The sequence below is a fragment of the Falco punctatus genome, assembly GCF_963210335.1.
Source record: "Falco punctatus genome assembly, chromosome: 3".
NCBI lineage: Eukaryota > Metazoa > Chordata > Aves > Falconiformes > Falconidae > Falco > Falco punctatus.
Genome location: NC_137582.1, coordinates 55,174,221 through 55,246,309, shown reverse-complemented (window position 1 = coordinate 55,246,309; position 72,089 = coordinate 55,174,221).

Here is a 72,089-nt window from a genome sequence, read left to right as displayed (position 1 = left end):
CACTTTAGGGTGAATTTAGGGTCAGATAAATATAATTTCCCAAACTGGAATTCAGCCAGGATACATCCTTTATCATTTACTTGTGCTGTACCTGGGGGGGGGAAATTACCCAAAACTGCTTCAATACTTTGCGATAAACTGTGTTCTAATACTTACGATAAATCACTTCATATCAGATAGAAATGTAGCTATGTTTGCACTATATTGTTTCCTATTTTCCATCTAAAATCTGAGTACCCCAAGTTTAACACTTCTCCTTTGTCTTATGCAGAGTTTGGACATGATTAGAATCCTAGTGAAATCCAGAAAAAAATCTCCATGACTTAGTGAGCTTTGGATAGCAGAATAATTCCATCTGAATGACAATATTTCATAGATATTGAAAACATAGATCATTTATTTTGGTGACTTTTTCAGAGATTCCATTCCAAGGACCTACCAGATAATAAACAATAATTGCTTTATGTTAGTTACAAAAGATGTTTCACAGTTGAACATACATCAAAGTCAGTTGCTGAGGGCACTATATATAATATGCTAAATCTTTAACAGATGGGCTATACAAAAGGCTGAAAAAGTCCTTGATTAGAGCTATGCCTCTATTGCTCTACAAAACTTCCAGATGCCATCATGTTGTTAATAATCTGGGGATCTCTCTTCACCATATTGGACCTGCTTGTCAGCTCTGCCCAATTAGCAAAGATAGCTCCAAGGTACAAGCACAATTCCTAGGGCAGTGGTTTTCAACATTTTTCAATTTGTGGACCCTTAAGGATTTATCGCTGGAGATGTGGATCTCTGCACAGCAAATGAAAACCTACTGGCAGTGGGCATGCTGGTTTTGCTTACTTTTTGTGGTCCCCATAGTAGGAGTGCTGGGACCCACAAGAGTCTGCAAACACACCAGACTGAAAAAGACTGTCTTAGGATAACATGTTTCTCATAAAAAGGTTTGTGTTTTTCATGGGTCTTCATAGCTGAGACTTGCCATTTTCTGCCACGTAAGAGAACTCACCAGTCCTAAAAAATCAAAGCCTGTGAATAAAGCAAAGCAAGCCTTCTAGGAATGTTCAGGAATAGCGTGTTCAAGTATAATTTGGGGGGGTGGGGGGGTGTTGTTGGGGTTTTGGGTTTTTTTTTGTTTGACCACAAGAAACTTACAGCTTCATTTAATATTTCAAAAACATTTTCAGAACATTCATGAATTCAAAGCAGAATAAATACAAGTACCTCAGCAGAACTGCCATTTAAATCAAATTAACTTTACTAATTAGGGGAAAAAAAGAAGGCATCTCAGTATCAGGCACAATTTGTGCTTATAGAACTTCACACTTCAGGTGATATACTCTGCCTGAGAGATAGCTAAGAGAGCAATGTACCCATCAAAATGGGAAATCAACCATGGCTACTAAATTTTTCAGTTCGCAAAGATTTAAAAAAATATCCGATTTGCCCAGAGGAATTTTAAGTCTTCAGATGAAACCGAAGTCATTATATTCAAATGAGTGAGTATATAGATATAGCCAGTGATACCGAAATGATTTCTTGTTGGATAGCTGAAAATAATGGATGGAAATATGCTTGTCATAACACAGTACCCGAGCAGTCGTGTTTAATTCACATTTGCCTAGCCTCTCAGGCTTCCTCTTTTTTGACAGCTGAGACTGTGCAGTGGCTTATCTGCTGACAGGAGAAAACTTTCTAGCATCAGATGATCTGGGAAAAGCCATGGCACTTGGATGCAACCTCTGTCACCTGGCCACTGCGCAGGTACGCCTGCATCTGCCGGGGGCTCTCCAGCCCTCTTCTCCCTCAGGGGCATCATCTGCAACTTGCAACCATTTGGCAACTGACTGTGACCTGCCAGGGCATTGCGTTGGGGCGGGGAGATGAGGAGAGGCAGTTTGGGCTGCATGGATTCTGGAGGTACAGGAGCAATCAGAGGAAAGTGTGAGCATGTGTGAGTCTTGCTTTCAGTGCTTGGGACTTTATGGGGTTTATGGCTATGTGGTAGCATAATGATGCTGTAAATCATGCATAAAGGGCCTCTGGAGAATTTACCTTATGTAAGGGATTTCTCAGGCTGGGTAAAGATACTTCCATCAGGCTTTGGCATACACAACAGGAAAAAACAGACGGAGCAGCGTGGCTGGTAAGCCATGGCCGATGGCTGTCGTTCGAACAAGTCCTCAGGAATGAGAACTCAGCTACAGCGGTACAGAGCCAGTCTCAAGATGAATTTTTGCCAAGGATCTTCAGTAGCCTAGGAATATGGTGCAGAGGCAGCTTAAAGTGATTATTAACTTCTCTCCTCATTCTGCCCTTGGTTGCTGTGCTGAGTCCAGGAAAGGGGGAAAGGAGTATTAGGGAATCTCTGCCTCCATAAATGTGAGCTGATAACGATTTGTCCACGAGGTTAAACAGCACAGGAAATAGTGATCAATATTGGATGGTTGTACCTTAAAAGTGCAAAGGCCATTTGTGCATCCTGCCCCGCCATGGAGGGGGTTACAGCACCATCAATAATTGATTCATAAACGGCCTACTTATTCCCAAATGTTACAGTAGGTAAATACATACTGAGGCTGAACTCTGGACAGCAAAAAAATCTTTCTTTAGCTTGTAGTTGTTTCACTGTGAGATGCAGCTGATTTTTACTTCTAATTCTGAGGTTTTGTCCCTATATTACCTGAAAATATCAGCTGCTCTTAAGAAACACATGTCCGCAGTAAGGATGCTTACTCGGGTTCAGGCTGCAGCATCTCTGCAGGTTACCCATGCCATCTGACCATGGCAGGCAGAAGAGACCAGAGCACCCCACAGCAGCACTTCCAGCAAATGCAACCCTTCTGCTGACACCCCATTACAGACTGGATTTCTACTCCTTGTGCCAGTTACCAAACATTTTATCAGCACAGATTCACTAAATAAGTTTCCAGTCTTGACCTTTGATATTAATACATCATGCTAACAAAATAAAACTTTTTTTTTAACAGAAGTGGCACTTGAGCTTGGCACAGATTTTCAGCTAATGATGCTTTTTTGGGGGAGAGAAAGAGAGTTGAGGGTTGGTTCTTACTGAGCCATCCATCATTTTGATAGTGAGACCTGGCCTAAGTCCTCCTTCTTCAAGACATTAATTTTCCACCTCTCCTTCCCTGCTCAGAGCAGGCCTGATCCTGCTCTTGTGGAAATCAATGGCAAAAATCCCACTAATTTCAGTGGATTAGTTCCAGTATCTCAATTTACATGTGATTAACAGTAATTTTGTCTACTTAGTGCCTAAAAAATTCATAATCAAATTTACAATAAGCTGCGCACTGATTTTCTAGGGATCCCAGCTTATTTCATAGGCTTCTAATTTCTACATTTAATCACTTTTGCTTCTAGCCCAATATGCAATCATCTGACCACGGAATATGTTCTTAAAAGCTTCCCACAAAGTTGCTGGATTTGTAGCTGATGGAATGCTAATTTGCAGGATTTCTTTAATACTGAAGTGCGAGCAGCATTGCTCAGCTCAACAGACTTTCATCCTCTGAACGTTTACTATACTGAAAGCCTCTTTATACTTTATCTGCATTAGCTGAGGTGAATGGGCAGAGCGATTCACAGTTATGTGGTGAGTCCTAGGAACACTGGACAAGTGTGAAGCCTGGGTTTAAAGAACATTGAGTTGTCCTTGCCAAGAAGATTCATGCTTAAATTGAGAGGAGATTTCTATGAGTCAATCTAAAACCACCTGTCTGGAATGGCCACACTGTCATTTTGGGCCATCCTAGGTGAAAGATTTCTGAGGTCAGTCAGCCACGTTATAGGAGCCACCTACCACACTGGCAGATGGGGGATGGTCCCTCTGAGAGGGTCCCATTTGCAGCCAGGGCAGACCCTGAAAACTACAAATAAGAAGCCACACAGACGTGGCCCGATCTTGCAAGGTGCCCAGCACACCTGAGTGGTACTGTGAGCCACTTCCTTGCTGATTTCACTGGTAGTGGAGGATTAACAGCACTTCAAAGGATAAAATCACAAGGGGGTGATTTAAAAAAGATGTGACTGACTCTGGTGCTCATTAAAATGAGGGACTAATTGCAGTGGTTCAGCTCCAGTCAGGTAGTGCCTGAGCAGGTGTTGTCTGCTTTTCCCCAGGCAGCTCAGGCATCACACCTGCAAAAGGACTACCACTCTGGTCTTGCCTCTCTCCGGATTTATTCTGTGGGAAAGATCACTAACAAGCACGCAGCATCCTTTAGGGCAGGCTCTTCTGAGAGCCTTTTCAGTAACAGTTGGCATCCATTGTCCTGCAACAGACTTTTATTACTCCAAACCTGATTTGGGCATAGGTTTCCATAAGCAAAAGGCTACTGCACAAGGATGAGCAGTGAGCTAAAGGCCTGTTGTTAGTTAGTTGTTAACATGTCAAGGGCTGAAGAATCTGGATCTCCACCTCAAGTCTGGCATTTTGGCCTTCCCAAGACTAACCTCTCCCTCCTTCCCCAGCACTGTTTTCTGCCAGTGGCCCTCAGAGCTACCGTTCCAAGATGCACCATGGAAGCAGCAAGAAACTTTCCCAATTGCTTTTTTGGTGGTTTTCTTTTTTTTTGCTTTTTTTGCATATGCTTGCCTGGCTAAATACATTATTTGATACTTATTCTTTAATTTATGGTAGTGAAAAAACTATACCAAGCCCTGCATATCCAAGCTCATTGCTGTGACTCTTTCTGATCGCTTTATCAAATGGAACCCTTTCTTTAAGCTGTTAGCTAAATGTCGCGTGAAGTTCTGAGAACAAATTGTGCTGCTTTGGGACATTAACTTCACATTAATTTGGCTAATCACTTCTACTTGATAGAAGTTTGTTTGAAAAACAGGAGACTTCAGCTGTAGTGAAACCTGTATGAAGACTCATGTAATAGCCATCATCTTTGGCAGTGGGCAGTGAAATCTCAGGATGAGCAAATGTGGAAAACACAGATGAAGTATATTTTTCTGGGTGATTACATGTAACAGGCTGGAGACTGCGGTGAGAAGGAATTAGGAAAAACACACTCAACAGAAAGAAATGAAAGCTTCAGTTAGGTCCGCCCTTACTTGCCAGTTTCATTTTGCCCATGGACAAAAAAAATGTACAGCATTGCCAAATTTTATAATCAATTCCACAACATTTGTTGTCCGTTTTCTTGCAGCCCCAACCCCTGAAGCCAGAAGACTTATGTGAGAGTGTTCCCTTCCTCCCCACTTTCCTCCTCTCCAGCAATGTCTAATGCTTGCAGGAAATGCTCTAGAGACTCTGACCGCTGGTGGCTCCAGAACCAGAAGGTACGAAGAATGTACTTTTTTTAATATTGTGATTTTAATGTCAATCTCACAATTAATAAGAACTCAACATGTGATTTCTGAGTACTGAGGGTTGTCAGTACTGAGTGTGGCTCCCCTCTCCAGGCAAGAGGGAAGGTGGCCAGGGCTACTAGCAGCTGGGAAGGTGATACCCAGGGGCTGCAGCACTGGGTACACAGCAGGCACCACTTCCAGTTGACTCCCACCCATTACACAGGAGAGGCGAACGTGGCTGGAAGGACTGGGTGTGTATTGCTTTGGATTTGTGCATGCAACCGGCTAACTTCCACGCTTCTCCCTCCACACTTCTTACCCAGATAGGTGTAATAACAGGAGAAACTATAAGCATCAAACAGGATAAATATGATATTGCACCAAGTACTTTCAGCTTGCAAAAGAAAGGAACGGTTCCCCAAAAAGCATGAGAACAGCAGGTGACACTACCTTGCTCCACTCCCCTGGCAGCTCATGGTCAGTGCAAAGAGAAAGAGAAATATCGGCAAAGTTTCTGCTGAGGTGTAGTCATCTCCTTTGAACTCCAGCTCCCATGCCTAGCTCTCATGCTTGTTAAACCATATTTCCTAATAGGAAAGATGATATATGGTGTGGTGGATGTACCCCAGGGAGGAAAGGTAAGGGGCTTTGGCCAAACCCAATAGGTAAAATACCTCAGGAACACCACTAACTAGAACCAATTGGGACAGTCTGAAATCTCAAGGAAAAAAAAAGAAAATCAAGGGGCTGTAAGTGACTCCATCCTAGAAGAAGGCAGCCAAGGTACTCCAGAAGGCTCAGCTGGAGGCAAACAAATCTTCCCCCTGCCCTCCCTCAGGACGTGAGGGGCAGCCAGGGTCCCCTGCTCTCCGTTCTGTGGTGGCAGGTGGAAGGTAAGCCAGGGAGGAGCTATATCTCTTCTGCAGCAAATGTAGGTGAAACTGTGGAGACGAACCCAGAGCAAGTAAGCCAAGTTCAAAACAATTTTAGAAGCGTGGAACATGGGAGAAATTAATCTTCAACATGTTTTGGTTTTACGGCAGTTCCAAGGTCTGCAACATAGATCTTCAACTATCATTCCAGGGGTTCGGCACTTTGCCTTTTTTCTTATAGTATCTTCTTGCTAAATGCTAAATGCTAAATACATTGCTGTCATGTTTAGGAAAAGTCTGCAGGTCTCCATCCATTTTTGACCAGCTTCTCTTGCAGGTTGCAGAGGGTTGCCAGTTACGACTGGTCCCCAGAAATCTTCTTTGCCTTCCTGCAACAGTTTTTGGGTTTTTGCCTCAAAAAGCCTCTATGTTCAAACCCAATTCAGCAGTCCTTCCAGCAGGGAAAAACAGAGTCTTCTACTGGTACCCAGTTTGGAACCAACCAGCCCAGGCTGCTGCTTGAAGCAGGAGCTGGCATGCAGACCACAGCCAGCGCTAACCAGCATCTACAGAGCATCATCCAGCATCTTTCAGAAGTGCCAGGGCTAGGCTCAGGCTTGTGATTAGCATATGCTAATGACTCATTATAATATGTAAATGACACAATAGGTCAGAACTGCACGCCCATTCAAACTAATGAACTGTGCGCTTTTTTTTTAAGTGGCACTAGTAATTGGGTGCATCATTTTTCTGTCGCTGCTAGGCAGAGAATAAGGAAACCATCTGTAACGACAGGCCAATGTTTGTAGCAATCCCGTTGAGAAGTAAAGGCAAGGATTGCTAATTTCCAAGTGTCCAGCAGGGAACCAGTACACATGCCTCCAGTCACCATCGTCACAATTCTTAGTATCTGAGCATGTAATTATATGGTCATATTTTTAGAAGAGATCAGCATTTAAGATAACTGTTGAAAACTCCTAGCCAGAACAGCATGCAGACATTTCTGTGAGCACCTACTGTCTAAAATGCAGAACACCTGGGTTCTGAAAATGCAGCTGCGTGTGACCTTGCTGTAATGAAGAAAATATTAATAGCTCATTTATGGGGTCTTCTCCCCCCCCTCAAAAATAAATTCTCCTGGGAAGTTACCCTACTGTCTCTGAGGCAGACAGCCCCTAAGAATTGATAGACTATGAAACTTGCTAAAACTGATTTATTTCAATACTCACAATTAGATTATTTACTTATTCCCTGTATTAATTAAAATCCTTACTCAGAATCTTTATCAAGAATAAATTAATAATCAAAGAATGATTCAAATATCAGTTAATGTAGGGTTTTTTTTTTAATTCAGATACATTTTACAAAGGGATATGATTATTCTTTTATCCTAATTTTAGATATGAAAACAAAGAACTGAAACAATTTGTGTTAAATGTCACACTGTAGACAGTCGCCAGAGCTTGCAATAGAATCTAAATCGCCTGGGTCTGTATCTCTCCGGCAGATATTGCCCACAATAGCACTAGAAGTATGGTGAAACGACGTGCTCGGACTCCAAAGCTGACTGTGTACAAGGCAGATCTTTACATGCCTCAGGGTTGGTGCAGTATCAATGCAATATCCCAGACTGAAGCCCAGGCTGGTAACTCTCCACAACTTTGCACTGTGCCATGTGGGCTTGCTTATTCAGGTTTTCGATAGCTCACAAATCTCTGCAGCAGGTCCTGGGGTTTGGTGTAGACATACCTCATCCATATTAAAGCGTCCCATAGATGTCACTTTTGGGATTAGCTCTTTGATGCAGTGATTTTCAGATCCTTCTAGTTTGTTATCTCTCTTGTACAAACTACCTATTTACATAAAGCCATTTGCGTCCAGTCTTTACTCTTTTCCATCTTTCCAGTGCTGGGGTGGCATTGCGGGGACGGAAGCATGCTACATTACCTTCTCTATCATAATCAATTTAGAAAGCTCATTAAAAATGTCTATTAATCCTAATTCATCCATTCACATAGCCATTCTGACAGTGAAAGTACTTCCCTTCTGGCAATTTTATTGAGAGGAAGGTATCAGCTCTGAATTTCACTGCTCGTAAGCAGTCCTAGAACACAGGACGTGCATGTCATCTTCAATATCCTTGTGCTTATTTGACTCAGACTGGTTGCTCAGAGTCCCCTCATGGATAAAAAGGTCAATAATGAGGCATGATGACAAAAAAAGAATATTTTGACAAAACTGACTTGGTGTTTACAGCTTGGAGTGGCATGTCCAGCAGACTTTCAGGTAACCAGCAGTGAATGGAAAGAGCAACAGCTTAACTGTCATGATTTACTAAGCAAAACCAGTCATGTAACAGGGAGAAACCCCAGCAAATTTGACAGCAATCTGCAGATGGCAGTGTTAAACCCTTTGCATATGGCTCTCACTTTTGATGTCAATAGAAATATCAAAGAGATCAGGATTGGGCCAGAGACTCTTTGTTCAATATCTCTGGACACACGGTCTTGGTATTAGCATTACAAAAAACGTCTCACGTTCCCAAAACCTAAATACATAATTTGTGAATGATATTATGTGTTTGCAGCTGGCAGTGAAGGGTGATATATTGTTAATGTCTTTCTGCAAATGTTGGATGAATAGCTATCAAAACTCTATTGCCTATATTGGCATTCATGTAGCATAGTCTAAAACACTTCAATCTCTCTCACTAAACTAGAGGTTTTACTATTTTTCACATCATTTGAATTTTTATTACATCTAAATAATAAAATGCATTATTAGGATCATTCTAAATCCACAGTATTTGCAGTTTTAGGATTTTCTGCACAGATTTGGCTCTACTCTCCAGAATCTAAGCCTTCACTTTGCAGAACTGAACTTTTTCTTGCCCTTCTGGTTGCAATGGTATCTTGGCAGTATTTAAATGCTGTACCTCTCCAATATATGGCTTAGTGCTGAGCAGAGAAGGATTGAATTCAAACTTACAAGCCACATTCCATTTGTGGAATTAAGTCTAATAAAAAAATGCTTATTTGGCTGCTGATAGAGTAGTCATGCTAGCAATTACGTTTCAAACTCTTCATAACATTTGTGGGGCTTATTTAAAAGAAAATGAACAGAAAATGAGATAGATGCATTATTTTCCAGTTGCAATGAATTTGAATAATATGTAATAACGTACATAAAAATAATTGCTGCTCTTAATCATAGGTTTTGCTTCAGTGCTATCTGCTTAAATGACCTTAAGTCATAAAGTGCTTTTTAGTGTCTCTTCCCGTTTCTTAAAAATTGAATTGCTTTTGCTAAATGAGTGGTGGCTGTCTCTATTCCCTCCCCACAGACCACAGAGGATGAGAAAGGAAATATTACCTTGTTTCTATTTTAGAGCCTTCAGCTGCCTTTAGAAATCTTCCTGAATATCTTACCTAGGAAATGCCCTCATCAGAGAGGCTGTGCTGCACCTGTCTGGCTGTAAGAGCCAGGTTCCTGTATGAGCAACTTGTAAATGGTGTCCCAGTCATGCAATTCACCAAGAACGGCTTAGGAGATGCAAGGGACCACCTCCCCAGGGTCAAAATTACTCTGTCACCTCAACAGCAGGGATCAGAGGTGCACAGTCAAGTATCCAGCACCACCACAGGGTCACCAGCCCCTGGCCACATGCTCACTGATCCGTCACCATTAAAAGAGAGCGCCTCTGGTGCAAAAAAGCTGAAATTTCTTCAACTCCTGGAGAAAGAAGTTTTCTGCCAGAGTGTGCATACCTGAGCAATGATAAAATTTGGGGGACCCATCTGTGGGCTCTGCCTGCGGTTCTCAATCTGCCTGGGGGTCCCAACAGTGGGTGTGAAGTCAGTGAGTGGCAGCGAGTGGAAACACATCACAGCCCCCAGGCCTTTGGCATCCGGCCTCAAATCTCATCTGACTCCTGCAGTCAGAGACAGCTGGAAGAAAAGATATTACCATCTACTTTGGTTACAGAAGCTGAGGTTTTGCAGGGTCTGTTAAGGACAGAAGGGAGCTACAGGGCAGGCACAGGCCCTCTCTCTCTGCAAACATCACATGGATGGAACCATCCCCATCTCTGCACAGACACAGCTCAGCCAAGTGACACAGGGCCAAACACCATGCCAGGCAGGGGTCAACACAGCAGGAAAAAGAGGACTAAAGTTCCTGTGGACCTCCTGATAACCCACACCTGGCAAAAACCCTGGAGGCAAAAGGGGTAATTTTTCCAAGGACAATACAGTCCTAAAGCACAGAGAGGACAGTGCCAAGATACTTAAGCCATGAGGTTGTTCATGTTCATGAGCAGTTCAGCCATGCCAGCACAGAGCCTTCTGCTGACAAACTTACCCTATGGCATACCTGGGCTAAGTTTTGCTTTGCTGCATGAGCCCATGCCCATTAAGCGTCATAGTCCAGGGACCTTGTGTACCCACCATGGTCCCTACTGGGAAAAGTAAAGCATGACCTCTTCCCTAACCCCCCATCAGTGCTCACCCACCCTTCAAAGTCCCAAGTCCACTGAGAGCTCCAGGCAGATGTCTGCTTACAGCCAGGGGCTTTCAAGTCACTTTACAGTCTTTTAAAAAGCTTTGTCTTGTGCCATCACAAAAACTTTCAGCTTTTACTAAGGCAGGGGTAAAGAGTAGACCAGATTGGGTCTTCTGTGTGGGAAGACAGGGAAGTCAGAAGTCCAGTCTCTGTGCTCCAGAGCTGTGGGGCTTGCCTTGCAAGGAGCTACACTTGGGGCCTCCAGGAAGGCAGTCCCAAAAGGTCCACATAAAGCCTGGAGGCCTGGCACACCTCGTTCATCCATAGCGTTGGCTTCATTCCAGACTATTACTCTTGGCAGTAAAGTGTGCTGTATATTTTAATGGTGAGTTTTATTTGTTGAAATGATTAAACATTTGTAAAATATTTGACAAATCAAACCTTGATTCAAATAATCAGGATAAGATGGCAAAAGCACTGCATATATTCAATGGCATGGATGTCAAAAGGCATTTTAGCTCCACAAAGACTGCAGATCCACACCTTACTGTTTTTCTTTGCAGAGGTTTCTAAGGACCATTAATTGAGTACAAGAAGCTACTGCAAAATTATACAAAATGAATTGCTAACCCACAGAGCTCACAAGTTACAGCACAGGCAATATTAAACCAAATAAACATGCAAAGGGTAGGAAAATAACTGGTCAAAGACAAGAGAGTTCCATAAATCAATAATTACAGAGGTATCAATGTTCACAGCAGGCTGTCATTCCCGCCAACCCAGGGTCGTCATGATTCATTCCAGAGAAGCAGGGTCAATTTGACCCTGTGTTTATCACTGAGTTACCATGAAGTACATATTAAAAGGATTTTGTATCATGTGCTCTGGCTTCAGTTAAGTGAAAGATGCTGAGCAGCCTTCAGACCTACAAAGTACAAAAAAAGAAAAAGAGAGAGGTTTTCACTGGGTATAGAGTGCAAATTATCCATTCTGAGTCTCAAGGAAAGCTAAGCTACTATCTGCTGGGTTTTCTGAAGTTACGTTGCCTGGGCCAAAATCTGAAAATTAATCAGAATACTGATATATCAAAGTACTTAGGTGGCTGGATAAATCACTAAGTCATTTACATTTTTAACATTTACTGCAGAATATTGGGGCACACATATAAACTGGGAGGAGTTACACAGAACTCCTGTTTTCTTGGAAAAGCCATGACAGCATCCAGTTGCCTTTTCCCAATACAGGCTTTGCAGTGTGTGCTAATTCTGAGCAAATATGGTTTGGACAGGTTGGATGCCGTTCATTTCTTCTTTCTTTTACTGTATGATCTGGTAAATAGCCAGGTGATAAATACATTGACTAGTCATGGTTCTTGCCATCCATACAAAGTTTATTTCGTTTTTCCCTCTTTACTGATTAAATCCCACCAGCTTATCCCTGTCAGTCAAGGCTTATGCGAACTAGTATTCAGTCTGCCTCGGGCTGTGCAAAGCAGCCTTTTGGCCCTGTCTGACTTCGGCTGTATTGTGTTACTTGGGATATTCTCCAACCAACAGAGAATGGCAGAGCTATTGAGAAGTGGTGCATTGCCTCGTCCCACCACGGCAGCCTGCTTCCTGAGAAGCTAGCAATTCTAACCATGCAGAAAGTGAAATTTTAATATGGCCTTGGCAGCACTCCATTGGCATGTCCCCAAATTTACACTAGTGTAACCAAGACCAGCGCCTGTGCCAGCGTCTGTATTACATTAAAGATAAATCGGACAGGATGTGTTCATATCTGAACTAAACTCAGCAAATCAAAAACGAGCTTAACAAAATAAAATCAGATGGTCTGACTCATCCCCTTTTGAGAAATCCTGATAAAATATGGCTGTTCCAGAAGTGCTAATGTGATCTTAATAAAAGATGACACTGTGAAAAAGACGAGGGGGGGGCAGCTTCACAAAAAAGAGAAGTTTTCACTGTGCCTGGATCAGCCTCATAGTTCCCATTCCATATAAATGGAAATACATGAGAAACCTCAGCTTCCTTCATTGGCATACACGAAATAAAATCACTGCATAGGCAGAAGACTGTGAGCATGCACAGTAGGTAGGTACCAGATTATAATTTCTTGTTCAAAATACCAAAATGCACCAGTTTAACTGAAAGAATGAGGACATGATATGAAACAGGCATGAGCTAAAGCACAAAACAGGAGGAATGACTGGAGCCTACCTCCTCCTACTTCTAAAAAAGCTGCCTAATCATTAGCCTGGGGAGTCATGCTTTCACTTGCCCTTTCTCCTTCTCTCAGTGAATTCAAACCATTTTTCTGCACAGTGGTGCAGCTTCATGAGGAACGGAAAAGCATTCCCAGAAAAACCTATAGCCTAATGACTAGAAGAGTGTTTGAATTCTTTCCAACAAGGATAGGAACTGAATGTGGGTTTCCTACTTCCTAACCCCCAGGCTGATGCAAGATAGAAATGGTGGTGCTTGCTTTTCCGGAAGTTTTTTTAAAAGAAAGCGAAGCCTTCAGAGAGTTTTACAAGGAACTTAGTCTAGCCAGGCTATGCTGGGCATGCTCCGAGAGCATCTTCAGAGCCCATCAAGGGGCTGCTGTATCCCATTGTCTGTTCATTACTGCAGAGGAAGGGGTCGAGCAGGTGATCTGTTTTCATACCCTGATGGGCTGAAGGGATGGTAGTTAAGAGTGAGAGGATGTAAGCATAACACTGGAGGGGGGATTCACTGTCTTCAGAACTACAGAAAGTACCTTTACATGCCAGATAAAGGGGCAGTCACAGCTCTGTAGCCATATCCCACAACGGCTTATTTAGTTGCCTACTTGCCAAGTATTTGGCCAAGTCATTTGAACAGCAATATACCTTCAGCTGACATATTTTATATACCTGTGTGTCTTCTGCATGGACTGTGTCCTGACAACTGGGCCCATGCCTTCCCTGTAGGACACAGCCTTTCCTGCTGCATGCCCTGGCTCCCATGGTCATCAGGCCAGGAACAGCAGCCAGAGTGAAACCACACTGTACTTTAAATCATTCCCCTGCGTGGATGCTGAGGGATGCATGAGACACACAGAAGAGGGGTGCATGACACACATGGACCATAGGGGAGATCAGACACAGCCAGACAAGCCAAAGGATCAGTCTCACACGGTCTCATGCAGGGAACCTACTTCTCCAATAGTTGTTACAGCCATGTCAGTAAAGTCAATGTCTTCTTAGGCCTTGAACCCAGGGCTCTGAGTGCGAGAGTGTTCTCAGGTGAACTCTGACAGTTCTTTATCAGTGAAGTCAAGGAAAGAGATGGTAACACAGCAAGGCATGAGAAGACCTTTGTAATGGGGTCATTAAGATCAACCTGAGAGTACATTCACAAATATCATGACAACATTGTGGATGCTAAGTGCTATCTAAAAAAATGCACTCCTGTCTAAGTGCTAGTATTAGACAAGGTGCAGTCTTGTCAAATACTGTTTGGTCCAGTAATTGAAAAGGATCATTAAACATTTACTGAAAGTCAAACTGGAAACACACGGATGAACAGAGCTAGCTGTACTTGAACACCCCATAGCTGTCACCGATACCACAGGTTAAGTGGCAGTGTGTTTGGTACTGGTTTCCAAGAAAAGAGTGACAGCCTACACACGCACGCGCACACACACACGTACACACAGCTAAGGAAGGCGACAGTGGAGGAGGACACTTTTGCATGTGTGATCAACCTCTGCTCTTGCCTCATAAGCACTGGCCATCAAGTTGTAGCAAAGCATCAACATTTGCACTTGCAGTCCATTCATACAGACACACCTACAGATTTATTTCACATGAATATTTGATATGACAACAGATTTGATATCAAGTAGGCAGAGCTTGAATTATTTAATTGTTTACCTAGAGTATTTTATTTTTATTTTTTAATGGGTGATGACTTTGTGATTGGTGCTGGACAACCATGAAGAAAACCTTAATTCCAATGTGCTCGTGGGCTGATCTAGTGAAGTCCGTCATGGCTTTGAGGAATCCTGGCCTCCACTAAATTCTGACCCTCTGAATGATGTTGTCCCGACACAGTCTTCAAGGTTAATCAGACCAGCACCAAACCTACATCTTTTGATACATTGTGATAGTCTCCTGGTAAAATGGGCCATGGATCAGTCTCAAACCCAGGATCAGGGGTAAATTCTGCAAACTCCCTTCTCCCTTCCTCTTATCAACCCCTTTGCTGCAGTGGACAGAACATTTGTCAAGATTTGGTGTGGCATACTTAAGATGTGAGAATAACAGAGAGGAAAAAATTAAAATGTTTGTGATCCATTATGCAGAAGGAGCATATTCTACATGAAAATATTATTTACTTGCGTTTTCTATTCTAAAACTTGATTTTCTATTCAAGATTTAAGGTCTCCGTGGATGTGGAAAAACACTTTGAGACTCTGAAGCTTTGAAATGCTGAATTGCCTTGTATAAGATAAAATCGATATTTTGAAAAGAAAAGTAAAGTGGAAATTAATGTTCTTGTAATAGGTGAGTAGCTTTTACACAATTATTTCCTAGTGATAGACTTGGTTTTGATGTAGCTTAATTAGCAGAATATAAATTATATATGTTTTTTTTAAAGATGTGCATATGTATATTACAAGATTTTTTTTTATTTCATTGTGGAGCAAACCATTTGATGTGGCTCTGCAAAAAGCTCTAATACACATCAAAAAGCAATCAACAAACTCTTTGAGTACATCAAGCAGGATAATTTAGATGGTTTTTAATCATGATTATGAAAATATAATTAGGTGGTTTCATGTTGGTTGGTGAGTGCACAGGGAAAAGTGATTCTCCAAACACAAAAATATGGATAACATTACCCAGGAGCCATGAAACAACCACACACACATGCATACACAAACCAAACAAAAAACCTGCTGGCCTGCTTCTCTAGTAGATCAGCAGGTAACATGTTTAAATAGAACGTCATTTCCTTTAGGATGCCAGGAAGATTCTTATTTAACAGACAGATTACACAGAAATAGCTTTGGAAAAATGCCCTTTTTAATGTGCTAGAAATCATTAGTCTGTGATTTAATAAAATAAAATCCTCTTTCCAGAATTTAGGCAACGAGCAGAAGATGCACTTTGGGTCTAATCAAACAAGTTTTACTGAAGGAAACAAGAGGTATTGCTGAGAGATCCTTAACTCTGCCTGGGCCTCAAGTATCGGAGCAAATGCCATGTGTCTGTGTGCACGGTCTTCAAGTGAAGGCTTCTCTAGATGCTTTTAACCTCCCTGACATTCTTCAATTCCAAAAAAATCTGGCTAAAGACTCCTTACTTAAGAGTTGCCACCACTAAACAGCCTCATCTTTGCAGGTTCTTTTGGCAAGAAGCCTCCCTGTGTTTTCAGTCCTTTTTGATGTGCTGATCGTGATCTCTTCTGTTTCCCAATAACTTTTCTCAGTAGTCATTGATTAATCCTGAACACAGTGATGCTTCACCCTCATATGACAATATCTTAAATATTCAAAGTGTTATTCTCCTGTTCTTTCCTTTTATGTACATTTTTGGTTGTCTGTGAGCACTGAGCAGATGTTCTCAGTAACCATAGATCCATCTCCTGGCTGGGTATGGGTAATCTATAACCCCACAGTGTCAGTGTGTGCCTGCCTGTACATAATCCTCATACCAATGCTCCTCTGTCATGGTCTTCACTCATCCGTCTGGTTCTGGCAAAACAAGGTTACAACCAGCTTGCCAATATGTTACAGAATTAGAGAGACACAATTTTTTATGTTGTGCTATAGTGAAAACTGCCTGTTTTGTCCTTTCTCTTTTTTCACTTTCCTCACTGGGTCTTGTTTCTTGGAGGGCTTTATCTTTTGCTCCAAGGAAGTGATTATCACTGTAGTGATGGCTAGAGATACCTCAATAATCTCCTACCATCTCATGTGGATCCCTAACAAATACTCTCCCCTCTGCACTTCATACCAAAGGCTAAATCTGTTTTCAGTGACTTAGTAGAAATGCATTTCACACTGGTTTAGTGATATAAGAATTACTTCAGGTTCTTTTTAAGCACTTTGATCACTTTTTCTTTTTTTTTTTTTTTTAGATAAATAGTTTTGATATAAAAGTCATATATTGAGGTGGGAAAAATAGCAAGTTGGCAGAAGATGTCTGGAAGTGTTTTGGATTTTTTTGTCAGCTAAACACAAATTACCAGTGTGCCCTTAGAGGCTCTTAGGAAAGAAAATACTGCCTTCCAGTCAGGCAGTCTACAAGTCAAAAACAATGCACTGATTTGCTGAAACGGCAATCACAAAACACAGAGTGGGTGAAAGTCAGAAGTTTTTTTAATCAATATTTTTTAAGACTAACTGGAACAACAATTAAGTGCCCTTTAATTTAGTGGCAACAGAAACAGTTGAAGTCACTGCCCAGAGCATGACGCAGCTCGACAAGGCAAAAGCAGAAAGGGCAGAGGCAGAGAGCAGACCCAGTTCTCCTGGGTGAAGGTTGTGAGTAAAACAGCTGGGGATTTGTATGCTTGTAGGTGGATGTGTGGGTGAGTGAAAAACAATGAGACAGAGAAGGCACTGGGAAAGCCACCTGCTAGAGTAATAAGCAATGGTGCAAAATATAGTTCTTCCTGGCTGAGTGCACTCGAAAGAGACTTACACTTCCAAACAAGAAACTACCTTGCTTGCTCCTGCCTTGCCGTAACAGCACTTTGCGTGCAGCCTCTATAAATAGACAGGGCCATTCCAAATTAAATCCTGGGTTCCTAGCATCCTCTTCCCTTCTTAATGCAATGAAGACAGCAAGGCCCAGATTTTGGCTAAGTACTTGCACCATGGGGACAAGAATATTAGCTAGCATCAAAGCCTATGCTGCACAAATTAGATCTTCTTATCAAGAGTTAGAGAGATGAAGAACTATTGCTCTCTGCCCAGGAGGCTGGGGTCTGTGCCTTCCCACGTGCTGTTGCAGGCAGCATTGCCTGCTTCCCTTTGGAAGATTGCTGCAAACTCTGGCCTGATCCTGTTACTGCTGAAGTGAATGGGAGTTTTGCCATTGACTTCAAGGAGAAGAGAAGCAGGCCCTCTGCTAGCAAATCCAGTCTTTACAGTCCTTTCCAGACACTACATAAAACTGTGCTTGGAAGTAATTTGGATGCCAGCAAGCTGGCCCAGTTTGCTGTGAAATTCAAAGATGCCCAACAATGTGATGTTTATTAGGATACAAATAAAGTATCTTCTTTGCAGTGCAATGTGTAATTTCCTTCCCAATAAAAATATGAACTTGCCTTATGTGCAAACAATTTTAGCATTTCTGTTTTTATGCCATCTTACTGACAAGTAACTCCCAGCTGTTATAATTTGTCTCATCCTTCTCTCTCTTGTAGAACCAGCCTTTGTTCCTTTTCGCAGTGCCAGGGACTTGCTGAGCTCCACCTGATGTGATTTGTCCAGGCATTAATAATGCATCTTCAAGATGCAAGATGCATGAATTCCTTTAGTAACAGATCCGCCGGCAGACTGCCGCACCGTATTGTGCCACTTTCCCGAGATGGGGAAGGCAAGAGGACCACACAGGCATGCACGCACCAGTGCAGGTCATCAGGCTTGGGAGCAAGGAGTGTCCTGTTGCTACAAGGGGTCACAGCATCCTCACGCTGTGGGCAAGCTGAGGGTAATGAACATTACAGGAGCCGTTCCTCCAGCTCGAAGTTCCTTAGCCACCATCCAAGGAACCCCTGTGGGACAACCTGAGGTGTCCACCGACTGACAGTGACTTTGGGAGACACAGCGAGTGGGGCTTGCGTATTGCCCTGCTGGCAAGTGCTGTCCCTAAACATCACAATAAAACCAAAATAACTTTGCCCCCCAAGTGCTCCTGGTGGCTGGCCATCAGGACGGCACACCTACGGGGCTCGGCACCGGGAGGACATAGTTTATTTGCGGTGTGTGGTGCGGGGGGTAGGCCTCACCCTGGCCAGCAGCCACCCAGGCCAGGTCGCCCACCCCGGGGACGGCGGAGGCCCCTGGCTGCCGGCCCCCTGACCAGCTCCGCTCAGCTTGTTCCCCGTGCGTGGCATGCAGCGGGACGCCCGCCCCACTGCGCCTCCGCCCTGAGAAAAACCCATAAAAATAATATAAAAAGCTCATTTAATCGATTCGATCGCTCGCAGGGCCGCGCTCCCGCACAGCGGCTCGGCTCTGCTGGCGTCGCCATGGCAACGGCTCCCGGCTCTTGGCGTGAGGCTGCCCCGCAGGCCCCGGGCCCGGCCCCGGCCCCGCCGGCCCTGCCCCGGCCCTGCCCCGGCCCGGCCCGGCCCCCGTGCGAGGGGCGCGATGGAGGCACCGTCTGTAGGGGCTTTGTTAATGGCACCAAGTGTTTGTGGCCCCCGGGACCGGCAGGTGCTGCTGCTAGTGATCCCGCCAGCTTACAGGCCCGAGGCCCAGCCCTGGCTCCTACAGCTGCACGTATATAGCTGTACACACTTTTGCAATTAACATCTCTCCAAAATAACACCTCTGATAATGTTTCCAAGCTTCCCAGCACATGGCCACGGCGTGCTGCAGCTCAGGATTAACGTGCTCAATACCGACAGCTGGCCCACACCACCATCTAAAAGAAATGCACAGAATTTGCCATTAAAAGCCACCGATGCCTGTGCAGGCCAGCCTGGTGGGGCTGTTTCAGCGTAGGCTGTGGTTGGTGATGGCCTCTTCAGTCACGTCCCCTCCGCATTCAAGCACCAGTGTCTAGTGCACTGGGTTTAGTGCTGTGCTTCCCTCTGCTCGGCAGTCTTTTGAACGGCTCAGGAAGAGATAGGCAGGTTCTTTTGGGGTTCTTTGCGCATTTCTCAAATAGCATTGCAGTATTGTGACTTTGTAAAAAAATCTCAGCCTTCCCCCAAGCCACCGTTTGGGAATAACGTAAAAAAAATTATTGAGATGCCTCTGAGACCAGAGAGATGCCTACAGGTGGGTGAATAGGCGGGGAGAGGCGAGCAGGACAATCTTTCAGGGGATCATTTTTAGGAAACCAACAAAGACAAAAATTAACAAAAACCATCCACCATTTAGTTGGACAATAATTTCTCCCATTTTACCCACAGTGAACTTTATGGGATTCTTTTTGATTTCAGTTAGAATATTTCTGTTGTTTTCAATAGGAGTTCATCAGGGGGTTTTGCATACACATATATAGAGAAACATTTGTTCATAAATTTATGTTTTAAAAGACAGTGAAACAAATACACCTGTGAATTTTGTTTCAAGAAAGCCTCCAAACTGTCTGCAGAAGTCATATTGAAATCACTTTATACTTTTGGAGACTATTCACTTAGAGACTAGAAACAATAGACTGGGACTCAAATGATCCTTCACGTACAAACTGAATAGTGAATTACAACTCACAAAAACTCTGATGCATCATCCAGTCTGTAAGCAATCCATAGGCTGAAATATATTCACACGAACAAATCACAGTAGAATTTATACAGTGAATAAAATTAATAGAAATTAAAATGTGATCGTTGATCAACCACTATCGGGAAAGAGAGTTAAATTCAACAAATTGGCTGTTTGCAACTAATAGTTTTCCTAGGCCTCATGATAGATGTGGGTAAATGTTGACTTTCTAATTATGACAACAGAACTGAAGAGAGCACTGAGAAATCAAAATTAACTAGTGCCTTTCCTGAATTAGTGTCAGAATCTGTTGACATACGTCTGAGGCATTGCTGTGAAATGTCCTGAGTTCACAGGCTGGGCTTTTTTCAATATGTGGTTTGTGAAAGCATGTGAAATCTTGACTTTCTGTCTTGATATAAGGGGGAAAAAAATGTGTTCTTTTTTAATATTAAAGTTTGGCTGAGTTCTGGGCAACTGAAAAAGGGTTTCATACCGGGAGATGTCGGGCAATTTTTCTAGCTGTACCACCTACAGCATCTCGAAGAGAAAAATGCACTGTGCTCCTGTGAATGGTGAGGTGGCCTTGCAGGTCCTCCGACATGCCAAAGGAAGGAAAACTTTCTACCAGGAGACACAAAGAGGCAGTCAAAATATGACCTGCCAGATCTGGCCTTGTATCGGGCTCAGTTCAGAATCAGAAATCATCAGAGGCAAACCCCACTGCCCCAGCCCCAGCTTCTTAGTTTGAAGGGAATTTCTATACATGCCAGGGAATGTTTCATCAATCTGCACCTCACTGGATCCACTGCAAGAAGTTTTGTGTAAGGAAATCTAGATATTGTAAGTGCAAAATACAGTCTGAAAGTCCCCCCTTTTCAAAATTATTTTGTTGTTACTCTGAGAGACTGGGAAGGATACTAAGTTTTCCTCAAGTTAATTATGGCAATATTTCCTTTGAAAAACCTCTAGCATCAACGTGTTGTGAAAAAAACCTTTAAAACTGGATGAAAGGATGATAGAAAGTGCCTTGTGATGTTCCTGTGTCACATACAGGACTATTCAGGAATCAAGCTTTCTATTGTGTCAAGATTGGAGATTTTGAGATATTTTCTGGTAATATACTTAGATCTCAAAAATTTTGCATGAACCACTAACCCAAGAATGACCAAATATGGATAAAGCTGAAAATTTTAGTCTGATATTTTTGTAAAAAATTCATTTTTACTTCAGTTTTCATTAAACTTCAGTAGCCCTAATTTCCTGGCACCTTAGTTAAACAGAATGGTTTAACTTTCTTTCCAAAAACATATTCCATAATTATAATTCAATAAAGCTTTTACTTTATGAACATTTCTGATTTTAACAATTTCTGGTATTAACATTTTTCAGAGCAAGTAGCAAGTGATTAACATCTCTTCTGAGTGTTGGTTGTGTATGTACAAACTGGAGCTCCAGGTTACATCTGGCAGACAGGACTCCCACAACTTACGTTGTGGGAGACACGGGGCCAGCCCTGGTGAGTCCTTTCCAGTCCACTCCAGGATGCTTCCTAGAATTGCTGAAATTTTCTGTTTCTCACAGTCTTCTGTGATCCTGGTATCACTGAGCGATGATCTTGGTGTTCATTGTGACCTATGGAATGTTTCTCAGACCCTTCTCATGCTAAATAAACTCCCTTCTCTCTCACTGAGGAGGTGCAACTAAAAATCCTCAGCTAACACCACCATTCGCAAAATCTGTTCCCTGGGAAAGGTGAGCTCAAGGGGAAGTACAAGAGATTCTTTGCAGACCACTAGACAGGGGCAGCCCCACAACAGCCCCACTGGAAACACAAGGCACTGACCTAGACCAGCAGCTTCCTTGACCAGAAAGTCTGGAGTATTAGTGGGCAATTTCACAGCTTCTGTGCATTGTATATGCCCCCTTCTCTTCCCTTGCGTTCTTTTTGAAGGGTTAGACATAGCCGCAACTAAAACCAGGGATCTATAATGCTGCTGTTACAGCTCCAATCTGTACAGCATTATTCAGGCGTAACCCCATGAAAGCCTAGATGTGAGGAGGCACAGCGCCTCGCCTTCGGATGCTGTACAGTTGGTAGTTGGAGGGTAAGCAGCGATAAACTCAAAAACATCAGGAGCTGGGCAGAACACCTGATTACAACTGCCTGCACTGGGTCCCGGTGGTAACAAAGCTGATGCACTCAGGCAAGGTGATACAGGTCACTGTTGCTGGGGAAGCAAGGGAAAGAAAAGAAAGTGAAAAGAGAAGAGCAGCTCTGCTTTGCTGCCCAGGCCCGTCAGGCAGATAAACCACATGCATGCACGCAGCCGGGAGAACCCGGCTAGCCCCAGTGGAAGTGGTCCCCCGCCATCCCTGAGGCAGCCCAGGTCATGGCAGAGGATCCAGCCAGCGAGGAAGCAGCTGGCCTTAGCAGGCAAAACAACCCAGGGCCCGAGGCAGCAGCAGTGGAAGAGGTGGGGGAGAACTGGTCTGAGAGCTGTTTATGCAGAGACACCACCTCTGACCCTTCCCCTCAGCCGAAAATACAACCCGCTTCTGTGGGTACACGCATATTTGGCAAGCTTAATATTTTATCATAAAAAGTTGTGGAGCTTTAGTGTTTGCTTAACTGTTCTTATCTATAAATATTAATAGGCAGACTGTCTTTTACACATACATAGTTTCATAACAACAAAGCGTATCCCAGTTTTGCAAAGTCCTAGTCATCTATTCACCTGGGGTAATTCCATTTGAGAGGCAAGAGTATTCAGACTTTCTCCTCAACATTTATGGAAAAACAGGGAGATCTGGGGGCTTGCTGAGGAATGTTCATGATTTCAAGAAACTCACAACATTTAAATATTCTAATAATCTGAAATTCCTCAGTTATGATTTTTTTTTTAATTATTCATTTATGGTTTACCTCATTGTGTAGCCCAGTATGGTATAATGTGGAATTTAGACCATTTGCTTTATACCATAGAACATCAAACTACAATATGTACAAAGGAAGTAATGGCAACAGCTTATACTAACTATTCAGTACTTTATCCAATTTCTGCTGTATATTGTGTGAGGTTTCTAATCACTGAGCTATTATCTGAAAGGACAGTAAAGTTAATTCCCCCTTTCCTCCCCTTCCCTCTGATCTTCAATGCAGGTACCTTCAGCAGCATTCTGCTTAGAGATTGAGAAAACCCATGATTTGTGGATCTCAAAAGAGATTAGACTGAGACAAGCCAAACACTGCCAAGGATGATAAAAGTGTTTCTGGTCATACAGAGAAGCTGAACTTTAGAAATCCACGAAAAAGTGCATTTTAGTATCAATGTCTTTAGTACCTCCAGAATTATCCAGGAATTTTAGGTTCACAAGTCCAGACAGGCACCTGCAGGTAGAGTCAGGCCGGTATTAGGTTCCTGAGCTTTTTTATCTATCTAACCCCAAAATACATTTTAAAGGGAGACAGGCTTTGACCATGAACCTGACTTAATAACTTCTTGTGCCCTGGAGAGCACTTGTTCTTAGGCCAAAATTCATCATCTCTGCAGTCATGACGGTACCACTGCCGTGCTTTGAACTGGTTCACTAGAATTAAGTCTCTGCTTAAGAGAAAAAAGGATTTTAACTGGTTTTGCTGCCAAAGCCAATTTGTTGCATAACTGAATCCTTGGTCCCTTCAATCATTAAGTTGCTAGTGAAAAAGTTATTCATTATCCCTGAGCTGATGTGGTGAGGGTGCCAGCAGCCTTTTCAGAAACCTCATCATCCTACTATCTCTAGCCTCAAATCAGCAAGGCAGTCAAGCACATGCTTGCCTTTAGGTACGTACTTAGTCCCCTTAAGCTGCTGCTTTCACAGCAGGTTAGAAAGGCTAAGCACATACTTAAAGACAGGCATACACTTACCTTTCCCCTTCTTTATTACAGCACTAAGAACGAGTCAAGAACCCTAACCGTAGCCAAATTCCTGTTTCTACTAATTCTGAAAACATGCACAAATATTTACTTAAAATGTTAATATGCTTAATGTATTATATCTTCGACATAATTACTTTAATTAAAGGAATTTATGAAAACTAATATTATGCTTACATAACCTAGCAGTAACATGTGACAATAATGGAATTTAGAGTGGCTGATTCTTAAAATATTTACTTGGAACAAAACACGTAAAATTGTAAATTGGGAAGCAATACATGTGAATATTGTGTTTATAATTCAGACCTGGATGAGTTGTGTTTACATATATAAACTGCATACACTAGCTGACCATCATCAAACATATATTTTCATTTTTATATTCTGTAAAATGTAAAAATAAATATAAATCATATTATTATACTGCTTCTTAGTAGAAATTTGTTAGATTGTATTGACCTTTGACATGGACAAAATCTACACAGCAAACATTACCAAGATCTTTACTACTATATATGCACTAATACTAATATTATGTACTTCATAAATTTGTATACCTAACCCCAGTTGCCACTACAGCCACTACCCTGTCACTACACACAGCAGACGCATCATTCTCCAGTGTTCTCCCTCCTTTTTTCCCCAGAAACTTCAACCTTGCGGTTGCCTTGCAAGAAACTGTGCCTTGCAGCCAGGTGAAGTCTTCATTGATCTCTTCATAGCCAGCTCTACCCTCATTAACCTGTGAACAACTTCAGACACTGCTCCCCTACCTTTTTCTTGAAATCTTATTTTCCTTTGGCTTCTCTGTCTCGTTCTGCCTGTCCTGCCTCTGTAATTTCTTTTTTGGTATGTTGTAGTGCTTTGTGATCACTACTGACCATGTTATCCAACACTGCCTCACTGGTCAATTTCACTCCCTACCAGCATCCATTGGTCATCTCCTGGCTGATAAGTACACTGCAAATACATGGAAAGAACCATCTTTGTCTTCCACATTGATATAACACTGAGTACTGGTCTGAATTCTCAGAAATATGTGTTAATGCCTGCCTGCTGTGACATGGGAACTACCTGGAACATAGGGTGTATTTTACTTGTTGATTTGTTTAAACGGTAAAGGAATGGCAATGTATTGTTTACATACAGTTGTTTCATGTCATCTTTATGACATTACCTTATCTAATGTGATTACGCAGCAAAATAAACAATGTCAAATCATGACTTCTTTGTAGGGAAGTCTAGTCTTTTAGACTACAAGTCTGGTATACTAGCCAAAAGCATACATAATTTAACAGGCACTTTGAATGCTGCCAGAAAAATTGTGTGAAATATGGGTGAGTTTGAAGGGAAGAAACTACACAGTGGTTAAGTTGCATGAGAAAATGTTTCTCCCAATTACAATACTATTAGAAAATAAATGTGCTTTTTTTGCTTTTGTGCATATACACATGTCAGTGATGCGGTACAGCTCACAGACTAGAAGAGACCCCAAGCCAAGAATGTATTTCTTTGTGTCCCCGCCTATTTGGAAAAGTACATGATTACTGAAAGAAATATGGTTATGTACTCTGAATAGGAATGCAATGAGGTTCAAAGTTAATCAAGCATACTGTATAGGTCATCTGTGTTTGATACTAATGAGCTCACCCAACCACCTTCACTCCTTACCACCGTGCTTTACCAGGTGAATCTAGACCAAGAGCTGCATAAGACACAAAGGCAAATGGAGCATTGCTTCAGCTTGGAGTCAGCCTAGATGTAATAATTACATGGAGAAATTTAATTTGGCAATTACAGATTTCAAGTTTAGAGAACATTTTGCCATTGCTTATATCTGTCCTTGCCTGTGAATTCTGAACTGGGGTTCATAAGGTCATTAATTCTAATAGCAATGGGAAAGCAGGAGAAGGAGACATGTCATAGCATGAACCAAAAATCCTAAGAGCAAGAACGGTTTAACATTTAAATTCTATCTCCTTTATATTATGTTAGGGAGTTTGAGATGTGCTTTTTTAATCTTATCTTCCAGGATTTTTTTTCCACAGGAAAACTTCCCCATAAATTCACAAAATGTTCTGGCGCTTGGTATGGTTTTACACTCTGAGAATTTATTATTCATGAAATAGGTCTTTTGAAGTACAATTTCTAAGTATTGATGTTTTATCTTTAAACAGCAAACATGAGCATAGGCTTAAAGGCCCACTGACAATCACTCAGGAATAGCTCAATTGCTTGTGTCTAGGCGAGGTCTTCCCCACACAGGGAACCTTTTTGTAAATATTAGTTACTAGAATCACAACACTAATACATGTAGTTAATAATTATCGCAATGTGCCAAAACTGCACAGTTTGCTCCCTGATTATGATATTAAATTGCTATTGAGCTGTGGTGTTTGCTTCAGGCAATACTGCTGAGAAGCCTCCAAAGACTTTGGTTGGCCTCCCTGCACAAGCATGGGAAATGTACGCCTGCACAGAAAGCAGAGACAGCTCTTGGGTTTGCCAGAAAACAAACAAAACTCAGACAATAGAAGGAAAGTTTTATCAGAGCTGAAGTGTCCTTTCACTCGGGAACTGTCATCTTGTGAAAACATATATGTGCACTTGATTAGAGCTCCTGTGGCAGACCATTGCCATGAGCTGGGTGATTGAAGCTGTTTGTGGAGGGTACTGCACAGCCAGCTCTGAAGCCTTTGCTTTAGTTTTAATGGCATCTAAAAAGGAGCTAAGCCACTTCAGAAGAGTTCAGAGGTTCCACCTGACATGTTTGTATGCCTCTATCAATGGGTGTTTTCTGCTGATATTTTTGCCTGTTGCCCTGCAGACTGAGTAGTTGTGGATAACAAAGGGGAGCCACCATTGCTGGTACCATTGTTCATCTTGGTTGTGCATTACAGATTCATGGTGAGTCTAAACACAAGCCCTAATCCTGAGCTTCAGGTCTTGATTCTTTATCTTTCTAAACCCATGAACCATATTTCCCAATCTGAAGAGTCTCCATTTAACTATAAAATTCAGAAACGGTTCAAGCTGTCTCCTTAGATTTTGGGTGTTTGGGCAGTTGTCAACAATCAGTCCAGGGAAGGGTCTAAGAGGTACAGTGATGTCTGAGCCCCGATCAGGTCCTAGATTAAGTTTTCTGCTTGAAAACAACACTTGTTTTCTTCGATGTTTTCTGCAATGTCAGCTAACTAGTGCTCAGTAATCTGGTATGTAAATGTAACACTTCCTTGATGGGAGGAGAAGGTGTGACAAATCTATGAGGAGCACAGTTTCAGACTCAGGATTTGTTCCTTCTTTGCCTGCAATCAAAATTGTCTTCTCTGTGATTTTTCTAAGGTGAATGCATTTAATCCTTAATGAAGTACTGAAGACTGCATAGCCAGAAGGATTGCAGTTATTAGGGTATCAGTAAGAGCAGTCCGGGAATGTGATTTGCAGGTAAAGATTCCAATACTTGCACTTACAAAAGACTGTTGAAAGAGAGCGTGAAGGCTTTTGACTTTCCATAAAGCAAAGCCAGGTGTTTGCACTTGGCAAGTGCAGGTGCAAGTTTTTGTACTTGAGTTTATCAGGCCCAGGCTGAAACCGTATCCCTTATGAGATCATATGCTGTTGTCCAGCTTCTGCGTCATTAAGGCATGCTATTCATGTAGGTTCTGAGAGTTGCTCTTGAAATCGCTGTGCTGTGCTTTCTAACTTTTTTTGGTTTTGGTTTTTTTGTTTGTTTGTTTGTTTATTGTTTTGTGAGCTTTATGGTCTCTTTACCAGAGCTATGTGAGTTACACGGGGCAAGGCTTCCATCCCTTAGAAAATGTATATTAAATTGAAATAGTAATAATACTATAACTTCTACCAGGGAAAACAAAGAAGAAGGGACACACATTTGCTGGCTGCTCGCCTGAAACTGTGCATAGGTACCTCAGCTGAATTCATTTGAGCATTTGAAACTTACCTCAGATGTTTCCTCAGAGAAGATACTAGTGTTAACTTGTCCTTTTTATTTATGTACTTGCTGAATTGCAGAATGTGTGTTTCAGGTCTCAGCTGTCACCCTTATACCATGGGCCTCTTGCCCAGAATGAAATGTCATTCTTAAATTAAATCACAAAGGTGTTAAAAAGAAAAAGAAAAGGAAAAAACAATTATCACCAAACTGTTTCCGGGGTTCTCCTGAAACCCAGATCATAAAATCAAAGAGAAAGAAACTGTTGCGCCATTAAATCTATTCTACTGTCAGCTCCTGCTTGTTTCCCAGTACCTATTTTATGGGACATTATAGTGCCTGATTTTAAATGTCCCAAGCAAAAATTCTATCTATACGTTCTTTTGGTGCATGTACAAACTCAGATTAAGGTAGCCAGGTACTGCTTTTTTCTGCTGATTCTTTTCTGCCAGGCACTGGTGAGATATTTTATATCCTGTCAACAACCCCTCTTCAAGAATAACCTGAGAAAGCAGGTAGGTTATTTCACAAGTAACAAGGGTCTGCTTGCTTTCTTCCAGTTTCTTCTTCTACGACAGCTAACAGAAAAAGATCAAGGCTTGTCGTAGAAAACAAAAAGCAAAGAACTACCTGGTGTTATATGTTACATTGGCAGGTAAAATTAATTATTTATGCTGTACCATTGGTAGAGCAGCAGACAGGTCAGGTTCCTGATTATGCTGTCTGTGAGTATCTTGCTGATGTATGTCAGCTCCATTTTTGGTCAAATATTATGGTTCCATCCTGCTTCCAAGTGTGTCTGTCTTTTATCTGTGAATTGCCACTAAAAGAAAAGGCACAGAAATGGCAGGGAAGTGGCATCTTGAGCAGCATATATGCGTTTCGTTAATTTTGGACTGTGTAATAATTTTGATCTGATCTTTCAGCCTTGACTCTGGACAAAATTGATTGGATTTGAAACTATAACACAAGAGCTGGAATAACTGTATTTAGTACGCATTATTCCCAAGGCAAAACTGGAAATCTGGAGTTTTTAAAAAGGCTAAATTTAAGAGGAAGAGACAAGCTGGGCTTGGTATCATTTCGAAGCTTATATAAAAGCTGTTGGTATTTTTTTTCCTGACTCTTCTTCTTCTCACCCTTTCTAATATAACTCCCTCTCCCACTGACTTCTAGCCAAATTTAGAGGAGAGTTTCTCATCTGTACCCTTAAAACTCACCCCCTGTATTTCACAATCAGCCTGTTATCACCGCAAGCCCAGGCTGAGATCGGCTATGACTTCCCTATCTGCTCCTCCTAGTGAAGATTTGTCATCAGTGCTGACAAGCCAGCAGCAGCCTCACCAGCTGCAAGGAACATCTCTCCTCACTGACAACATATCCCGTCAGCCGGTATTAGTCTGGACAGCGCGTCTCTCCCAAAAAGCCCTACATCGTCACCATGAGCTGAAATGTGAAAGCCCTACCATCAGGGCAACAGTCGAAATTTATTCTCAGGCTGGCCTCACATGTTAACTTACAACCAAACTAAACTCTTTGCTGAAAGGCTGCAGCTTGTATTCACAGAGGGTGAAAATTGGTTCCACTGGGAAAGCTTCAAAGTCATTTCAGCCATTAAACTGTGGCTGGATGTATCATAAGTACAGGAGAGGTCGAGGCACTGCCTGTGAACCACGGGGACTTAGTAAAGAAGTTCCTGCTGAAATTGGCAGCGTGATTGTGTATTCTGTTTCAGTCCAGCTCTGCAGCAGGAGCGAGTCGCGTTTGTACATGAGACTCATTATGCTTCCCCTGTTTAACATACCAATTACTTTCTGTATTTACCATGTTTAGAGTGACTTCATGTCAAAAATTAATAATGCTAAAATAAAAAGCTGCACTGATGTATCCTAAAGGGGAAGCACAGCAAACTAGTAGGATGTGTAATGGAAATGGAAGGTGGATTTGCAGCTTCGGGGATCACATCCAGATACCATGAGTGGGTCCTGCAGAGGCCCGTGGGCTCTTTAAGGCACACTTCAGACTGCGGTGAGTGTATCTTGAGAGGTCGAAGTGCCTGAGTAAGCAGTGAAAAATGTAGCAGCGCCAGTCAGTCCTGCTAAGAGCTTCGCTCCTCCAAATTCCTCGTCTGTCTCTCCATATTGGACAGAAGCACCAGGGGGACAAATAGTGAAGTTTGGGGGACAAGATCACTGCAAAATATTTTGTCTTTTTTAACTGACCTTTGTACAAGTCTGGGCAAGCGAGGAAACCTTGATTCAACCCTGCCAGTCCTGGGCAAGGGAGGTATAACTGCAGCAGGTTTCTGATTTTCCTTTTCAAAACTTAGGAGTCCATAAAGGATTTTACCCAGATTCCCCCAAGAGCTGGCAACTCCAGTGCATTAACCCTTTCTTACAGCTTTTGAATTCAGTATCTGCCTTGAAATGCTGTCAAAGTCTCTAGTAGCCAGCCGTCACACATTGAGGAATACTTCCTTACTCACGTTGATCACCACAGACAACAGACTGGACAACCTCCCAAAGGGATATAACAGTAAAAGGACCATATTGGTTAGTGGCGTTGGAACAGTTGTCATTAATGGAGATCATAAAAGCATTTATAATACTTCTAACCAAAACAGATGGAAACTTTATGCTTTCAATAAAAGAAAGCCTCTGTATATGAAGACATCAACAAGCAACTAGTATACAGACATGCACTATTTGTTATCTCCAGTTTCAGCGGTGCACCTTCTCCAGGTTGATATGGGAAAGATACTAGTTTCTGCATCACTTTGCTCACAAGCGCTGATTCCTTTTTGAGGGACTGTATAAGGGAGAAAGGGAGGAGGCTCTGAATCTGCCTGCTAGCTCCAGCAGTAATGGGTGGTGTTTTAACATTTTCCTGTTTTTCTTGCTTTGGAAAGCTAATCCATACCTAAGCAAACAAGTTTATCTTACAATAAAAACACACAGGGCTGAAAGTTTGCCTTGCATGTTTGCCCTCTTGTAAAGGATGACCTCCACTAAGAAATCTGTATCTGATAGTCCATTCAGTAAAGTTAAGAGGTGCTTCATGTGCATAGACTTTCTCAGGATCAAATCCTGAACTCTTTGCTTATTTCTTTTCTGTTTAAGTTCCCATCTGCATTAGTGGAAGTTTGTTTTTCACAGATTTCCCCTTTTTACCTGTCTTTTTCCTTTCCACTGCAAACTCAGCCATGCTCTGAAGCCAAAGAAAGGTTCTTTCCTTCCAATGCATCACTCGCAGGTCATGAAATCTCTGCCAGCAAAGATATGCAAGAATTATTGCTGTGCAAACATTATTGGTCTCTTATACAAGGAGAAATTCCACCCCTGCCAATGCTAAAGGTGAAAAAGGGAGAGATCCAGGAGCACTTGTTAACAATCAGTGTGTGAACTGACTGGTCTGGTAGCTGATAAGGAGCACAGCTTTGTATTTTGTATTATTAATAATACAATGAAGAGGAACTAGTTCACTTGTCCTGAAGAGGTTTGAATTTGCCGGACTAAAAATGATAAACTTTTTAGTTTTGAACACAGGCAGCAATAATTCACAATACACAACAACAGCAGCAGATCTGCTGAGTAAGAAGGCACCGTTTTTATAACATTGCTTTCAGAACAAGACATACATCAATCTGTTACTCTTAAACAAAGTCAGTGTTATTCTTCCAACAGAAAGTTCAAAAATACATTATACGAAATCTAAGTCACTGTTTCATTCTGCTTGGTCTGGATGTAGGGCTATTTGCCTCTCACTGACTGTGTGAAAAACGATGTAAGTGTAGGAATATCTCTGGTTACAATATACTCCAGAAGGCCTCCTTCTTAAGGTACAGTTAATGGTGGGGCATGGCTGCTAGCAAACAGGGTCTGGAGACATTACTCCAGCTAGGAAGTGCAAAAATGAACACCAATTTCATGCCCAGCTGCTATGCCCAGCCATGGAAGGTACCTTGCAAGACTTTGTATGCTGACCTCCAGAAATAAGAGTAATAAACCAAACAGCTTGAATAGCTGTTTGTTTTTGCAATTAAAGTACTCTTATTTTCCTTAAGTGCTTTCTACACTTAAGAGACATCAAAACACAGGGCGTGGAAGAGGACTCAGTGGTGCCAGCACTAGCTGCATAGGTGAAAGGAGAGGCTAGTCTGTGGTGCATTTCTGCTTGGTGACAACACAGGCCTACTGGGTGCTTATGCTGAGGTGCCCTGATACAGTCCCTGAGGCCAGTCACTGCAGGGTTTTCCTCAAAGGGGAAAATCTAGAGTCAGCCAGCAATTTCTTGATGTTACAGGCCAATCGTCAAAACAAACTTGCCGGTGAGAGGCCTTCAAGGAGGATCTTCCTCATGTCATGGTGAAAAATAGACCATCCAGTGAGAGCATTCACTTGGGTTAGGAGACATCATTCCTGCACTGTTTTAATCAGAGCAAGGACTCATCCCTCATCCAAGTTGAATATTTTATTTTGTCATGATCTAGAGCAGATCCAGTTTAGGAAACTTCACATATTTTCATAGGATCGCAACCGCCATTTTGCTGCATGCCATGGGTTTTCACTCCCTAAGACATGCACTAAAAGCTATCTACACCAGAAATTTTGCTACAAGACCTAGCTTCTTGCTGTAATTACAAGATTCGGTTAATAACAGTAATTTGTAACTGCTCAAAGTTATTCATAACTCAATAATTTCAGGGCAGTTCATTGCCTGGACCTGGAGCAGCCTCCTTCTTTGAATCTTAATAGATATTTTAAAGTAATCTCATCACTTGCCAGTGACTTAGCAAAAATTTTGTATCACAGGATGTAAAAACAGACAGTTCAGAGATTTGCATAGGAATAGGAAAGATATTTGTGTCTTGGGATTCCAGAAAAAATACTAATCTCACACCAAAGGTCTGGTAAATAACACAGGGACAAATAACATTCCACTGATCAAAAGCGTGCTAGAATTTACATGGGTCACATCAGGAATATAGAACTGATTTCATGCAGCTGAAGGTGATTAATCATGGAGCCTAAATCTGGAATCTGTCTCCAGCAAGTAATGTGCACCTTCCTATGTAATAATTGTACAACTCGAGGCCATCTACGAAATACAAACAGAATAATTAATATCTCCCTCATAACATAAAATGGTGGGATGAACTAATGTTGTTTGATCTCTTTGAGTCTTCTCCTTGTAATAAGATGCTATTTTGTATTGCATTATGCATAGTATATTCACTCAGGTCTCACCATTGCGCTGTTTTCTACCAAGACAATGAAAATAGAGGCCTCCCTTTACATGAACCCACAGCACATATTGCCAGAAGTAGCTTACATCTAACCTGAGGCCAATAGCTGCTGGGAAGTAATTAGTTATAGTGCTGCTATAATCCCTTAGTAAATGTAAGCGCAGCTCCTATTTGTGCTGAAGGTGAAATGTTTGTGGTAACAAATGCCCTTTTCTCTGAATAAAAATGTATTTACTGTTAATCAATCAGGGACTCATTATCAGTGTTGTCTTCATCTCCCTAAACCTTGGCCTTTTGTGTATGATTTCAGCGTTGGAGGAAAGCGTCTGCAGGTTATTAAGAGAATGTTGCGAAATAACTCTAATGACCTGAATCAGCTAGGGACAGATGGTCAGAAGTTACGAGGCAGTCCTGTTATCTCCTGGTACCTCCAGGCTCTCACCAGACCCTCACAGTCCTCAGGACGAAAGGAGGAGGACATACTGTCGCCACTACTATTTAATCAGTTCACACGTGGCATGAGTGTGTACATGTGCACATTGCACGTGTGAAGAGCAGCCTCCAAAGGCGGAGAGGGATCTTTGGGCTTTGCTGCTGAGGAGTATAACCTGAGGACTTTGGAAGGCAACATGGAGAAATGGCTGCCTAACTGGGGGAGCGGAGCTGGCTGAGGAGCAGGGGGGTGGCTGGGTGAGGTCTGCAGGAGCTGAGGAGAGCCTGAGCTGTGCAGCCCAGGGGTCTGGGCTGGCCAGAGGCCGCACAATGCCTGCTGGGCTCCATGTCTCCACAGTGCTGAGTCCACAGTGCCTCATAGCTGTGCAGGGGGGCGGTGACCTGCCAGATGGCTTCTCCCTCAGGGCACCACAGGTGCATCTCTTCCTGAGTGCTGCCAAGCCAAAGGGTGCAGACGAGCAGAGGTGTCCTGGCCACAAACAACCCTTGAAGATCCTCTGGATGACTGCAGCCCTTTCCCCTCCACCCTGCTTTGCAGAGACAAAGCATCCAGAGCAGGGATGAAGGTCTGAGCCATAAAGCTCTGCTGCTTTTAAAGGCTGAGAAGGGAACTCTGGGAATCAGTTGCCATGAACAAGGGCAGTTGCTTTATTTATTTTGTTTTCCCAACGTGTTATTCACATTTTATTTCCAACCCTGGAAATAAAAGTTACAAATCTCAGCTATCACGGTAAGTAACTTGCCAGCAGGGTCCCTGCTGTGTGATAAAGCAGAGGACTTTTCCAACAGGCTTTTCCAGGACATGCATGAGGACAGAGGAGGATCTTGTGCTGGAAAGAGTGTGAGTGGTGCTCCACCTCACTGACCTTCTTGGTCTTCATGTTTGGCCCCAGAAAAGCACCCGCTCCAATGGGCATGTCATCAGGGATGTGAAGGTATTGCAAGAGGTGACAGGAAAATCATCATAGCAATTTATGTGGGAAAAAAATAAAAGGATTTTCTAAATTTGTGGCTTTTTCAGTCAGCTGTCGGCTACCCCATTCTTCTGTGTGGCTAGTTTCTCTTTCTTTGCTCTTTGGTGTCCTACTCAAAGCAAGCAGGGAAGTGACTAATATTGCTGAATGTAAGAAAGTGGTATGGCTGCAGTACCTAGAATTACTTTGGCAATTTGTTTGTAATTTTTTCATTTGTTGAGATTTTGACATTGACTGTGAAATACTGAGACCAACAAGAATGGGAAAATCTTGATAGCAAGTTCATTTTAGAGACAAAAACCTCAGAATCAGTGTTGTTTCCCTGTGGAGGTAATCTGTTATCCCTCAATATACAGGCAAGACTTCCTTAGACAAATGAAATGGCAATGCACAGCATCTGTTTGCTATGGAAGGAGCACAGAGTTCTAATAGAAAGTACGTGCGTTGCAGGAGGAAATTTTGATTCTGAACACGTGCAGGTAGCTTTTGATACAAAACTCCACCGCTACAAACTGTGATCTGGACTCCATTATTACCTGCTTTAAAGATCTCTTTCTATAACATCAGCAATGCTGAATCAAGCCAGCATATTTGACTTACAAGAATAGCTTCAGCAAAGGGTAAATTGTGACAAAAAACTGTCTCCTTATTTGTTTCTTTGTACAGTGCAGATCAAGTGATACACTCTCAGCAGTAATGCAGCCTGATCATTACTGAGCACTCTCCCTGGCATGCCTATGAGCAAACTTTCTATTGTTTCAATTAGATGATCTTGGGCATTCAGGGAATTTAATACTGATGGAGCTGAGCTCCTAAAATCCTAGAAATTAGAGCCTGAGAGAACCTAGGGAATCATCTTGTCCATCCCCTGACAATGCAGATTATTTTCTACTGTATTTTTACTGTGTTTTTTTCCAGTCTATTTTTAATGATTCTAGCAACGGGGTTTCCATCACTTTTCCAGGGGGACTATTCCACATTCTAATAGATCTCACTGTTAGGAAAATTTTCCTGATATTCAGTCTAAATTTTCCTTTGCTCAATTTCATCCCATTACTCCTAGATATGCCCAGTAGAGGCGGGTGAAAACTGAAAGTGAGTAGGCAAACCTGACACATTATGTGTGCTCAGAGCCAATTTACAGCAGCGGGTAAAGTGATAGAGTCAATTTGCAGCATTCTGTAAGTGACAGAGAGGGTCTTAGGCCATGCACTCTCTGAAAATGGTTCTGAATCTTGATGAAAACCCCACAGTACAGAAAAAATATCCAGAAGCTATAATGACTTTATATTTTTTGCAACACTCAGGCTGAATGCAAGAATCCTGTATGAAGAGATAACCAGGTAGGGCACCTTGTTTATGCTATAGCTGCCAATAAAACTTAAATTTATACAGGCATATGAACAGCATACTTTCTATCGCACCAAACACTGCAAATTGTCATTTACTTTTACATGCTAGACAGAATTAAAATCCAGCTTACATTCCTTGAGCTATTACCCACTAGATAATGAAACCCATAGCTGAAAATCGCATTTATACTGTAAATATTCTTGTGTAACTTTATGTCCACATAATTCTCTGATACCCTGCTAATAAACTTTCTAACAAAAGAAATTTGCTAAATCCCCTCTGCATACACATGTATCACTCTTTTTTCTTTTCTTCCTTTTTTTCCTTTCCATCCTTTTATGCACTTTTATGGGGCATACCTCTGTTTTCTTTCTTACTGATAATTCATTTCCAAACAGGCAGCCAATCCTGCCACCACCTTGCTGCCAAAATCACTAAACCTTTCAGGCCATTTACTTACTTTCTTTTCTTATGCTGTGTAAAGATTGTATCATCCTTCTTTTCAATGCCATATATCTCTTTACTTTTGAACATACATGTGCCATTTCTACCGCATCAACTTACATTACCAAAAAAATTGTTTTGCATCCTACTCCTGATTTATATCCTTTTTATATACTCACATCTCCCCCAGCACCTTTTACTGATGCTTCCCCAAGACCTATGTGCATCAGTCTTCAGCCACTATTTGTGTCTGATCAAAACTGCAACATTCTCAGGTATGGACAGTGCCTTCCTTCATATCAGTTATGGAAGATGACAGCTCATGAAGTAATTCACAGTTGGGAGTGATATGGCTCCTGCAACAGGAAAGGAAGATGGTTTCACAGCCTCTTGAACAGCAACCCAGCCTCCCTTGAAACTGCAAAAAGTTTAGCAGACAAAAGAAAACTAAAATGCTATGTTAATCTCATAGTGATACAAGGAACGCCGCAAGGATGTGGTAAGAGTTGTATCCAGATGCTTAGCTGTGGATAGATCCAGTGGCTGAGCCTGGTGTGCTTAGCTAGTGGCTGAGCCTGCTGGACCAGAAAAAAACACGGTAACGGTCTACTGATGGCAAAGCAGATACATCTTGAAGAAACACAAGTCACAGGCACCGGAATTGCTGGCTGAGCCGCAGTGCATGTACTACAAATTCTGCCCTTGGGGAGGGATTCAGAAATTGGGACAGGCAAGGAAAAGGGGGGTTTGTGGAAGATCGCAAGGGAATGCTGGTACTTATAAAGAGCCACAGTATGATGAGGGAAGGGAGCAAAATCTGGCTGTGGGACTGGTGGGAAGCGGAGAGGACAGTGCAGCTGATGGCGCAGTGAAGGAAGTATGGGATCAGGAGAAAGTTCAGGTTGGGTGTAAGGGTCACATGCCTGATGTCTCACTGGGATTGTCAGGGCTGCAGGTGACTCTTGGTGGTGCTGTGAATATCTAAAGGCCAAACATCAGTAGGGTAAGACAAAAAATCATCTTTCCAGGTACTCGGTGCAGCCTCAGAAAAGTGCTGTTTAGGGATGACTGTGTGCAATCCTATGGCTTTGGTCAAGAGGGAGATCACCAGACAGAATTACTACTGTTTCTTCTGGCCTTGAATTTCATTAATCCCAGTGACCTCTCCTCTTTTCTTCCTCTTTCCTACTTTTTGTAAGAAGTCCAAATACTGCTCCAGCTGTCACTTTTTTTTCACTTGTATTTAATCACATAAACCACCTGATCTCCACCCTGGACTATTTCACAGTCTTTTAATCTTTTTCTTAGTTGGAACTCAAGACATGTTTTGAGCAAAACAAAAAAAACCAACCCTCTACATCATGGAGGATTTATTAAATTAAGGTGTTGTCTCTCCTTGTAGCAAACTGCCATAGTTGAGGCCAGCAGATGCATTCAAACTGGAATTATGTCAATAGATAAGCCCACAATCATGTCCTGTAGGGGACTTCTGCTCTAAGAGTTTGCTTCTCACCACAGTCCTCTAAAGTCCTTAGCATACCCTACCCATACTGCCCTTTTGTTTTTCCTCTCCTAAAGTTAAGGAATTTAGCAACACTTCTAATTAGCAGTGCTCTTCATCTGCAGCTGTCCTCATACAGGACAGGCAGCAATCCTCAACTGTGTTTAGGAATCAGAAGAAAATGTTGTATCAACTTCAGCTGTTTTCCTTGTTCCTTAAGGGAACATCCACAATCTCATCTTTATACTCCTTTCATCCCATTGCCCTCATTGATCCCATATTTCTCTGACTCCGCTGCTCACGGTGCTCCCTGTGACCCTTTCTTCCACTCTGCTCTCCATCTTCTTTCATGCCATTTGAGCTAGCTTTTCCCTTCTCCTTCCTCCATGTCTTGCCTTAAAACCCATGGGAGTGCTATCCTGATCTTCTCACCACTTGTGTTCCCAAGCCCTCTTTCTTCTCAACATTGATTGTAGTTTGGTTTGATCTGTTAACTCATAAGCTCTTTTGGCCAACAATCTTGACTCCTTGATTCTTTCAACAGTCATCAGATATTTTGCTGGCTAGCTGATGAAGCAGTGTATCTATGTGGTGATAAGTACTACGCTTAAAATTAATTGTTGTCCTTCACTTAAGATATCTGTAAGAGGAGGTTAGTGCATGTCTCCAACTAAAGATAAGACTTATAAAGGCTTAGTAGTGTTAACTGTGCAGATGGAGAGGATTTGAGGGAGAGCTATGCAGAAGAGAGAGAGTACAAGGAGAAAGAAGATGCAGCAGTCTGAACAGATCTAATGCACAGTCCTCAGCATCGCTGTGGCTCTGTCTTAGGGAGAAAGCCTTTCCCCTGGCTGCTATTCTATGTGGAGGCTCAAAATAGGCTAATATTTGTAGCAGATCTTGAAACAGTCATGAAAAGCAGAATGTGCTTTGCCTCTAACCCTGGCACTCTATCCTATTTAGACCTTTTTCTGGTGGCCGCTGTTTTCAGAGCATTACACTTTTGTCCTGCCTGTAACTCTTTGGCTTGGCATGCCTACCTCTCCCTGTGACTGGAACAAGCATCTCCTTAAGGTGTTTCTGCCTTCGGTGTGTGGATCTGCGCCCTTCCCACAGGCTCCAAGGGAGGGATAATAGGGGGATTTTTTGGACAGGTTTCTAACAGAAGGAGCTGTGGGCAAGAAATCTGTGCATGATTAACGCTTCCCCTAAGAAAGCAGAACTTCATACATTATTATAAATCAACAGAATTTTATCAGAAGTATCTCCCCCATCAATTTCTCCTTCTAATTGGAATAACCTGACCAGGTCACAAGATAAAAGCCTGGTGTCAACACTGGGACCCCATTCAAACAGAGAAATTATGAGCTGGTATTCTTTTTGAACCAATAACAAATCTGCTCTCAGAAAACAAAACTAGCCAAAAGGAATTAAAGCAAGACCAGGAGGCGCTAAAACATGAGTTGGAAACTTTACAAAAGGAATTACAACAGTATCTGGAGGTTTCCCAGAAATGGCTGAAGTGATTTGCAAGCAGAGGTGAACTCTCTGTTGGAGTAATGACTACAAAATGTCCTAACAGACTGGGAAGGCCAGCTGCAAAACTTCCAGTCTGAATTGGTAAGTCCAAAAAGGTAAATGGCATGATACTGCCATAGACGCTTCAGGGCAGGGAGACACCAGCTGGGAACCCACTAGCAGGGATGAAGAGGAACAGGACTCACTGGCTAAATTTCAGCTCCAGGAAGAAATGTCTGGTCACAGATCTGTCATGGTAGCCAGCCATCTGGACGTTCATTTGGGCCAATCGGAGAGCTTAGGAAAAAACATATATTGCAGTTCCTCTATTTGGTTGGCAAAATCAGAGTCCTCTGGGAGAGGCTGGACTTTCATAGGTCAAATAATGGAAATACCTAATATCTTTTCAGGAAAAAATTCAGATTTACTTTGCTAAATATCACATTGTGGGCTGAATGAAAGCTGAGTGAAGATGGAGGGGAAGGAGGAGTTCTAGCAGCAAGCCGGAATAGCCATGCCTGGGTTGTGCCATGGCTCTGGTTTCCCAAAAAGAAGCTTCATGCAAACCTTTGCCTCTTGCTTAGAACCATCCACAGATCTGAGTTGATCCAGGTGAGACTTGAAGCCAGTAGAAAAAGGAAAAGGAAAGAGAAAATCCTACTCAATGGCAAGAGAATCTGCAGAAATTTGTGTTTCTGGCATATGCGCGTGTCACTGAGGGCTTTCAGGATAAACTGGCAAGGGTTCAATTCAGAGGTGCTCAACTGGACTTAGGCTTTCACATTATGGTCAGTGAATGGCAGCCAAAGACACTCCCAGGGGTCTCTGGAGTTTACCATGGAAATTGTGATTCTCCCCTTGCAGCTGTGGACCAAAGGAGGAAGCTGTTTCTGGTGACAAGGATGAAAGACAGTCACTACAAATTCTCTTAAGTGCAGTTTTGTATCAAGGAAAAAGGACACAAATCTGCCTCACGATGTTACTGAAAAATAATAAAAATTAAACAATTGGCCCAGTAAAATGAAATTGAGAATAATGTGAATCTCATTTGAAAACTGGCCCTGTGAAAATAAGGATTATTATGAATGTAAGTCTGCCCTGGGAAGACCATTCTTACTTCCTAGTAACTTCTCTTTCAGCTCAGGGAATAGAAGGACATCCAACTGAAGAAGCAAAACTCAGGGATGTGTAGAAGGACCAGCATACCATTTCTATTTCAAGCTGGACAGCTAACAACAATAATGGGAATTTTGGCCATTGAACATGTAATAGAATCAATGAAATGTGAAGAAATTGTAGACATCGTCTCGAACCTTACATTTATTAGACTAGACAAGCCAAAAAGACTAGGGATTTGGGAGATCCAAAATGGAACTTCCTAATTGATTTCAAATGGAGAGAACATCTGGGGAATGTGAACACATCCAAAAACTGGAAAAACAGATTTTGAAATCAGGACCTCTTTAATTTGAACAAGTATGATTACTGAGGTAATAGATGAACTAATAAGTGAGTTAAGAGTTTATCATACCTAGTAACAACAGGAAAGGTATATTGTGAATATGGTCATTGGAAGTTCTTTTTGAAGACGTGAGCTAGTTGAAACAAATGAAAGAAATTCTTTTCTAACTGGTTGCAGCAAATAAGCTGTCCTATTTCTAGGCATAGAAACCATTACAATAGCAACCTACTCTGATATCTTTTCTACAGAAGAAAGATGGTAGTGGTGAAAATCTGTTTTGTGACCCAAAAATCTTAATGAAACTCTGCTTACCAAGTTCTTTCAAGTCTGCTCCAGGACAAAGTCCCTGTTGTTTGCTGCTGAGCAGAAGATGCTATCAATAAATGAAGAAGGTTTGCTTGCAAAATTTGTATTAGCTGTAAGACACAAGAAAATTGAGACAGTGTAGAAGTGACCTATACCTCATATTCTCCCAGAAGCAGAAGTTTTATGCGAGTGTATTTCTTGTTCAGTTATGGAATTGCGAATAACACCAGAACCACTCCATAAGTTTGATTAGAACAGAAATCTGTATCAAAAAAATCTCTACCCTTCACTAGAAGGATCGCTTAATACCTCCTGGTTTAGAAACATCTTTGCTGGCTGGTCACCATTTCTTCAATTCCTGAACTATACCTGCTCCTCAGCATCCCCAATGTTGCTTTCAAGCCAACGGCATGTCAATCAACCCTCAGCAGTCACCTGGCAAAAACTGAACCATTGAGGACTGCTGAAGTTGGCACTGTCAGCTTCTGCTGGTACTTCGCTTGGCACCAGCTGTTATCTCCTGTAGGACATCCCTAGAAGGTCCCCATCTCCTGATTATCCATGTGGCCATAGAAGGTGTTGGTTCATGGTTTGTAGCATCAGAAAAAAGGGCCATGCTATTCTAGTGTTCGCTTCTTTGTAGCCTGCCAGCTTTGAGAATTCCTGTATAATGGAAGAAGGTAAGGGTGGCTTCATCTGGGGGACAGTAGAGACCCAGAAAGAGAATACAGGGATCTTACAGAGCAAATACGGGATACATGAAACTCAGGGGTTCATTAGATATAGCCTTCCACTTGGCAGCTGGAAGAAAATAAATCACAGTATTTTTGTAAACACTAGGAATACTTGGTGATGTGAAATTAGCTTAATAGGGAGCGTTTATAAATGTGGGAAGGCTTAAGCTTTCTTTAGTTTGGTTCTGACAAAATGTGGGAAAACTATCTTGGCTTTGACTAAAATAAGGTGGCATCATTTCAGTGAACTGAGTTGAGGGGAAGAATGTACATCAGGTTCTCCAGATCAGTATGTTTAGCTATCAGCTTTTAAGGTAACAGTTAAGAGGTAGATAAGCGTACATTTTCACCTACAATAGAGAAAAGATGACACAGGCTTTCACATCAAGAAAGCAAGATTTGTACATTTCTGTAAATAAATATAATTTTATCAAATACACCATCTCCATCGCCGATTTTCCCTCCTAGCTGGAATAATGTACAATGTTGGCTACCTGCTCACATCAAAAGGAGTCACAAAGCTGCCCATCTTCATGATGAGGTGTAATACAGTAAAAAGGATCAGTGGTAACAGGTCTGTGTTTTCTAGCCGAGAACTTAAATACAAAGGTACAGGCTCAAGAGAATCTTCTGCCATGTTCCTAAAAAACTTCTTCTGTGAGTTAATTAAAAGTTTAGTTCTCAGGAGGTTAATCCAGATTTAAACACGCTTTTTTTTCCTAGTTGCAGAATCTAGAACAACATAGGTTAGAGTGGGAAAAAAACCCAGAAACATAAAAAGTGAACTAGGATGACAGGGTGAATATTCTTTACCAATAAGAGAGAGGTTTGTGATGAGGAAAACATTATGGTCAATAATCAGACACACTTCAAACTGAGTGACTGAGAGGCAAATTGAACAAGTGGAGCAGCACCTGATGTGGCTTGTTTTCTTTCCTGCTGATTGTTCAGTTTGCTGTTTGTGTTAAAGTTTTGGATGTTATCTACACAATCTGAAAAAGACATCCCTGATGTCATACCTATTTATTCCTTTATTTTGCAGGCAGTCTACAGAGAGCAAGATTTGATCCACAACAGAGGATCCTTTGAGTTTAGTGTTTACCAAGCTATCTCAAGCCCTAACCACTTCATTCTTTGTAATTTGATTATTTGGTCACACCCTGGAATGCAAAGTATTACTCTGATGTATTTGTATAAACCTAGCCTCTTCAAATACAGTAAGTAGCTGAATGATGTATGTTAATGACATGCTCTCAATAATTTTTATAATGCAAGATCTCAGCCCAGATTTAATGTTTAATATCCCTGGGATTCACATTGAAATTATTACACACATTATGTATTCCATTCCTTGGACTTAGAATTAATTTCAAAACAGAGCAAAAGTGCATCCTATTTGTTTTCTTGAGGGAGTTCGCATCAGTAACAGTCTATTTATTCTGGAGTTTCTGAAGTTAGAAATACCTTTTCCCTTTGCTATCTTTGATCTATCCTGACAAATTGTGGAGAACATTTCATTTCTGTGTCTTGTCTCAGTTATGTCATTTCCTTGTTCACTTGAAAAATATTTACTCTAGCAAAATTTACCTCCTTAAATAAAGGACACAGGTTGTTACAAAACAGTCTCACAGAATATTTGACATAAAGCTGTCTGCCAAAAATAAACAGAAAAAATAGCTGCTTCTCCAGATCTCCTTTATGGAAGACTGCATAGTAGAATTCATAATCTGCATTTCTTTGATCGATCATTCAATCTTTGCATTGGTGATGTTTCTAATACAGAGGCTTAGCCTCTGGAATAACTCCAAACAGGATGGAACAAAGCAGCTAAACCTGTGTTAGGTTGTGATCTGAGTACTCTCAGGCAATAAATCTTTAATTTGCAAGATTGGGAACTGTCTCATAATTAGAATTAAAGGAACATTTAGCATTAGTGATGTTCTTGGTGTTGGAAGGAATTGCTTTCCTAGACATTTTTTTAAAGGCTGGGTCTTCCTTCCAAGCATACTTCCAAGATACCAGTAAACACACCAAGCCACCCTTTCATTTCCCTCCTCCTCAAAAATTGACCCCAAAAGGCAGCAGGAAGATGTAAAAGAGGAGAGATGAAGCTCTCGTATTTTGTTAGTTCCACCTGATGGGATGATTTGTTCTAGCTGGGCTTCTATCCAATCCTGTTGTCCCTGAGCAGGTCTTTTAGTTTAACCAGTGGAGAGAGAAAACCCCAGGGTTTTTTTAGCTGGCTTAGGAAAAGGGAGTTTCCCCTCAGGCATGAGGACAACATGGTGGTGATGCTGTTTGGGTGGGTGAGGGCAGAATAATCTCCCACTGTGGCTGGAGGAGGATTTCAGGACTACCCACGCACTTGCTTAAGCCTCAGGTATGAACGGTTGCTTGGCCACACAGTCCTCCTAGGCTAGATCCACAGAGGGTTTCCCACCTAATTTCTCCTTCAGGCATGCTAAGCCCAAAGCTATCTGGTTCCCAGCTTTCCCCTTTCTGCACGACGTATCCCCGTGTGCAGGTGAGCATCACACAGCTGGGATGCTGAAATGGTCCCACCTATTTCACAACAAGTGCTGTCAGGCTCCTCGAAACAGCTTATCCTCCCCACCTCCGATGAATGCTCCATAGGTACTCCCTTAACAGCTCCAGCGTCACACCAGGCAGAGCAAGCAGGGGAAATAACGCCTCCTCTCATCTAATGACTCCATGAAGTTTTCATATTAAGTAGAGCAGGAACTGAAACATCCCGAGTGCCCTAATCCCCCCGCTATGCCTCCGTACTTGCTCTCCCTGGCTACTTAATTCTGTCTTACAAAATAGAGCTGCTTCACTGGAGAGAAATTGGGAACAATCCCCTGCAGTCCCTGGCCTGTTAGTTATGGTATTACCCCATGAGATGTAAGCTTGAAGCTTTTTCCAGTAGAGAAGTGAACTAAGGTCTCCTACAGCCCGACTGAAAGATACAGCCACTGAAATACTTCTCCTTACCATGAAATGAACCACATCTCCAAAGGACTGTGTTCCTGCCAATGTGCCTTTCCATATGCAATTACCTTTTCCCCCGTCCTCTGCTTTGGGATAGGGAAGAGGTGGGACTTTGGCCCTGAATGAAAGATTATTAGCTTCTCTCTCAGCAAGGGAAAAGACAGGGACATACAATAAGAATATTAATTTTAATGAGAAACTCAGACTGGCAAGAGAACTTTATTGGCAGAAGTGAAATTAGCTTTTCTACATAAACAGTTAGTGGTGTCAAGGGACTAGTCATTCATTGCCCAGAAGGAAAAAACCAAAACAAAACACAAGAGTCTTTAAGGGTCCTTACTCTCAAGAATGCTCTTCACTGTTTAATGCAGAGAGGATTTGCTTTGTACTTCAGCAAAAATCAAGTACGAAAGATATCATCCCTTTCCAGCGTTTTGAAGCAGTAAATATCCGAAAGGAACCAAGTACTTCAGGCTTCTCTCTTGACCCGTCTCCTTCTTCCACACAGACATGTACTCACATGCTCTACATATTTATTTTTTGAAAGCCCTTTCCCAAATCAGAAGGAACGTTAAGTGTAAAAATCTTCATGTTCATAATCCCACCCAGACCCATTTCTGGTTTGGCCCATTCTTGCAGGACTCACCTTTCCTGATCCTGCTTTTCATCATTCCCCTTCCCTCCTGCCACCTCGATCTTGGAGAAGAAACCATTAAGGATGGACTGTCCTTTTTTACCATTTCCCCCTTTCCCAATCCTTTCAGCTAGCCCAGGGGGGGTCACCGGGTAATCGAGGCCCCTCATTAGGTGACAGAGCCTGCAGTTACTAAGAGTCCACAACCAAAGGCAGTTTCTTGCCACTTTTACCACACATGTTAGTACAGCCTCCGTACTGCAAGGGCAAAAGCCAGCTGAGCAGCCTAGCCAGTAGTTTTCCTCTGTGACTGTTTGGTGATAGGATGGGATTTCAGCCACAGAGTAAGAAACCATGGAAGAATTACAGATTACACAGCTTCCCAGAAGGAAGGTTTTATTTTGCTCCCACCTGATAGTGTAAAGGAAAATAAGATTTTATGCTGAAGAACAATAATTTAGTCAGCCTGCCACAAAGGGTGTTATTTAGCCAAAGTGGTCCTATTTTACACTTGAGAATGGGGCCAAAAAGAAAATACTCAGTGAGGCTTATTTCTTCACAGAAACTGGCCACGTCTGATAATGTCTTTTTCTTTTTTTTTTTTTTTTTATTTTTTTTATTTTTTCCCCCAGTACAATGGGAGGCAGACATGTGCAGAGCCTCTACTTAATTTCCACCTCCACACTGGCTGGCCATGACTGCATGGAAAGAGAACCACTTCCCCGCTGTGCGTCAGCCAGCCGCAGCAGCATCCCTTTTCTTCCCCTCTTCAAGGCAACCTGCTTCTCTTACCTGTAAGACCTTTGCAGGTTATCTTTTGGAGACACTGTGGTTATCTCACTGCACCTGAGATGGACTAACCCAAGCTACGAAGACTAGTAGAACAGATTCAAAATTTGTGGTTCAGAGCTGGATGAGGAAGACCATGTCTGGAGTGAGGGAGGATGCACATTTGACCTTCGTGATCTGTGGTGTTACTCAGCCAGGAGTCAGCACACAGTAGAATCTCTTCCATTTTAATTACGAATACTGACATGATTCAGATGCTCTTGCTTTGCAATAGTCAGCCCATGCAGCCAGCCTTTCCTCTTGGCTCAGCTACCATGAGTTTTTTGCAGGACTGACTCTGGGTATTGACTCTGAAGCCAGTCTTGACTCTAAGAACGGCACTGGAGGCATTGAAACAGCCCTGCAACCTTACTACATGGCTACTCCTTACTGCCACCTTACTACTGTGTTAGAGGCCAGCAAAGACAGGTTGATGAGGACATACAGGGTGAAGCTACTGCTGTCCAGAAGCAAAAGGAAAAAAAGGGCAAAATAGCCCCTCCTAGACCCTGTGGCTGTTGCCTGACTTCTCTGGGTTCCAACTAGTAGTAAGACCAGTAAGCCCCACTGCTGGGGGTTTTCCCCTTCCTCCATTCCAACCCCTTGCTCTGGTATCTTTTCAGGGCCAGAGCAGCTGGGCAGGCCCATCTGGGAGGCTTGGATCTGCCTCTGTGGTGCCAACATGCATGGAGAGACAGTCATTTTCACTGACTAAAAAATGGCCGTAATGCATCTATTGACTGATCAGAACACACTTTGTCAAAGGAAGATGATTGCTTATGCTTAAACATTCACTTTGTTTTTTCTGAAGATATACAGCAAATCCCACTTACGCCCAGCTGCCATGTCCTGGTGATTCTGAACACACTCAATTTACATATAACTTCACTCATCCTTTTTCTCATCTTGAATTCAGGATAAAAACTGTCTCTGAATGTATTCTGCTTTAATTAAACAAATATAGTCAAGATTCAGAGCCATCTGTATTTCATACCATACTTCGTAATGTCTCAATATCAGAAACTCCAAGGAGTAACACTATACATTAATGGGAACATGTGTCATATCTACTTGCTCTTTATGACTTACGGGCTATCTATATTATCCCCATGTCTCCAAATCTCTGAAAACAAGTGTAAATAGTAATTCTTATTAACTGCAGAGACACCTGCACTGATATGGACAAATCTGGTCAACAGCAGGTTCCCCTGCTGTTTTACTAAGCCAGCAACATGCTCTTGTCTCTGGCAGATGCTCCTGTTTTGTATTACTTCTAAGCAGACACCAACTTTATGCTCTTTTTTAAATTCCTTTCAGGAACCAGTGTCCTTCTGGCTACCAAGGGCCTTTTGCTGGAACAAAGCAATGAAGAGATCAGGGAGGTGCCAAGAGACTGAATTTTGGTCCTGAAAATTATTGGCAGCTTTTGTAATCTTCCCATATCCTTTCTGCTAGGGATTAGCAGCAGCAAGAAGGATAGGTTTATTGGGGAAGTCTTGTAAAATCAACAAACATTACCAGTCTAAGCATCCACCCATTAAATACCAGTTAAATTACCAGTTTAAGCACCTAGGATTACTAAATACCTTTCTTGAGCACACTAATAGGTAATACTTCTCTTCTTGAAAGTTCTGAGTATTTGTATGAAGCAGGAACAGCGTTAGGAAAAAAGTAACATAGTATCAACCTGGGAAAATACAGCAATAAACAAACCCAAATGAATGATAAGTGGAACACTCTCCACAGTGGGTTTTGACTGTTCCTGCAGCTCACGGAAATACGGGGCTGAAGGGACCCCTCGGGTCATTTAGTGCAAAGCTGGGTGATAGCTGGCAATGACTTTACATAATTCTTTTTCTTAAAATGAGGAAGCACCATTGTAAAGCTTTCCAGGGTCCTGCCCCATTGTTTTTTTCTACCAGACATCTGTCCCCCAAACACACTGCTGGTTGTTTGCCCCACGTGAGCCCTGAACGGAGCTATCTCCCTTGCAGAGACAGGGTGCTGCCGGGCAGGCATCGGGGGTAGCACGGCTCTCCATGGGGCACTGCTCCTTCAGACTTAGCACCGCAACCCCACATCTTTCCTGGGACCCTAGCCATTTTCAAACTCTTGTGTTATTACAAGAGGAACAAACATGAGGGGCCAGCATCTTATGCAGTTAAGTCCTGAAAAATGTATCAGCTTCCAATGCAATGGACCACTTTCCTTCTTGTTGCACTCCTTGGAGGAAGAAGCAACCAGATTTATGAGCATTTTTAAACCTTTTGTTCCCAGAGATGCTGAAGGGGACAGTCAGGAGCTGCACCCCACATACTGAAATACCTGAGCAGTTTCACACACACAGGCACAGCTCTGCAGGTATGGCCCAACTGGGGACCACGGGCCCTTTGGCTCAGACTCCTGCGACTGGGGCTTTCTGCCTCAAAATCCCTGTGATTATATCGCAGCATGGTATTTCCAAATAAATGCAGCAGATTAAGGGGAAGCATAGCTTGTGGAAGTATGTAGCACTTTCCTTTGCTCAGAAGCAAGAATAGATCCAATACAGATATATAGATTAGCTACTTCTGTGTCTTAAACAGAAATACAGGTGTCTGATGTACTAAACCGGAGCCTACAAGAGACATGCCAGGATAGCAAATTAAGAGTGCACAGAAAAATGAATACAAGCAGTGAAATTAAAAGGCAGCATTTTTAGAATTGTTAATTGTATGGTAATTGGAAGTCAAAGCAAGGTCTATTTAAAAATCCAGGTTGTCTACTAGGATGTACGTCAACAAAAATTAGAAAAAGAGGCCATATTTCAATTGTAAATGGGATACTAATCAGCAGCAGCTCAGTTTCCCAAGTGTCAGTCAGAGATGGTTACTTGACACGTTACAGTTTACTCTTTGCTTTAACAAAAGCTCATCAATGGCCTGTATATAGGAAGGTTCCTAATAACTGGTAACTACTACATACTTAACTAGATAGCAGAAGTATCCATTTGGATAAACGTCCAAAGCCTCACCTATAAGTGCCCACATCTTAATTCTGTAACTAGGGGTGTGAAAACATCCACAAATGTCTACAGCAAACAGTTGTACAGTGGCAGAAGATCAGCACTGCAAGTGACTATTACTACTCATTTTTCCTGCACCCCAGCTTTGCTGAAACACAGGTCTAAGTACCGTTTTTGTAGGATTTCTTGGGAAACATTGCAGGTAAACACCAGGGCTAACGTGTTTAATTCTCCAAGAGGCAGATATTAACAATTCCCGGATTCCTTTCTTGCCAATGCAGGAAAGGTACAGCACATTATGCTGGGGTCACATATAGGGGTTTTCACTCATTGCTTGGGATGACGCTCGGGCACACCAAGAACAGCTCTTTGGAAACTTAGCCTGAAGTATCTAGTACACTCTCAGTGTGGGTATACTTATTTCTAGCTGAGAAATTCAGCTCAGAGAATTTTCAACCAGGTGAATATTATCTACAAATAGAGGTAATTTTATGAGGCAAGCTCCCCACTGGAGCTGAGATGAATTTGTCTCATCTTACCACCACAGTTTAGTGCACAAGTAACTCTACCTCCTAAAGCAGGTAGGATGGCATCAGGTATTTCTTTTCTGCATGCACTGATGAACACAGAAACATAATTTGCAGAAGCCTCATCCTTTTTAAGTAATTTTATGCTATTTTGTCCATTAGCAATGGCAGGAAACCTGCCCATTGCTGAATGTCAGGTAGGCAACTAATACAATCATTTCTTCTTCATTGCTACTACTCAAGACTCCAGCTCTCCTCAGCAGATGAGGCTTAATTCAGCAACCTCAGTCACTGTGACTGACTCAAAAAAAATGTGCGTTAGTTAAGCTGGGGCATGTGGGGCGTCTGTCCTCCCAGGCACTCTGGCCACCATCAGGTTGCATTTATGAGGCAATACAGGTAATAATAACCCCTTGCGGTGCAAAGTTTCTCCACAACATACATCTCCCAAAGGCTCCAAGCAAAAGTGATATATTTCTGCTAAGGATTTTGCCACAAAACATTTAAATAGCTACAAGAGTTTTTTTCTAAATTACCTTACAGGTTATATCTTGTATAGCCTGGGTTAAGCATTCAGGAAGGGTTTATCAGAAATCATTCATTCACTTCAATTGTGATTGGGTGCGTAAAGCCATCTGCCTATGTATGTACCATTATCCTATACCCATCACCATACCCATCTAAATGCCCTCTTTATGTCACTGTTCATATTCAATTAGGTGCCATGCAAGTTTGCAGCCACATTTCTCACAAGTGCAATAGGAGCCTGAGTCACACAGGGAACTTAAGGCATCTCAATAAAGGACAAAACTGTTTATCACTATGAGTTGCCTGCATAAAAACAGATCAGAGAGCAGGAAAAACAAAATTCAGTAAGAGACAGCTGAAAATTGGCTCAGGCACCTTTCTTTATAGTATACAAACTTACCGCCACCCATTTCTTTAGTAGTAAGCAGAATCCATGAATTAGTTTAAAAGGTGACTTTCAAAAAATATTTAGCAGGAGGAATTGTCGTGGAGAAAAGGCTTAAATCTTTCAGAGTTATTATCTTTCCTGTGCGAGGATGTTGTGTGGCCTCCACAGTCATCCAAAGTGGCAAATGTTTCCCAGAATGCTCTGGGAGAGCTGACACACTGAACTAATCTTTAATTTATTGATGTACTACTTCACTGAGAGATGTAGTATATCAATAAATGGCTTTAGTTAAGAAGCTAAGGTCTAAGATGCAGTGGTAGGAGCTTGCAAAAGTACATCAAAGCTTACAGAAAATAAAATCAAGAGCTTGTGGGAGAAAATTGATGTCTAGGAAGGACAGAAAGAACAAACAAACATCACAAACTTTTAAGTAGGAGTTTGGTAGAAGACTGTGTTGTTGGCTATCTTAAAAACTTACACACTTTGCAGGTTTCTACATCCTTCTCAGTTGTCCAGCAGCTCATAAAAATATTATTATGGAATAAATAGCAGCAGTCACCAGTAACACAAAACAATTGCCCTAGGATGAAACAGGAAATCACTGTCCTACTTAGGGCAATGTGGTCTGATAATTGATAGCTTTTTTTGAGGTTATATAGCCCAAATCACTTAACCTGCTACTGCAGTTGGCAGTGCTTAGAAGTTTGTTGTGATAGTAAGCTCAGCAGACAGAGAAAGCCGTAAAAGCAGGTATGAGTTCATTCAGCACAGGAAACTGTATTTGTGGCCTTTTTTTAGAACTCCTTCTTTCTTTTTTTTTTTCTTAAAAACATTTGAAAATATGAGAAAACTAATGTATCCACAACAGCTGCAGAAGTGGAGTACCTACCTGCAACTGGTGTGTCTGTATACATCTGCTGTCCTCACCTGCACACATGAGTGTGTTAACTCCTCATGCCCAGGCCATGGAGGAGGTGCATTGCCCCAATCCCACCCTGATGGTTGGTTTTAGTTGGCTTGGCAGAGCTCCCAGAGCTGGCTCCCTCAGCCTACTCACACCCTCCTTTGCACTACCCCAAAGGACATGCAGAGCTAAAGAAGTCAGGTGCCACTGGATAGCAGGGAGACCCAGTGCCATAGCAGGTCCCTCACACAACACACCGCAGGCGAACGAACACATGAATTGTACAGAAGTATACCATCTGCAGTGCAGAGAAAAGGATGTCCATCATCTAAAGGTTTTTATAATATAGTTCCTTAAATCAACGTCTGTATGTGACATGCTGCTGTTACTGGCATTGCATGGAAAACTGCTGGAGGTAAAGGGAGAAGCTGTTGCAATTGAAGAGATGGGTCAGGATACCTGAGGGAGGTCTTACTCCTTGCTCTTTGGTAAAAGTATTCAGAAATGTGGAAGTGGTCTGCCCCCATTGGAAAATGTCACTTCTACAGCCTTGACATATTCCTGCAGAACTCAATATTTTTTGTCAAATTTCCCTGGTAAAACTGGGCAAGTTTCAAAAGCACTGGGTTTTCTGTCACCCCATCTCCCTGCCAGTCTTTCCCTGCACCACCCTGAAACTCACAGGAGCCCCAGACAGGACAGGGAGTTTATGATGCCTAATGCATGGACATGAAAGCAAGCAAAAAGGAGCTGAACCTGCCCCCTAACAGCTGTGGCATCACTTGAGAAGGTGTGTGACTGCAAGCTCCAGCCCTGTTCTTACTTCTGTTGCTCTTGCCTTTGGGGCAACCATGGGGCACCAAGTTGCACCCCACAATTAACCCAGCCATGCCACAGGACCAGCTCCTGTCCCCATGCCAGGCATGTCTGTGTTCTCCATGACCCCTGGTTCAGTGTGTGGATACACTGAGGTCCCTGTACAACCAAACAGCAGGGACACGCTTCATAGTTGCACGCATAAGACTGATCAGTGATAAAATTCTTGATTCAGCCACCAAAATAGTGGTGCAGTGCCTATTGTGCTGTTGCAGCTTCCCTTCCTACTTCAGTGTCCTCTAAGAGTTCTTCCAGTTTCCCGTCCGTCGCTTGAGCTCTTGGGCCCTGACATGGCCCTTTCCCTACAGCCTGTGCTGTCTGGAGGATGCTTGGCGGGCTCTTCTGGCCTCCCTGCAGCTCTGGCTCTTCCCCTCGAGGTTCTTTTTTTTCTTCAGAAGAGTCGACATGCATGTCTGCTAAGGAAGCGAGAGGTAGCTCTCCTAACAGCTGCTTCTTAAAAATTTGCAAAATCGGTAAGTCCCGGGAAGGTTGTTCAACCAGGGGTTACACCCCGGAGCACACCCTGGCCCTGGCTCTTCCCTCTCTGTGTTGTTGAACTCGAGTGGAGCTGTTGAACAGCCCTTTACCACATTGTCTGTGCCAGGCACTTCTTTGCAGATGCAAATCACTTATGCCCCAACACATTGTTTTACATTCGAAAACACAACGGCTCTCATTTACTGCAGATTTCACCTGTGTGTAGCCTGTACTCATGCTGTAAATTCATTTAGCACGTAGCTCTTAATATCACAGGCATCCTCTAGCATTTTAGGTGGGACATCCAGGTCAGACCCTGGAACATTTGGCCAGGCAAGAGGGTGTCTGGCTGTGGAGGTCTTTGCTGTCTCAGGCTCGCAGACACCTTGCAGTATCGCTACTCTGGCTTTTACTTTAAATCAGTCCAACAGTTACAAATTTCTACAGTGTCTTTGCAGTTTCAAAGCTTCCTCTTGAATTTCATACTCGGGCAAAGCTGCCAGTGAAAACAATGAGCCGTTTGCTTGAGTAATGAGCATAAAATTGGAGCTGAGGTCAGTAAAAATTATTGCAGGAGAAAGGCTGCAATAACTGAGTCTGTGCAGCACTCCTGTTAGCTCCCTGTCAAAAGACTAAACCTTTCATTCTATAGGTCTCTTTATAACCCCCCCTAGCTTACAATTTTCTCTATAAAACAACCAAGGATTTAATTTGGCTTTTAAAGAACAGAAGGAAAGGAAACACCCCGTACCTGATCTGTGTCTGAAAGGTAAAGAGGGAATTTTATATAAAACAGAGCAAGTCAGAACTTTTTTATTTTGTTTTTTATTGAGACTCTGATTTTAAATCAGGGAGCATTTCAGAGAATCTCATATTCTGCTGGGTTTTCTTCCCAATGATACGTTTCTAATCCTCAACTTCGCCAGTAGTCAATTGCTTCTTCTGTCCCTTGCTGCCCACCTCTGACTTACTGTCAGTATTTCTGGCTGACTCTATTCACAGCCCTCCCTTGCTAAGCTCGATGTCTGCGCTGAGATTTCTCCCTACAGCCATGAAGCCAAAAGCCTTAATAAAACCTGGAAGCCAAGCAAAGTCATCTGCGAGAGACTGAATGGGAGAGGCAAAAATACACTGTGTTTACTGAGCACTTATTATGTATTTATAGTGGGAGGCAGCAATAGGCAGAGTGAAAAAACTGACCTGAAAACAGAAGGGAACAACATGAGGGTTGGTTTTCGTTTTGCTTTTTTTTTTATGATCCAAAATCTTTTATTCCTGTAAACCGTTATTACGGTGGGCTAGGCAAATGGTTCTTGCTCTTTGTTCTAAAGATTAAACCATGTCTGTCTTGACTTTTCAGGAGTGTTTGTAACTGACTGCAGAGCCAGTATTATTGTCAAAAGCACGACAGAAACTAAATCTAAAAAAATAAGAGTAACGTACTTCTGGTCAGAAGGTTCTAAGCTATTTGTTCTTTTTTCATAATGTCTCTTTACCATACCTAAAATTGATTAGGAGAAAAGAGCTCTGTTATTCGGCATCTAAATTAAAGGCTGATAGATCTGATTGTTCTGAAGTGTTCTCCTTCAGTCAGCCAAGGTGATCTCCAGCAAAAATTAGGGAGATACTTATTCTTGTCCTTACGAATCAAGTGGAATGGAAGAAAAATGTGAAAAACTAGAAATTCATTTTTGTTACTTCATTATGCCTATACTTTACCAACCCCTTTTTTTCCTGTATTCCAGGGCATATTCTAGGATGCCACTTGCAGTGCTTTTAGGAAAGGGCACATAAAAATTAGTCAGACCACTTCTGCAAAAATCCTAGAGGGAAATAACACACCCTTCCCCTCATTTTAAGAGTATTAATAATTATTAAATAATTATTAAATAATTATTATTTAATAATAATAATAACAACAACAACAACAATAATTTGGAACAACCCTACAGCAGAAACACCCAGCGTAAGAAACAGAGGATGCCATGCTCACTTTAAGGATTCATGAAAGAATTCTGCTAAATGCTGGTAGAAATTTGATTTACAGGTCTTTAAAAAAATACACTTTTTATCAGTGATAATGTTTTCCCAGAAGCTGGATGACAAGCCGAATAGGTGGCAGATTTATGTACAGCTAATCTAGCTGTGTAATAAATGTCCGTGCTCAAAAGGTGTATATTAAATAGGGCAGGGATCCAAATGACGTACGAAAAAGAGTCTGTATCAAAGAAGGTAGCACAAGCTTTCCCACCAGCCAGCTGCTTTCAGCCCGGTTTCAGGAGGAAATGAAGCTTCTGCGAGCAGGCCGTCTGTCAGTCAGTCCTCCCCTAATAATTCTCCAACCAGTTAGCGACTTTCAGACAAATTTGAAAAGAGCGATAGAAGTCTCAAAGATATTAAGTTCCTACAAGTTTCATAAAAGGGAACAGCTGGATAGAGAAGAAAAACCCTGATTAGTGCCTCGGCAGAGGGGAGGAGAGGCGGCCACCTGTGCTAGCTCTGCTGCCAGTCCCCGGCCTCCTGCCCCCGGCACCTTGGTCCAGCCTCAGCCCTGGCCCGGGGGGCTGGGACCCCCCCACAGCCAGAGTTAGCTGGGAAGTGGTGGGAAGGCAGGCTCTCCTTGCTGGACTGCCCGTGGAGCTACTTGTTTGCCTCCCCTGTTCACCTGCTCATAAAAGTTGCTATTTCTGAAACTGCAGGGTTTGCTCTTCTTCCCTGGAAGAGCAGAAGGGAGATGAAGGAAAGCCAGTCTGCTTCCCTTTGGAAACACTCTGTGATACTTGTCTTTTTTCTTCCAGTCTTGTTTGGCTCGATTCATTCATCAAATCTCAGCTTCATTATGGAACAGAAATAGCAGTGTTCAGTGAATAAAGTGGATTCAACCAAAAAAATCTCTCCTAGCTCTTCTTGCAGTTCTCATTATCCAACTGGAGGTCTATAAAACAAAGTTTGCCCCTTGTCTTTTCAAAGCCTCCAGGAAAAACAGCCAAGATATCTGAAGGAGACATGCAATATGGAGCTAGGGATATTCTGTTAAGGAGTTCATTAATAATTGGTATATAAGAATATCTTCTTGTGGAGGCAGTTTAATCTTAAATTCCTTCCAGGAGGAGCACAGTCTTGAAGAATGCTGAGAACATTTAGGTGTCTTCAATAAAAAAAGCGAAGGGCAGTGTGTAACTTGCTCACTATAGTGGGTTTTATTAAGAAGAGAAAGGGAATTGAAACTGTTTTTTCAGAAGACAGTTATTCAATATGTCTTATGCTAACAGCTTGCTGTTCTAGAGGAAGTCTTTGGAGAGAAGAGTGGAGGCAAGACGACCAAGAGCAGAGGTACCAGCAGCAACAGGCTCTTTACATCTAGCTGACAGTTTTGGCAAAGCAGAATACCAGCTGGGGTTAGATGTCACCATCTATTTATGGGGATTTGCGTATTTATTTATTTCATTTTTGCGTTTTGAAGGGGGAGAACCGTGCTGCTTCTCTATTGACTGCAGATGCACTTTTAAAAAAGTCTAGGCAAATTTTAGTACCCGCAACCCAAGCTAACAATTAATAGGAGCTGCGTGCATGAATTCTTATCCTCATTCTCCAGTCAGATTCCACTCCCTTCCCACAAGAAATGTGATTGCTGAGTGGTAAGTATTTTCTTTCCGGGGAAGAGAAAAGAAATTGTTTGACCTCCCAGCTGACTGGCATTGCCTGACCTCTCATTGACCTCACTGCAATTGCATACCCACTGCTCGGAGAAACAAAGCCACCTTTCAAAATAGGCCCACTTAAGCACCGTGCTTGGGGAAGATGATGGAGAAGGGAAGCACTACCTGCTTGGTTTAAACATTTTAATAACTCGACAAAACACATGGGCAGGAGAGAAAAAGTTCTGGGAATGCCTTGGGCTAGGTTTTCTCTCCATTGCCAACATCCTTTCTATTGTTCTTCCAGGAATTTCTCATGCTGGTATTCCAAAAGTGAGATCAAGCCCAAGGAGACTTCTTTAACCGTTGTCCATTGGATCGCTTCCAGAAAGTACAGGGGAAGCTCTGAAGATCAGTACTTAATGTTTTTCATAATGAAGTTTCAAAAATTAGATGCCTTTAGAAAACATCTGGGCAGGTGGGTCACACCGACCAAGCTCTTCAGGCAACAAAAGACAAATTCCTTTGGAGCTCCCTTGTTCACCGGAGCTCCGTTAGGATGAATTTAAACGTCTGGATCTTTATGCTTCTTTTCTTCTCTTCTATTAGCAATAAACCGATGCTCCCCAATTGTGTTTTTAAACACCTTTTCCACAGAAGATAATATGGAACAATATGGTCTCGCAGTACCTCTGACGTGTTCCCCCACGTCCTCCGTTCACAGCCCCAGGGGCTCTCTTTCGGGTAGCCAGGGACCAAGTGAGACAAATACGCGGGGTGTACAGATGCCCAGGAAATAGTTTCTATAGCAACAGCAACTACATTAAAGCATTTTGAACTTTCTTCCTACTCATCAGGCGTTAAGGATTCAAGTATCATAGAGACTCTGGCAAACGCTATTTCCTTTATAGCAGCCTCTGCCCTGCTCTCATCAAAACCAGTTTTGTATTGAGGGGAATTCTGCTTGGGACGTATAAAAGAAGACATGGCACAACAGCAGTAAATAAGCAGCCGAGGACAATGCTCTCCAGCTAGGGGAGGGATGGGCTGGGATGAGTCGGTATATATATGCCACCTTTAGGAACTCTGGTCCACCTGTATTTTGCTTTTAAAAAAACTCATGTTACGTGCAAGTGCCTCCTACTGTAGCCTGAGTCTTTGAAGGAGAGAGAGTCTGTGTAACTTAATGTCTTATATTTCATTACCATTGGTTCTTATTTAAATGCTGCCTTGTTCCATCTGCTTAGTAGCTATGCTATGTGTGACGGACTAATAAACACAAAATAATACAAAAATGGGTATTTTATGTGGTATCTTCCTCCTTCAAAATCTTGCAGATGTTTGGGTCCCAGTGATATTTCTTAGAGCATGGAGTTTGCAACTGCTATAATTAAGCAATACAGTACCATTAAGTCACTCAAGAGGAAATTAGGAACTAAACTAGCGCTGTGTGCCCAGGAAGCCAAAATTGTGAGCTGAGATCTTTATTCAGTGCATGCAAGTCTGCCTTTCTCTAGTTTACTTTAAAAGAGGTGTTATTCCTATTATACACCATCAGAAGATGGAAAAAGCGAATTAAATCTGTATTCAATGTTTATTTTACATGTAAATTGGGATCTTAAATTGTGGGAAAAATATGTTTTTGTCAACAGTGCTTTCTGTTTTGGTAGTACTGTATTAGTTTTTAATGGGCAGGAGAAATGTGCCGATTTGGAGGCTTTCCAGGGGTTTGGCAGTATTCCACTGCGTCAGTGCTGAGTAAAAAAGATGTTATTCCTTCTTGTTACAATAAGAACTGGGTAAAGGTAATGTCATTTCTCTGAGCCGTCCTGGCAGAGCTCCACCTATAGAGAGGCAGTTAAACCAAAACAACCACAGCGTGAGACAGGGAAATGCTACGTGGTAGGATATGAACTTGCAGTAACCTGTCTGGGACAGTGATAGTAATGCTGCTTATACACATCAGCTTCCAACTCAAATAGCCCAGCGGGGTCAGGAGTGTTGTATCTCATGGAGAAGACAACTGTCTCCCAGACAACACCGAAGGATTAGGGCTTGGATAATCCACTGTCACGAGAGCCTCACATCAGAGGACCTGCTAGCTCATATGGAGATTTACAAAGCAGAGGAAAGCTCTTCTGATTGCTTTCTCTGATGTTGATTTTAGAACATATAAGGTGGTCTATATTCATACAGCTCTGTTTGGGCACTCGCCTCTGCTTCCTACAGCAGATCTGCATCTCTGCTAGATGACCATCTTTTTGATTATCCACGATCTACAACCCCACAAGGGCTATTGCCTTGTCTTTGATAGCCTCCAGACAAGTTCTCGACTGGATCCTTGACTTTGAAGCTGTGACCGTCCCCCAAAGAACCACAACATTTGCCTGACTCCAAGAAGTCTTTGTAGACCCTGAACTTGTTCAAAAGTGTTGTCTTTCCTCTCCCCTTTTCTGGTGACGTGCTTTTACTCGGCTAGATATAGATATATAGATGTAGAAAGACCAGCAAGATATTGATGTACATTTTCAAACTTACTTCTTGAAGTGATCTTTCTGCTTCTAAATTACCACTTCAACAAATTGTTCTTCTCACTGGTCTTGACATACGTCTCCCCTGATCTTGCACTAGGCTAGAGTTTGGCAGCTTTCACAGATGCAGTAATCCTTTCTTCCAGGCTCACAGACACTAGCCATTCCTTTCTACTTATCTACCTTGATTAAATGAGATTTACATAAAGGGAAGCTCTCTGCTTGCATACAAGCAAATAAATTATTCCACTGTAATCTAAGTGATCCCAGAGCCTTGCTGCACTCTCACAAGGCCACCCATGAATGTGCCAAAAGTAGCCATCAAGGTGCCACCTCCCTGTCACACCACTCCTGAGGTCAGATTTCAGGCTTGGTCTTTCTGGAGTGAGCTACTAATTGCATTGCAGCAACTTCCAGCCACCACAAACATCATGCTGTTATGTACACCGCTGTGCAAAAAAAAAAAAAAAAAAAAAAAAAAAAGAAAGAAGAGAGAGTCCTCTGCTGCAGGGCCTGGCAAAGAACTTTTATACACCGGTTGAACCCACAAACTTTTAGAGTAACCAGGTGAATTTTATTCTGCCCTGTTTTTCCTCAGTGGGAAGTGGCACTGCCATTTTGATGTGCTAAGCTGTCATAACGACACCTTCAGTCATATTAATCTTGTCACTATCATGGTCAGAAAAGTAAGAAGGGGCTTCAGAGAGGGAGGATGAGGACCTGAACCTCTCTCCAAAAGGCAGTCCTACAGGCTCCCTCTGCAGTCATCCAGATGCCATTCACCTTACCCTAAAAGATGCAGATACCTCTGCCCCTGTGCAGGGGAGCACAGCTCTCTCCGTGGTCTTTGGAGGTCCCAGGGGGTGAGCTCAGCTCAGACCTGTGGCTCATCACTAGCTTTACAGAAAGACAAGTCGCACCCTGAGCTACTTGACAGCAGGTCTATGGCAGCGCTGGGAATGGGGACACGTTCATTTCTCTAGAAGGAAATAAGGCTTTGTGGGTTATATATAGGGTATGGCAGGATACAAAATACCCCGTTATTCAGTGAAGTCAAATTAATCACACCAGTTACTGGAACGCCAGACACTGCTCAAACAGTTCTGAAAGGCAAGAATGGGCTTGGTCTCATACAAAGTCCCTGCATAATGGGGGGGTGGGGGGGTGAATCCTGTTTGTCAGCTGCTTCCTTGATTATGTTCAATAAGAGTACACAGGGCTTGTTTTATTTTCACTTGGCAATTTCTGTGTTGCTATGACTTCACTAATCTCCAGTCCATAAATCATTTGAGTAAACAACACACCAACAAGCTCAAATCCAGAGGAAATTTCTCCAAGGCAAGTTTTTTTCATCTTTCCGTTTTAAAGGGAGAACTCAGGAGATTCTTCCTACATGGGATGTCACCATGAGAAAAAAACTCCTGACATTCCTGAGGTTTAGCTTTAAAGCATATCATTAAGTGTAGGTATTAAAGTGAATAGAGAATAGCACAGTATGGTCAGATGATTTTTTTTCTATCTCTGAGTTCTGCTCCCTCTTGACCCTTACATGAGGATCCTTCTGTTGACTAGAGGGTCTCTGCTTCTCCTCCCACTTCAAAACCCTTCCTCCTAGCAACAGAAAAACTATCGATGTGTGGAGGCTTTCAAGGCAGCCCATAGCTGTGCTCCCTTGAATGTCAAAAGGGGTTGGTCTCGCAGCTATAAATCAAATGTCATTTTACTTAATAATGTATTTCGTAGCGGTCTGTATCTCGTCTGAGTTGTTTAGTTGCACATCTATCCTTTGAGTTTTCTCTGTAGCTGCAATCCAGTGCAAATAACCCTGGAATAGGGGAAATGTGCATCAGCTTTATAACACAACTTAAAACATAAACCCACAGGGAAAAATACTTTATAGGAATCAGAGGCAGAAAAAACAACATGCAGAGATGCACTTATGTGAACAGGTAGTCAGTTGGTCTAAGTCTCTATTGCCTTGTATCTTGCTATTAAGACAGTGCAGAATGAGCTCAAAACACATGGAAAACAATGAAAGATCCGGAAAGTAATATTCACACCATCACCCACTTCAGGCAAACATTAGTAGCCACACAATGTGGAAAGCAAAGACAAATCATGTACCCACAGTTTTGTTCATGAGGTGGGGCTACATAACAACATACCTGTGGGATACTATCAGAATTCTAAAAACCTCTTTTGCAGGCTACGAATGAAGATTTTATGTGTCGGGCTTTGGGAACTCCTTGCCTGGACAGAGTAAGGGTGCCATAGGCTGGTTAGACAAGGATGGCACGGGTGCCTTGCAATCATCTTCAGCTGGATGAATTGTACAGTCTGGCTTTATAATCAAAGTACTTTCTAAATAGCTGACCTGCAAATTGACCAGTGAATGACCTGATGTCTAGGGGAACCATGCCTAGGTACAAGTTAGATATCTTGTGCAACGACTGCAAGAGACTTGGTTCCCTTGGCAATTAGTTTACCCACCTGTAAAATGGTGATATTATTTTTCTTGTAGTCAGTAATGAAGAAGCCTAAGGAGTTCCTGGCACATAGTACATTTCCTTTCTGCTGACAGAGATTACATGACTAGACCAGAGTAGGTACATTGTCCTTTACTTTTTTTCTCAGTCCTTTTAGCAGAAAAATACCTTCACGTTACCATGATGCCAGGACAGGCTTTTTCTCTCTGACCACCAGCTTTCCTAATCCTCTTCCATTAAAGGATCTATCCTGAATTTTCCAGCGTGTCATGATTTTCCCTAGCTGTTTATTGCCTCTTCAGTGCCACAGGAGACAGACAGTGAAGCAGTATCTGAGGGGCTTTATTTTCTTCTCGTCTGCCTGCATGCGTGGCTCAGTTTCCTCCGTTCTCTGGCTCTCGGTTCTCTCCAGCGTTGCACCAGGCTCACCGCTCACAGGAGCCATAGGGGCTTTCTGGCCTGTCAGTTTTTGCGAGAGTTTGCTCAGAGATATCCTTGGGAGAGTCTTCACTCCAATAACAGTAAGAAATCCCCAGTACCAAGCAATTTAAAGGATGGCAAGAGTGTGGAGACCTGCAACACAGAAGTCCTGGAACAGAAAAGGAAGCCCCAAGACACAAATCTCTTTTCTGTTCCTGTTAGGCATATTTCCCCTTTGCTTCCACTTTCCTTCTCTCACATGAGATGATCTGCCAGAAAATATTTCTTCAACTATCTTCAAATGTTCATCTTCTTTTTGACTACCCCAAGGGCAAACTCAGTCCCTGTTTTATTATCACCTTTTTCTTTTTTTTTTTTTTCTTTTGCCACAGAGCCAGCATAGAGCAGTCTCCAAACAAAAGCACTGCTTTTTCATCCAAAGTTGTCAAAGTGCTTTACAAAGGTGAGCAGGCAATGAGGGAACCATCTGCCCAGCGAGGCTAAGTGACCTGCCTGATGCCACACAATGTGATGTAGCAGAGCTCACACTCAGCTTGTGACTCCTCATTGCTGTCCCATCAGGTTATGCTATTAAATCTGTACATTAAGCAAGCACAGACGGGACAGCTAGGTAGGAAGGTGGAGCTGTCCTGGGCAGTTCAGTTCAGAAAGTCCCCTAGAAAAAAATCCAATGGTTCTTCAAGAAGACAAGTTCTCTTTAACAAACATAAAACTGTCCAGAATGAGCTGTACATTCTGATTTTTAGAAAGAGAGTACACTGATTTTTTCCCCGCCTTCATGCCATCATCCTGTTTCTCTGAAGACATCTCAGTAGCATCACCTGTTTTCCATACAGGGAGTCTTTATTTGTGAGTACTTCATGCAGCTACACTATGCTATGTGCAACGGTAAAGCAAAAGGAGAAATTAAGTTATCAATGAAAGCGTCAACTGTTATAATTGATTTCTGATGTTCTCTCCCCTTCTGTTTGAAGAGTTTCCCTGCACACTCCTAGTCCTTTTTTTATCTGCCTCCCTCAATCCTCTGTCTCCCTCCCACCAAAAAAACCACAATAAAACCCAGCTCAAATACAAATGAAAATTATTAAGTATCAAAAAAGGTCAGACATATAAATTTGTTTATTTTTTAAAAGTAAGTGGAATATAATTCTTTTTCCCAAAAGTTTTCTACTAGATGGAATTTTATTTCACTGAAAATTTCAGAGCATTACAAGAACTGTTAAAAAACATATATTGATCTGTTGAGGCAACATTTTTAAAAAAGGGAGAGGCGGTGTATATTAAAAAAACAAACAAAAACCAAACAAAAAAACTAAAATCAAAGACAGTCCTTTATAATATTTACTTTTCAAGCAAACTATGGTAAATTAATTGTTCAAAGATGATTTTACAACAGAAGATCACAAAATTTGAAAAATATTTGTAGTGAAAATTCTTAATTAAGAAGTCATCCTTTTGATCAGTCAATTAACATGATCGAAGACAATGTGTGTAAGTGAAAGGGTTAGTATATGTGTACAAATGAGTCCTAAACATATTGATGCTTACCATTTATACTGTCATTTGTAGTTTGTTTGTGTTTATCTTTTATCTACAGCTGCTTGGAGTGTGCAAGGGTTTAATACAGTGAAATGTTCCCGGGACGAAGACGCCTGGTTGTAGTAGGTCACTCACTAGACCCAGAGCCCACTGCTACCAAATGAGTTGCAGCTACTACCCATTGCAGTTGCTCCTAAAATGGTGATTACCGACCTTGAAATTCGTGGAGGCACCCAGAATAAAGAGCGTGGAAGGATGGTGGAGGTGGTGCTACCACAGCTGCAGCAGGATGGCCACCGCAGCGGCACCACCGCCTCCGCCATTTGCTGGGGCTGGGAGCTCCACCTGGGCTTGGGGACAAGGAGGGATGCCCAGGCAGCCAGAGTGGGGCCAAGGGAAGCTGGGACCCCATCCCAGAACCAAGGAGCAGGTCCCAGGGCAGTGAGGGGGAGGGACAACAGAGACTGAAACAGAAAGTGTTGCATTGGACGATTAATTACCAGGTTTTAAAGTAAACCAAGTGTTGTATAATCACCAGCTAATTTAGGTATTTGTGCAGTTGATTGAAAATATGCAAAGAAAGCAGCATTATTTAAAATTATTTTTAAATGTTTGGAATTTATTAGAGTTGACTATGGAAAAGAGATAATTAAGGATTCTAAATATAATTAATGTGCTGAGTTATAAAAAGAACTGTTAGGGGTTTTCCAGCACTTAGCAAGGTTGACACTGTAATGACAACTTTACATTTATAGATGTTTGCAGTTCACATAAATATGTATTGAAAAACAATTTTACAGTGTGCATAAAGAATGTAGCTCCGTCTTCATTTTAGAACCCTTATTCATGAGCAAGTATAGGGGAGAGATGAAGCTATGGTAGAGAAGAAAGTCCAGACTGCTGCATGACATGGATTTCCCTTGTCTTCAGCACCTTCAGAACCTCTGCTTGACCAGGCAAGATAAGGTATTAATTTCTGGATGTGTTAAATGTTGAGTTTTCAAATAAAGTTGATGCACAAACAGTGCAAAGGAAAGAGAGAAGAGTTTGAAAAAATAAAGGCACAGATTTTGTTTAAAAAATGCTCTTTAGAATATATTTTTTTACAGTCTAATGACTAGGGGTGCAGCCTCTTCACTCTGATTCTCCTGAGAGAATCTAGCTCGTGATTTTTGACCACTTGGGGTTTGCCGCCCTAGAGGCAGGGAGGCATCCTCTAGCAAGAGAGGGGCCAGATTAATGCAGGTCCAAGCGAGATGGCAAGAGTCTTCCTGCAAAGAGGCGAGTCCTGTTTGGTTCTGCGTATGCTCCGTCCCTGCCACTGTAAGAAATATTTGGGTTTCATACCCCTTGCCAAGTTTACCTGTGCATTCAAGCCCCAACGTACCCTAAGTAGAAAGACAAAACCCTAGGATGTGGAAGAGGCGGTGCTCTGGGAAAGGCCAGTTCATGCTGCAGGGAGTTAATATCAGTCCCAAGGGATCTACAGCAGCCTGGCTGCAAAGTCCCTTTGCAGAGCCAATGCCAGGATATGCTGCACAGGAGCCCATGAAGCCTGGGTGCTGTGGGTGGCTCACGCCCAGGGAATCAGCCTGAGGGGTAGTCCAGGCACTCTGACACGGAGGGGAAGGTCATCCAAACTGCATGACGGACTGTATCAAAGCATCATATCAGCCAGGCACCAGACATTATGGACGTTATGGGAAGCTGGGAAGCTCAGCTGAAGGACTGCTGCAGATTTAAACAGCTTTAGGCTGGGCTTCCACATCAGCTGCTGGCAAAACAAACACTTAAAAGATAATCTTAAAAATGCCCAAAGAATTACAAGCATGAAATTTGTATGGAAAGGCAAGACTTCTCTGGCTAGGAGCCTGAGATTTAGCATAAAAGACTTAGGCACTCACTGATTTCCAATAGGTTATAGATGCTTGAATCTCTGTGCCGCCTTTTAAACTGTCACTTAACATCTAAATCTATCAAAACATAGAGTTTGCCATCAGGTACAGCGAGACGTAATTCTTCACCCACCAGGAGGACGAGGCTTGCCAGATTTCTCCTGCACTGTGCCATTTGGTCTTTGTGCTCATCGGTCCTCAGGAAAAGTAAATTCAGACTGTGCAAGGGAAAGCGAAGTGCAGATGGTGAGCCAGAATCTGTAGAAGGAAATTTATTCTTCTCTGAAGGAAAAATGCTAGCATTGCAAATATTGTTTCTGCAAATCAGGTCAGGTAGGTAACAGAAAAATCTTATTTCTGAGCAGACTAGGACTGGATTTCTTTTGGTTTTGTTTGTTTGTGTTTTAAGATCCTTGCTGTTTTTGATGGGCTGCTGCACCTGGAGAGACTCCCTCACATTTAAGATAACCACTTAGCCTCCCGGAGAACAAGAGCAGTCAGGGCGAGACTTGTGTAACCTCAACGAACTGAAATCAATCCCTCCTGTAATGGCTTTCCCAACTCCTTGCTTTTGTTTTTCTTCAAGCCAAGGAGTATGTCTGAAACCAACAGAAGAGGTTACAATACACAGTTCCCCTCCATGGGCATTTCATTACTACCTTTAAAACTGGAACTTACAGTCACCTTTTGAAAGTCAGATTTCCTTTTCTTTGGTGCTTTAGATGTGAATTTGAGGCTGCAACTCTGCATAGGCTTGAAATGAACTTTAGAGTCCTCGGTGCTCTGTGTTCAGTTTGAATGAACACACTCTAATGAGGACAGAAAGTTCTTCAAATTGATGTGTTCCACAGACATCTGAGATTTAAATACTACTACAAGCCATTTATTGCATAAAGCTTCATTGATTATAGGATATTCAGTGCCTACTGCCGGCTGCCAAGCACTTTTACTCAACTCCCTTCTGCAGGGTATCTTGATTTTGCAGGGGCAGAATGGCACATGAACATCTGACACCCCAGAATGAGTTGAATATTGTGGGCTTTTATTACTAAGCTATGCAAAGGACACACACACTCCTCTCCAAGATCCTAGAAAAAAATATATGCTGGGGTGTGAGCAAATGTAGACCTGAACCTGGAGAGCTCAGTACCGTCTGCTTTCTCTAGATGTTATTTTCCCCTCAATGAAAACAGGCTCTTAGGTGAAGACCATGCTTACCTGCCGCTCCGCATAGTAGGATAGTCACAAAATGAGAACACGTCCCTAAAAGTTAACTACTGCAAATGGAAGATAATACTGTGGAAAGGAGGAAGATAAAACTCCCAGATATATTTTGCCTGGGCTTAGGGCTTTAATGGGAAGAAGAGACCTTTGGAGTGGTTTGTGATACTCAACCTATTCTCCAGCTGCAGTCCTCATTCTTCTTTACAGTCCCAGTATTCAGCAGTGAAAACCATTTTTTCCAGAGAGTCTCCCCTACTAGAATCTAATGAGATTCTGTTTTGGGGAATAAACCACAGAGATCTAAGGGGTGGCCACCGATCTCAAGAGGCCGGCTCTGAGATTGCTTCTCAGCCACCCAGGGATGTGGCAGGCAGTGCCGCAGCCACAGCCGCATGGCCAGGGTGTGAGGCCAGCACAGCAAGCAGCTGCCAGCCCCAGCTGGGACCTCCTTTCACCCTGCCAGCTCCCCGGGACACACGAGCAGCTTGAGGGCTCCACTTCCCTGTGTGCTATCCCATCAGCAGAAAACCAGGGCCCTGCTTTGCTCTCCAGGAGCGGATGGTGCAGGGGGGTTCTCCGGGTGCAGAGTGCGGCTGCCGGTGACAGGCTGTGCTCAGCGGCTGCCACCACCCCGAGAGCAAGGCCAGCCGCCCTCCTCAGGGGAGGAGACAGGAGCTCAAAATGCAAACTTCAAACTTCAGGTTCTTCTTTCTCTCACAGGACTGAGGAGGAGCATCTGCACCGAGGGGAGAGCAAATGGGCACTGGCAAGACCCTGCCACCCACCTACATACACACACGGACACTCAACTGCTTTGCTTTCCCAGGTCATAAGCTGGTGGTTGTGCAGGCAGAGGGGGGTCTGAGCACAGGCAGGTCCTCTGTATTCCTCTGGCTTTGCTTTCCACCCTGATCTCAGCTATGGTGTTACCCATTTCCTCTCCTGTGTCTGATCAGACTATAAATAACCCATAAATATCACAGTGCCTCCAACTGGAAACAAAGTAAGCTATTGTACCTCCCTGGAGCAGCTGTTCTCCCCAACCTGCAAACCCCAGCCGGCAGCTCAGCCCCACGCAGCCGCTCGCTCGTTCCCCCCCGCTGGGATGGGGGAGAGAAGCAGAAGAGAAGTGAGAAAACTCATGGGTTGAGATAAAAACAGTCTAATAGGGAAAGCAAAAGCTGTGTGTGCAAGCAAAGCAAAGCAAAGCAAAGCAAGGAATTCATTCACCACTTCCAACCAGCAGGCAGGCGGCCAGCCATCCCCAGGCAAGCAGGGCTCCAGCATGCATCCAGCATCCACTTGGGAAGACAAATGCCATCGCTCTGAATGTCCCACCCTTCCTTCTTCTTCCCTCAGCTTTACACGCTGAGCATGGCACTATATGGTCTGGGACATCCCTCTGGCCAGTTGGGGTCAGCTGTCCCGGCTGTGTCCCCTCCCAGCCCCTGGTGCCCCCCCAGGCTGCTCGCTGGGGTGGGGTGAGAGGCAGCACAGGCCCTGGCGCTGTGTAACCACCGCTCAGCAGTAACAAAAACATCCCTGTGTTATCAACGTCACTTCCAACACAAACCCAAACCACAGGCCCATACTAGCCACTATGAAGAAAATTAACTCTACCCCAGCCGCAACCAGCACAGTGATTCACCAGACCGAAATGAAAACCTTGGGAGGTGGAGAGGGGAGCTGCCGTGAAACCCAGTGCCACCGAGGAAAGGATGTGACAGCAGGTCACACAGACATCTCTGTACCTTGGATAGGGCCGGGGGTAGCTGAGCGTTGAAATGATAGATGTCCAGGGGCTTCTGAACCTGCCCAGCCCCATCCTAGGTAGGTTCCAGACACATGCCCCTGGCCTCCTAATTAAGGGGGAAGCCACAAGCAAGGCAGAGTCAGTCTCTTGGAAGAAGCTCCCCTCTTCTGCGGTTGTTTCTGTCAAAGGGAATGATTAAGATGACTATAAATGATATTAATGTTGTCCTTAAAAAGTCATAAGGAAATCTGCTGTGAGCCAGCCTGCCGTTCACCCTGGAATTCAGAAACGTGCCTGTTTGTTTCCCAAACACCCATTTGCCGCAGACAAATGGAGAGCAAAAGGAAATACATGGTGCCGGATGGCAACTGGAAGAGTGGGAGAGCTGGGAAGCGCTACTGGAGCAGCACAGCCAGGGCTCTCCTGTAGCTCCAGCTCCGGCATCGGCATGTGCTAGGCAGCAGCGTGTGACCCCTCAGATCTGTCTTTGTTATGGAGCTGGTGAGGTATGGGAGAGTCGCAACAAAATATTCAGTTTAGAAATGATTTTGTTCCCATATCATATTAGCTGTATTTCCCTTCTGTCATTGCCATTTACAGGGATATTGACATACAAACCAATGTTTGTTTTCTTGAGCTCATTTTCTCTTCCTGCCTATTTCCCCTCTGAAATCATGAGGTGAACTATTTGCAGAAACAATATATTTGATAAATAGACTCCTTTTTCCTTTTCACAAATTATCTGGGAACAGACATTGATTTTTTATTACTTTGTTCATTATCTAAAGTATTTGTCAAATTGTTTACAATAATATTCCAAACCATGCATGGCTACCAAGCGGCCTGTCACAGCTATCGTTAACAATTTGACTTAGTCATTTACTTTCTGGAGCTGCATCTTGAATAATTCTTCACGTCATTCCCAAATCCCAAAGACACTGTTAATTTGCTTTGCAGTAGCATCTTCTAGTCCCTGCCATGCATCAAGACGACACTGTGCTAGGTGCTGCATAAACACAGATCAAAAAATTTCTTATTCCAATCCACAGTCTAACTCTAGAAACAGCTGGATATCACCAGAAAAGCCAGAACACAAAAAAAGGCAAGTGTGATGGACACTGGTTTAGCGTGTGAGCAGTCAAACAGTTGTCATATATTTTGTAGGTATCACAGCAAAGAAGAGTCTCTCTAAGCAGAGACTGGAAAAACAATGAGGTATTTTACATAAACACCTAAATCATTTTGCTTTATTCATTGACCTGATAGTTATGGTCCCCTATATTACTTAATACTGCTTGAGTTCTTCCCAGACCTCGCAGGCTAGCTGCATGAGCAACTCTGGTATCAACACATCTAGAAAAGCAATATTTGTAGATATATTTGTGATCTCCATTACCATTTCTTGTAATTGCATTTTCAGAGAGTAAAAGAGATCACAAACACAATCAGAGCAAACATAAGAAAATGTACTTTCTCAACCTTTAGTTTAAATGACAATTTCCTAAGTTCAGTCAGGAAACATTCTCATTTTAACTGTAGTCTTCCTGCTTGAAAAGGAAAGAGTCTGCATAAAGAGACAAAGACTCCACATATGAAGAATCTTCCCCATAATTTTCCACAAGGAGCTTGCAGCTCTTTAAAACTAATAATCACCATTTCGATATATAAAATCGAGCTTCAGCTGAATCAGGCCAGAGCACATCGTATGTGACTGCTGGGATTATATAATGGGAAAGCTCTCATTGATTTTTATAAAGTGTTGGATCCCAGAGATTTTAAAATTAGGTATGGAGGCTGACCCAGTTTGGGTGGAAAAAGCTTACAGAATCCCAGGGAAGAGCACAGCCCAGGAGAAGTCTCAGGAGGTACAGTTATTTTTAACCTTTCAGACCTGTGCGACAAAGAATGAATTCTGAAAACTCTGTGCAGAAAAGAGGTATTTAGTTTCAAAATTTTAGAATCCTCTACCACCTCTCCTAGATCTTGACCCTGGTGGAAAACTGGCACAGCAAACTTTTTTCGGATTAAGAAAAAATTTTAGAGTAGACCAAAGCTGCTATTTCACTCATCCCTCCACAAGTATGGAAGACAAAAATAAAACATTATCTAGGATGAGATTTGACTAAAGAATAAAATATGCAAGGCTAGAATACCAAGGCAGAAAGGCTTTTCATTTTAGCTGGAATCCAGAAAGTTAAATTTGTAACCAAACATGGCATACATAAACTGTTGAAACAAAAAGATGGATTTACCCTCAGAATTAATATTTGAAAACTGCTCTAAAATAGGCTGCACTTTTCCAGCGATTAAGTGTGCCTTGTTAGCTGATTCAAACAAAATTTGATCTGGACAAGTATTCTATTGAAACTGTAATTGAATTTTCTTTCAACCTACTGCAGGTTTCAGCCCTTATAAATGTGACGGGACCATCAGCTGAATAGATTTTATTATACGTGCTGGACAGCATTTTCAGATACAAATTTATTTATTTGTAGCGGAGTAATATTAAACGGGCATTTGTGTTTCAAATCAGGTGGGGATGAGATACTTGTTTTGGTACCTGATCTTATCATACCGGTGCATATATTTTTAGATGCTCTGAAAAAAGAGGACTGAGTAAACATTATTTTCACAATCTAGTTCTATAGTACCTGCCATTTACGGATTTAAATGCTCACTACTGGTTCGGTCTCATTACATTGTATAAAAGGGCTAGACTAGGGCTTGAACACACTCCCTTTCTGCGATCCCTAGGGAGGGAAAGGTAGGGAAAAGCAAACAACAGAAGAGGCAGAACAAAGACGGATACTTTGGGTCTCATTCCTAGAGACCATTCCAAAACCCTGGCCACAAATAGGATGGGGAGCCAGCCATCAGTGAGGCAGGAGAGTCCAAGCTGGCTAATGACTTGTTGGTCTATGACTTCTGTGGCATCTCCCACAGGCATTTCAAGGCTGCCTTTAATTAGCCAGCGTGGAAATTTTACAGCATGGGACTTTGGAGGAGCTCATGAATCTGGTGGTGTGGCCAGCAAGAGGCAAGAGAACATCTGGAAGCGGAGGTCAGCCCTCGCTAATGCTCTCCAGTCCTGGCCCAGGCTGGGATGCTCCCCCAGCAGCCCTTTGCCCTGCGAACGCTGCCGGCGCGGAGCAGAACGTTACAGCCCCGGCGGTTTGCTGCTGGCACTCGGGGTGCGGCAGCAGCTCAGCAATAGGTAGCTTTGGGCAACCGTGTCTACGTTAGCTCCTGCTGCTGCTGTCCCTTATTCTCAATGTTCACTATGTCTGTCAAGTGTCCCAGGACAACACTGCCTGGAACAGTGCTGGGAATTGCTCAGGGGATTTATCTTGTTCTTTTTTTTTAAAAAAAAAAAAAAAGTTTTCTTATTTTTCTGCTCAAGCCAGACCAAATTCCAGCTCATGTCCAAGTCTTGGCGCAAATGC